The sequence below is a fragment of the Rhinoraja longicauda genome, chromosome 3, assembly GCF_053455715.1.
Source record: "Rhinoraja longicauda isolate Sanriku21f chromosome 3, sRhiLon1.1, whole genome shotgun sequence".
Classification (NCBI taxonomy): domain Eukaryota; kingdom Metazoa; phylum Chordata; class Chondrichthyes; order Rajiformes; family Arhynchobatidae; genus Rhinoraja; species Rhinoraja longicauda.
Window position 1 is genome coordinate 40,019,150 of NC_135955.1, and position 72,089 is coordinate 40,091,238.

General features: G+C 43.1%; 3 protein-coding genes across 4 annotated transcripts; 1 reads left to right on the forward strand and 2 right to left on the reverse strand.

Annotated features, from left to right (window-relative positions):
- Positions 1 to 3,241: 3,241 nt before the first annotated feature.
- Positions 3,242 to 21,359, forward strand: zbtb5 (zinc finger and BTB domain containing 5). Of its 2 annotated transcripts, XM_078395999.1 has the most exons (3): positions 3,242 to 3,433; positions 9,091 to 9,458; positions 11,960 to 21,359. In XM_078395999.1, exon 3 carries the CDS (start codon positions 11,964 to 11,966, stop codon positions 13,995 to 13,997), a length of 2,034 nt encoding a protein of 677 aa, XP_078252125.1. In that variant the 5' UTR covers positions 3,242 to 3,433; positions 9,091 to 9,458; positions 11,960 to 11,963; the 3' UTR covers positions 13,998 to 21,359. The 2 variants fall into 2 exon arrangements, with proteins under 2 accessions (XP_078252125.1, XP_078252123.1); XM_078395997.1 differs by lacking the exon at positions 9,091 to 9,458.
- LOC144591947 (glyoxylate reductase/hydroxypyruvate reductase-like) lies at positions 18,737 to 39,665 on the reverse strand. The gene is made up of 9 exons (XM_078396000.1): positions 39,458 to 39,665; positions 31,892 to 32,022; positions 31,427 to 31,499; positions 29,825 to 29,941; positions 29,654 to 29,742; positions 28,399 to 28,503; positions 28,095 to 28,230; positions 21,661 to 21,791; positions 18,737 to 20,246 (listed from the first exon to the last, which is right to left on the reverse strand). Exons 1-9 carry the CDS (start codon positions 39,541 to 39,543, stop codon positions 20,125 to 20,127), a joined length of 990 nt encoding a protein of 329 aa, XP_078252126.1. The 5' UTR covers positions 39,544 to 39,665; the 3' UTR covers positions 18,737 to 20,124.
- Positions 39,666 to 48,253: 8,588 nt separating this feature from the next.
- Positions 48,254 to 69,419, reverse strand: LOC144591948 (glyoxylate reductase/hydroxypyruvate reductase-like). The gene is made up of 9 exons (XM_078396001.1): positions 69,175 to 69,419; positions 62,409 to 62,539; positions 61,551 to 61,623; positions 59,493 to 59,609; positions 58,576 to 58,664; positions 56,313 to 56,417; positions 52,444 to 52,579; positions 49,251 to 49,381; positions 48,254 to 48,544 (listed from the first exon to the last, which is right to left on the reverse strand). Exons 1-9 carry the CDS (start codon positions 69,378 to 69,380, stop codon positions 48,423 to 48,425), a joined length of 1,110 nt encoding a protein of 369 aa, XP_078252127.1. The 5' UTR covers positions 69,381 to 69,419; the 3' UTR covers positions 48,254 to 48,422.
- Between the last annotated feature and the right edge of the window lie 2,670 nt (positions 69,420 to 72,089).

The window sequence follows — 72,089 nt, forward strand, 5'->3', positions numbered from 1 at the left end:
ATTTAGAAAAAAACACTCTGCTAAATATCACTGTAAAGAGTTACAAGAGTGCTGATGCATAAAACATAGAAAATTAAAATGCTGTATGTCAAACGGTGTTTTGGCCTTTATTTCCAAAAGAAAAAAGAAAAACAGAATTTGAAACAAAAAATAAAGAATAGTGAGAACACTCAGCAGTCAAGTAGCATTTCATAGAATCAGAGGAATATAGCACCAAACAGGCCTTTTGGCCCATCATGTCCTGCCGATCATTAACAACCTAGCTATATTAATCTCATCTACAATACTTCATTTAGTCTTTTATGCCTTGGCAATTCAAATGTTCATCCAGCCCTGTCTAATGTCTCTGACAATGACCAACATTGTATCCTCCATGGGGGTCAGGCCCTGCAGGAAAGTCTCTCCCATTTTCATTAGTTCTTGCTACCTCTAATTGCAGAAACTTGTCTTCTACAAGAATGAGGAAGTGTTGTGGATTATACTGGGGTGGTGAGATTGACGTAGTTCAACAGGCAGTGTATGCATGTTGTGGTATGTAGCGTGAGGTTTGCAGCTGTACTAAGTTTATTGGGATGAAGTTAAGCAGCCTGATGTGATTAAGCACTGTAATTTTGTGGTGCCATTATATAAAGATTTTTGGTTGCGACTGAGGTGTTGCAAGTTTAGTGGCGATTTTGGCTTCAGAGTCTCTGGCAGAATTCTGGCAAAAAACTGCGACAATTCAGCGGCTGCTGGGACTGAAGATGATCCTGCTGTACTGGCAGCCATAGTAAGTGCTTGCCGCCAGTACACCGCTTATACTCCAGAAGGCGTTGCATGGCAATAGTTACGGGGCAGGAGTCGTGACCTCGCCTGCCGTGCAAGGGCCCTATAACGTTAAGTTCAGTTTTTGACACACCTTTCATTGTGACATTTGCTTTTTACAACAATAAATTGTATTTTTCTTATACCTTTACCAAAATGACCCAAAGCATTTTATCAGGCAAGTTTAATACAGAGGAGATCATGGGAGGTTAGAAAAAAATGATGTCTATTACCATGTGGGACAAAGTTAGCAAACACAAGAGCCACATGCAGTGTTCTGCCCAAGTTGTGCAACAAACTGACTTGCAAATATAATGAAAACACCAGAAACTGCAGTTGCGAGAATCTGAGCAAAAAACAAAGTGCGAGAGGAATTCACTATTATCTGTCAAATACTGCCAGACCCACTGAGCTTCTCCAGCACTTCTTGCAAGTATATTGTTATTCTTACATTATTGATGCATCTAAATCCTGGGACTAGCATCTGACAGCAGGATAAGAGCACCTTCACCATAAGGACTACTAGTGGTTCTAGAAGGTCACCATCTTTTCAAGGGCAATGGAAAACATTAACTGCAAAAACAGAAAATGATTGTAGAACTCAGTCAATCAAGTAGTATTTATGAAAGACAAGTCAGGTACCCTTCCACAAAACTACGGGTAGAATGCCACGGTGTCAGTTTTCAAAACTGAGCTGTAGGGAGAAGTGAGGTGCAATGCAAAAGACTGCAGTATTTGGAGATTGGTTAAAACAGATTAGGTGATAGGGCTGTTGAATACTGACCTTTAGAAAGGCATTTATGGAAATGTGAAAATGGGACACAAGCAGAAGAATGGAAAACAATGAGAAAGCTCTCTGACCAAAAGTTGAAAAGTTTATTCAAGAAAGTTGCAAAGTGCCTAAACATTGTTCCTTGACGTGGAATATCTCTTGGTGCGGATATTCCTTTAGAATTAAGATGTGATATAAGTACATGTATTACACAAGTACATGTAGGAAAATTTTTCTCTGAAAACCTTGGTGGACATAACCTCCTACTAATAGCCCTCTTTCTGCCCTTGCGGCACCTTCCAACAGATTGCTCTGCATATATGTTCATTCACCCCAATATACTGAAGTTCATGAATGGATGGATGGTCAGTGAAGTGCCATGCCTGGGAGGTATTCTGCAACAGAGACAAAGGAACAATAGAAGCCTTGAAATCTCGACAAACTCCATCACCATTATCTGTAGCTCTTAGCAGCTGTAAAGTCTACTAGTACTGATTGAGTCAAAACAACATGCAAAGGAAATCAACCAACAGCTGACCTCCATATATTCTTTTGATATTCTTTTTAACAAACTAACAATGGTCTAAAAACTGATTCCCTATGTGGATTTAAGACATGGTTGAACTTTAAATTGACAGTGAAAGCAATAAATGAGCACATGATCTATCTATTTTGCATCAAACGTTGAAACTTTCCCAACAATGCAACCAATATGACTCGGTACAAATGTGTGCACACATATATTGGGTACTATGGCGATAATAAATTAGCATACAAATGTTGTGGCCAGTGGTATTTGTGGCGAGAGAAAATGAGTTAACATTTCAAATGATGGCCTTTTTATCTGAACTATAAAATGTTAGAAAGTAAACATGTTTTAAATTGCAAAGGAGGTGGCGTAATAAACAATGGTTATATCATTGGTGCTCACATCCTGTGAAAATATATTTAAAACAGGAATGTAAAAGTTCCCATAACACTTTGAATATAGACAAAATGCTGGAGTAATCAGCTAGTCAGACAGCATCTCTGGAGAAAAAGGATAGGTGATGTTTCGGGTCGGGGACCTACCTGGGTTACATAGATCACACACTATATCTTTGGTGTAAATCAACACCTGCAGCAGTTCCTTGCTTCTACCTTATTTGAATCGGCCTTTTAATGCGTACTGGCCAACATTTATCCCTCAGTTAGTGTCGCTGAATCAGACCGATTCATTTAAGCATATATACAAAATGCTAGAATAACTCAGCGGGACAGGCCGCGGCCCCGGAGAAAAGGAATGGGTGATGTTTCGGTCGAGACCCTTCTTCAGACTAGTCAGGGGAGAGGGAAACTAGAGATATAACAGTCGGAGAGCAGGAGGAATCACAGAGGGGGAGCAATGTTGTAATGTTGCCGTGTTTTCCCTCTTTGCAAATTGATTGACGCATTTGGAAACTGGTACGGTTTGAGATTGCGAAAGATGTTCCTTTTAAAAAAATAAACAGATTTAATTTGCATTTCTTATATATTTTTTAAGAGTAAAGCCTGATCCTTCATGCTGGATCCTGTTGTCCGCGCATCGCCCGCTCACCCAGCCGGGCAAGGACACAGGGAAGGGCGCCAGGCTGCGGCTGGCTCGCACGCCAGCTTCCGGTTCCGGGTGAGAGGTGGTAGTGTGTCAGAGGCCGATGGGGAGGAGAAAGTGGTCGCCGTTGCGGTTGCGGTGCGCAGTCGGGGCGGTGCAGACGCTGGAGCGGGGCTCGTCGCAGGCCGTCGCCCATTGCCCTGCCGCCGGCCAGGTCGCGGCCGCCTCCAGGCCCGCAACCCGGGCCGCTCTCGCGCTCCGGCCGTTAGGAGCGGCGCGCGGCACAGGTACCGGCCGTCGGCGCGGCGCGCGTGCGCAGTCTGAGAGTAACCACAGTGAGGGGGCGAGCTCGACCCCCCCCCCCCCCCCCCGGGGACTGGGGCTGTATGACCCCCCCCCGGGACTGGGGCTGTATGACCCCCCCTCCCTTCCCTTCCCCCTGAGGCTGCCCAACCCCCCAAGGGGGCTGCCCGACTCGCACCGGGACGTCCCACTGCACACGCACAACCCGCCAGTGACTGGTACACCAGACCACCCCTCCCACAAACGCACCCTCGGTCACCCACACACCGTGCAGAAGCACACAGCCGCACACTCGTGCACCCACACACCTGCTCTCACACGTGCATCCACACACACACACACACAGTACACAATCAAGCACTGTGCACAGACACAGTCACGCACCATGCACTCACTACACCTTTTCCCCCGGACCCCACACCATGCATTCATCGCCCCCTCATCCTCATCTCCCCTGCTCGTCCCTGAGCCTCTTCAATCTTCCTGCTCTCCCCATCCACTGCATAGCGAGGAATTCAAGGAAATTCATATTAGATTTTTTTTAATTCTTAGAGGAATGAATGGTATTTAATGATGATAAATCTCCAGAACCTGATGACCTGGCATCTTCAGGGTCTGAAAGCGAATACACTGCGTGGGTGCCCTGGTTGTCATTCTCAAAATTCCATGGGGGTTTACAGGACAGGATCGTTCAGACGTTGGAATCTTGAGCAAGAATCAATGCTGGAGGAACTCAGTGGCAGCATCTGTGGAGGGAAAGGGCAGACAACGTTTTGGACTGGGTGCCTCCAGTATTTTTTTTTGGTTGTAATTAATTTTAATTCATGCAAGGGAAAATAAATTTGATAAATCAGTTGTAATTTATTTGCGATTGTAACCAGCAAAATAGATAAAGGTGAACCAGTTGATGTTATGTATTTGGGCCTTAGGATGCACACAAAATTATTAAAATTAGAGTGCACAGTATTGGAGGAAATGTACTGCTGTGCATCCAGGATTTGCTAATGGACATCCATACCAGAAGGCATTTGTTGAGCTTCAAGTTGCTTTATGACATTGATTTCTTTTGGGCACATGTGGTGAACATGTATTGATTTATGTTGGAATGTGTCAACGAAAAGCCTGTAGGGTCCATCTAAAATTGTTCAAGTGTCTGAGTGCATGGAATACTCAGATGTTACTTTTTCTTTCTTTAAAAGCGGCATTTGGTAATAATTTAGTTAGTCATTGGTCTAATAAAAGTAATGGTTAAAGGCAGTTAGGCGAAATGTGGACAGAATAAAACCTGCAAAGTGCCATGTTAGTGGCTTTGTTATTAATATTGCAGTTTGTGGATGTTGTAATTTTCCAGTTTAATTGCTTTCCAGTCAGAGTAACATCAGATGTTAATCAGAGACTTCCCATTTTTGCTGTCAAAGGAGTAGATTCCTTCATTGAAGCACAATTTACAGCATTTACTATGAAATTTGAATTACCCAGGTTTTATTTCACTGTTACTTGGAATACCTTCTGCTGGGAGTGTTTTATAGACAATAGACAATAGGTGCAGGAGGAGGCCATTCGGCCCTTCGAGCCAGCACCGCCATTCAATGTGATCATGGCTGATCATTCTCAATCAGTACCCCGTTCCTGCCTTCTCCCCATACCCCCTGACTCCGCTATCCTTAAGAGCTCTATCAGGTTTTCCCCACAAATGCCATCATTTGCCTTATTCCTTAACCTGAAAATCTTTGTAGATGGCGTAATTTTGGCAGACTGTATATGAAGATATTCCCGATGTTGTGCCTAAATTTGTCTTTCATGTTTTCAATAATTTGCTCCCCTTCCTATGATTCTCGGCTTGTGTTTCTGATATTAATTGTCTTTTGTGACCTGATCAGTAATCATTTTACAAATTGAATGTTAGGATAGGAAAGTTTGGCTTGAGTGAATGCAGCCAGTCTTCACTAGAGTTGAGCTTTTCTCACTCCATTTTTTAAAATGAAACAATTTGGTTTGTGGACAAGACAGCTAATTAAGAAGATTATATAGGACACTGTTGGCTGTATGTCTGTGATGCTTCACATGCTGATTTCCTGAGCTTCAGATGAAAAGCTGGGTAATTTCCAGAGATATCTCTGGGATGTTTCCATGAATTGTTGCCAGCTGAGCAGCGTTAGGAAGCACAATGCGTTTCATTTGAAGACTTGGGAATGGGAGAAAATAATGTTTTCAGTAAAAGAAGCATTTGCTCTTAAATTGCAAATAAAAAGGTATATTACTAAAGGTTGCAGTGTAAATATATTAAAATATGTTCACATTGTGCATTTGTTTTGTTAGTTTTCATACTCCACTTAACTATTGCATCTTAGTCCATATTTGCAAATGGCTGACACTTATTGTATTTTAAAATTCAAAAGTTTGCTGAATTAATCTATTATAAATGCTCAATTGACATTAGGGTCATGTTTAATAGAAACATGATTGCATTCACATATGGTATATATTTCTGTTTAAATCTAAACCTAAACTAGCTTTACATTGGATAATATTTTATGCTAAAGAAGAAACCTTGTATCAAGATTGACAGCATACTGATAATGAGTATGCCCTCTTTTTTCCTGGTATGGCCTCTTCATTCCTGTTTTCTTTATTTTCCTGAAGGAATTATTTGACATTTCTTCAGTGATTTCCCTAGTTTTTGTTCATTCATCATGAGCTGAAACATAAAATGTCATGTAAGTTATTTCCATGGGCTGTGAACCCTGAGCAATGTTTCAATCAGAAGTGTTCACTAGTGCAGACAGAGGTCTACTCATCTGGATGCTTTGAATGAGAGTGGCTTAATTTATTGCTGGCTAGGAATTAAATTATTTTGGCCTGTCTCCCACATTGTCTTTAAACTTGAAGTTTTTAAACCAGTGAGGAGACAAGGTCCTTAAGTTTTGGGTCACTTGTACATGCTGAATGATGTGAGAGCTGCTCCCATGGGATGGATCTGCTTCCAGTGGCTGGGAAATTATTATCAACAAAACCGAGGAACTGATTGTTGACTCTAGAAGAGGAAGGCAGATGATCCACAAACTTGGCTCAGTGGTGGAGAGTCAATGACTTCAAGTTCCTGGGCATGATTATCTCTGAAGATCTGTCCTGGACCCAGCACATTAATGCAATCATGAAGAAAGATCATCAATGCCTCTACTTCCTTAGAAGATTGGGGAGATTTGTTATGTCGATGAATACTCTCTTTAACATCTACAGGTATATTGACTGGTTGCATCATGGCCTAGTTCTACAACTCAAACACCCAGGAACGAAGGATATTACAATAAGCGGTGATCACTGCCCAGTCCATCTCGGGTACTGACCTCCCTGCCATCGAAGGGATCTACAGGAATCGCTGCCTCAAAAAGATAGCTAACATCAGCAGGGACCCACACTACCTTGGCTACACTCTCATTTCACTCCTGCCATTGGGAAGAAGGTATAAGAGCCTGAAAACAGTAATATTCACATTTTTGTTAACCATCTTTGTTATCTACGATTCTACCCACTTTAGTGTCATCTGCAAACATACTAATCTTTGCCTTCTACATTCTCATCCAAATGTTGATATAAACCACAACAGCAATGGGCTGAGCGCTGATCCCTGAGACACACCACTAGTTACAGGCCTCCAGTCTAAAAAAAATAACCTTCCACCATTACCCTCTGCTTCCTTCCATGAAGCCAATTCTGTATCTAGTCGGGATCCCATGTGATCTAACCTTCGCAACCGTGCAGAACCTTTTCAAATCAAATGATTAAATGCTACATTTTTAAATACAATGCAGGGGCAAATTCTTGGGTGTGGATGTAAATAAGTTGTTGAAAGTGTCTGGACACATTTTTTCAGCACCCTTTGATTTGTAAATTGAAGTATAAGAAAGGAGAGGAAGGATACCAAAGCCTTTGTTCAATGCTGATTGGACCAGCTGAAGTATTTTGGGCACCATATTTTAAGAAGAATGTGGGGGTCACCATTGAACAGAAAGTCAATTGGACCATCTCCATAAATATTGTAATAAAAAAAGCATATCGGGCCCAACACATTAGATGTAATATAAAAGAAGATGTACCAGCATCTCTTCTTAGAAGTTTAAGGAGATTCAATGTCTCCAAATAGTCTTAACAAAAATACTGCACGGAAACAAGCCCTTCAGTTCACTAAGTCCATGCCGACCATTGATCACCTGTTCACATTAGTTGTATATTATCCATCTTTCACATTCATCCCCTACACATTGGGGCAATTTACAGAGGCCATTTTACCTATAGGCACGCCTGTCTTTGGGATGTGGGAGGAAGCCAAAGCATCCGAAGGATATCCATGGGGTCACGGGGAGAACGTGCAAACTCCACAAAGTCAGCACCACAGGTCAGGATCCAGCCTGGTCTCAGGCACTGACAGGCAGCACCTGTGTTATTGTGCTGCCCTACAGATGTACTGCAAAATTATCCTGACTGGATGCATCAGGGCTTGGTATGGCAATTTCAGTGGACACTCTCTATGCAAGAGGCGGCAGGGAGTGGTGGACGCAGCCTGGTCCATCACAAGCACAACCCTCCCCCTCCATCGAAGACATCGATATGAGCTGCTGCCTCTAGAAGGCACCATCCATCAATCAATAAGAATCCCCAACATCCAGGCCATGTCCTCCTCTCACATCCATTGAGCAGGAGGTGCAAAGCTTGAAGTCCCACATCAACAGGTTCCAGAACAGCTACTTTCCAACAACTATCAGATTCTTCAGCCAACCTGCACATTATAATGCTAGACACAAGGATCCGTGGTAAAAAAGATACAAAGTGCTGGAGTCACTCAGCGGGTCAGGCGGCATCTCTGGATGGATGGCATATCGGGTCAGGGCCCTCTAGACGCTGATCCTACCTCAGCAACAGAATACTATGACCCACTTCTTGCACCACTTCACAGACTTGCTTTTTGTTAAATGTGTTTTGCACTAATGTCTATGTTTTATGTGTTGTCTTTCTTTTAAAGGTTTTATGTAATTTATATATTATTTGTCTGTATTTGTCCCGGTCTGTGATGCTGCTGCAAGCAACATGTTCATTGTTCCTGTACCTCGTTGTACATGTGTATATAACAACAAACTTAGCTTGCCTGTCTTATGAATGTCTGGCCACTTGACATTCCAAAGCTTTTTCACATCTACAGACGCAGATCAGGACCGTGATGGAAACATCTCTGTTTGTCTGGATGAGCACACACCATTGACACTCAAGGTGTCTGGCACAATCCAAGATAAAGAAGCTGCTTGATTGACTCCAAAACAAATACTGTTCTTCAAGATTCAAGAGATTCAAGATAGCTTTATTTGTCATCCAATATTGGACGAAATTCAGTCACCCACAGTCCAACAATAAAAGCATTAAATAGGCATTAAAATTACACAACCCCAAAAACACAGTCCAACAATAAAAGCATTAAATAGGCATTAAAATTATACAACCCCAAAAACACACAAAAAAAGAAACATCCATCAAAGAAACATCCATCACAGTGAGTCTCCTCCAGTCCTCTCCTCACTGTGATGGAAGGCCACAATGTCTTTCCCTTCTCCTGCTGTCCTCGCCCGCAGTCAGGTTGTTGTGGTTGCAGGCCGCGCCGGACGGTTCGCAGCGGGCCAAGCCCAAGGCGAGTCGCAGCCGCTCCCGCAGCCTCCGAAGACGGCCAGCTCCGCCGATGATAAATCCGGGGCGGGCGAACACGCTGCTGCTGCCGCTGTTGCTGCACGTCGGGGCGGTCGTGGCTCCCGACATTGAAGCCCCCGCCCAGCAGAGAAATATCCCGCGGCCTATTTTAGGCCGCGCCGGACGGTGAAATGTCCGCGCCCCAAGCCCCGCGATCCGGGGCGGACGAACCCGCTGCCGCTGCCGGAGCTCCCGATGTCGGCATCCACGCGGCCCGAGCCTAAGGCGAGTCGCAGCCGCTCCCGCAGCCTCCGAAGACGGCCGGCTCCGGTGATGGTAAGTCCGATCCGCGGGCTCTGCGAACCAGAGCCCTGGAGGCCGCCAGCTCCAGGAGTTGGGCCGATGGTAGGCCGCAGCAGGAACGGAGACACCACCCAGAAAACAAAGGTTGGGTCTCCGTTCGGTAGGGACACATATTTACAATTTTACAGTTCCCCCCCTCCCCCCCACATACACACACAGTACACAAACACAAAAACACCACATCACAACTACAATTATGACAAAAAAACAACAAAAACACAAAGACAAATGGACCGCAGGTAAGCCGCAGCTGCTATGGCAACGCCGCCATTTGAGTGGTTTTGAAATAAAACAATTACAAAGATAGTAGAGTTGCTGTTTAAAGATTTTCAAAAATCAGAGTTATGGAGCATTTTAGCAGATGTGAAAATCACAAACATGACATTCTCCTGAAAATAAACGGCAGTTGGCTTAACATCTGTTGGGAAGTTGCTGGAGCCTTTAGTCAAATAAGAAATGGATAGTCATTTAGAAAATGATTAACAGAGAAATCGTGTTTAACAAATGACTAGATTTCTTTAGGGTACTACATGTAAAGACAACCGAGAAGAAACCTGTAGATATAGTGTTTTTGGAATTCCAGAAGACTGAGGGGCCACATAAAAGACGAGTGTACAATAAAAGAGTTCATAGTATTGGGGAAGTGTGTGAACATGGACTGAAGACTGATTGTCACATAGAAGGCAGAGAACTGCAATAATTATCTTTTCAAACTGAAGAAATGCATCCTATCGAGTATCTCAAGGCTCAGTCCTTTGGCCCTCAATTATATATAACCAGACCCTGCTGTAATTTTTGATAACCATCTTTGCTATCTATGATACCTCCCACTTTAGTGTCATCTGCAAACTTACTAATTTTGCCTTCTACATTTTCATCCAAATCACTGATATAAAACACAAACATCAATGGACCCATCACCAATCCCTGAGGCACACCACTAATTGCAGGTATCCAGTCCAAAAACTACCCTGAGGAGGGGGCAGTAAAATGAGGGATGATGTAATTGAAAGGTATAAGATCCCAACATTCTCAAATGAGGAGACGGTCACCAGACAAGGAGAGATTATTTAAGAAATTTCTTCTGGTGAATTGTTGGAACTCCCACTACAAGAGGGTTGAGGAGGCTAGATCACAATTGTAAATATACTGAAAGACAGAAAAAAAGTTTGTTGAGGAATGTGTAATTATTTGGGAATCACTTTCAAAAGAGATACGGGCATGATGAACAGAAAATCCTTCAATGTAATGATTTTATAGTCTGAATTATTGTAGATGTTCAAGAAGAAATTGTACCTCCATGTAAGTCATTAGATATTGTGTCCACAGTATTTCCATGGAATTTATGCTAATTTCTTCAGTTTTGGTTATTTCTAAAAAACAGTTGTATTTTTGTTAACCCGTGAGTTACTGCATTTCAGAAGTGATTGCAATTTGTGTCATGGGTGTATAATGTTCCTGAATAACAGCCCTGTTGTATAACGCTGCCCATGCTGACTGATATTTTGTACCATGAAAAGCTTAAATGTGCTGTGTAATTCTGCTGATTTTCAGACAGATCTGACAGATTGGAGTCACAAGCATGTGGGTTTGCAGCACAGCTGCCACTTACTGGCGTGCTGTATTATAAATGCAAATTTAAAAAAAAACATGATGTATTGCACAAAAAACAAAGTGCTGGTGAAACTCAGCAGGTCAAGCTACATCTGTGGAGGGAATGAACTGAGACATTTCAGGTCTTAAAGAAGGATCCTGACCCAAATAAATTATCTCAATTCCCTCCACAGATACTGATCAATTTCCCTCCTGGGATAAATAAAGTTCTATCGTATCGCCTGACCCACTGTATTCCTCCAGAACTTTGTTTTCTGTTCAGGATTCCAACATCTGCAGTCCCCTGTGTTTCTGTATAGTACATTCATTTAGATTTGTACCAACCAGATATAAATTAAAATCGTTTTATTATGTAGGGCTGTGTGGAGCTGTCCATGTGCAGATTAAGATATCTGCAGAATAGCTGCAGTCAGAAATGGCATAGACCTCTTGTGCAACGTGATTAAGCGGTGATCACTTGCAAAGTACCATGTGAAGATCCAGCTTTTTGAAGTTAAAATTCACAGATCTAGACTCACTAATGCTGAAACTGCAATTCTTTTTTGTTCTTGATTATCCAGTGTAAGGCATTTGCCTTTCTTTATTTCCTTCATCGTTTCCACTAATGATCGATCAGATGCCAGAAATGTGCTGTCAATGTGTTTCTCTCTTTTGCAAGTAATAGCTACTGTCAAGAAAGGAACACTTATTAAAACTTTATGCATGAATTAAACACTTAAATGTTCTTTTATGGGGACTGCTTTATGAGAAGACCATTCTTTAAGTTATTTCTCATTATTAATTGCAAGTAGTGTAATGATGCCTATGTGTGCAGCCATAGAAAAAAACCCTTTAATACTCTTTCTTTTCTGTTTTAATAGGACCATGGATTTCCCAGGGCACTTTGATCAAGTTTTCCAGCAGCTGAACTACCAGCGGCTTCACGGACAGCTCTGTGACTGTGTGATTGTTGTTGGGAGCCGACATTTCAAAGCACATCGCTCTGTGCTTGCAGCATGCAGCACCCACTTCCGAGCGCTCTTTACTGTCCCCGAGACAGATCAATCGCTGAACATGGTTCAACTCGACAGTGAAGTGGTCACAGCAGAGGCTTTTGCAGCCCTTGTTGAAATGATGTACACATCCACTCTAATGCTGGGAGAGAGTAATGTCATGGATGTGCTTCTGGCAGCCTCCCACCTCCACCTCAACTCTGTGGTGAAAGCTTGCAAACATTACTTAACAACCAGGACTGTGCCAATGTCTCCCACTAGCGAAAGGCTTCAGGAACAAAATGCCCGCATGCAAAGGTCTTTCCTGCTTCAGCAGCTGGGCTTGAGCTTGGTGAACTCAGCCCTCAGCTCCAGTCAGACAATGGACGAGCAGGTCGGGGTGAGCTCGTCGCTGCGTCACCACTTGGAGGATCAGTCGACTGCGTTCCCCGTGAGGCGGCTGCAGAAAAGAAAAGCCATCCCCGACGAGAGATCAAAGCAGAGGATTCGGCCGTCGATGGATGAATCCATCATCAGCGAAGGAATATCAGATAACGGGCAAGGTGTGGTGCATACGTGTGGGGAGCTGTTTGCACCAGACTCCCTGAAATTGGGTGATGGCTCTAAAACTACAGGTGTTGAAAACCAGGTGGAAAATGCAATGATTTTTGAGCAAGCCTTTAGCACACCGGATGGTAATCAGATACCCAGTCAGTCAGACAAAGGTGTAAGCCATTCCCAGGTGTCTGTAGCTTCCCAAGCGACTCACATTGAAACTGGATTCAACCAAGACTCTGTAAATGAGAAATCAGATTTTCATTCCGAGACAACAGAAATTCACATCAACGGAAACGAGGACCAGGTCAGAATTGTGGTGAAGGCTGAGCCGTTGAGCTCACCTGATCCTCAAGATGAGACCAGCGATGCTGCCTCGCAGGCTGAAGGGAGTGAGTCAGTGGAGGTGGAAGGAGGAATGCCCAGCACAGAAAAGCTGGAGCTTAGTCCAGAGAGCAGTGACCGAAGTTTCTCTGATCCTCAGTCTAGTACAGACAGAGTCACTGACATACACATTCTTGAATCTGCAAACACAGACATAAAAGCTCCCTTTCCTATTTCCACCTTTTTGAATAAGAACCGAACAAGCAGCTTCAGTGGAAGCCAAAGTACAGACAACAACCTTCCAAACACAACCGATGGGAGACTGGAAAATGAAGCTTCTTACTTAATGAGCCCAGTGTCCAGTGTTTCTGCTGGTATCAATTCAACCATGGGAGCAACGCGAATGGAGAATCCCTTTAACGACGGTCCTGATTCTCACTTCATGCGACCGATGCAGGACTTGTTGGGCCTGTCGTGCTCGCAGTCTTCAGAGTACAAAACTGGAGAACCATTCAGATTGGAATTTCCAATGCCCAACTCTGGATTGCATTCACTTTCCCGACAATCGATCATCTCGTCACGAGGAGGAGCCAGTAACTTCCTAGGTTATCGCCGCATTGCCCCAAAAATGCCAATCGTGACCTCTGTGGGAGACGGAGGTTCTGGGTCGCAAGACACTGGCACCAATTCCCAGGTCCGCATACTGAACAGTACCTCGTCCACTTTTGAAAATAATCATTCTCTGCAACCAGGCCCTCCTCAGCTAACACGGGCATCTGCAGATGTACTTTCAAAGTGCAAGAAGGCCATGTCGGAACACAATGTGTTGGTGGTGGAAGGAGCCCGCAAGTATGCGTGTAAAATCTGCTGCAAGACATTTTTAACATTAACGGATTGCAAGAAACACATTCGTGTTCACACGGGAGAAAAGCCCTATGCATGTTTAAAATGCGGGAAAAGATTCAGTCAGTCGAGTCACTTATACAAGCATTCTAAAACCACTTGCTTGAGATGGCATGGCAGCAACTTGCCAAGTACTCTACTTTGAGCAAGACATTCAGCACAATTTGTATTTGCTGCTGTAAAAGGTGTTGCCTTTTTTTTTTTTAAAGCCCCTGTAAAGTGAATACAATGAAAATAGACTTTTGACCTGCAATTAACGGCAAAGTGTCAGTAAGGTGCCGAGTTCAGGGCAAATTACTTTTTGTAGAATTTAGTAACTGTAAAATATATGTATTGCACTTTTCTATACTGTTCAGCTATTTTGTTTCAGTAGTTGCTGACTAACCAAAATCTGCAAAGTAATTAGCACAGAATTGTCAGTTTGTGTATTTTCGGAAAGTATAGTTTGTGTTTTATCTAGATGTATAAATCAAGGACTAAAGAAGATCTGTAGGTTGACTATGTTGACCAGTGATTATCTATGTATTTATGTGGGATGGGAGGGTTGGGGGAGTAGCAGGGAAGGTTTGAATCTCACTATCCACTGGTGATCAAGCCTTTATAATTGTATTACTGAGCAGGAGACAGATAATAATCTACATTGACCATATGTTGATCTTGCAAATCAACAAAAGGTATTCTGGTCCAAAAATAAAACCCCTCAGATGCTGAAAATTTGAAATCAATCATAAAATGCAGCAATACTTTGCAGCTCAAGTAGCTTCTGTGGGAAGAGAAATGTTTTACACCATTACCATCAACACGAGGTAGCGCCTGAAAGAATAATTAGATGTACCATCTGAAGAGATTAAAGTATAATGAAAGGGGATCCAAATGAAGAGAATTGCCTTTGGATTTATTTTGATCTGAAGTGAAATTAACCCAGTTCCTGATGGAGCTCTGGCTGAAGGTACAGAACGTTCAGAATTTAAGATTACATTTCTTTAACTGTGGAGAGTATTTATAAAGTTGGAGCGGAAGCTTTAGGAACATGGAGATGTAAGGAAAGCTCCGTCCCATACTGTTCATTCTGTGTGTCATTTAAAACAGATGCTATTTCACCAGATGTTGGTGTGAACCCAGTGCACCTGAGCAATGCACACAAGCATTATTTTGAAAATCAGGTTATTGATTATTGAGATATATTGGTGCCATTCATTAACTCCACTGGTTTCAACAGCCACTCATTTAACTTCAGAACATACACATTAGTCTCTGTTCTAGTGTTTCCTTTCATGTAAAGTAAACATACATCATGGAGAGGAAGAGGGTTGCATAGATGAGAAGGTGTCGCTTGGGCGATGAAGCCCTTTCATGGACGTAGACAAGGTGGTAATGTAGTGGGAGAATGCTAAATCCTGGAACATGAATAGGGGGTTGGACAAAATGGCTTGCCAGAGAGAATATTTAAATTCTTGCTTACTTGAGGTACATAAGTGTAAAATCATGAAGCAATTGGCCACAAAAAAGTTGTTTCAATGGGATCATCTAACTGCCCTGATTATTTGCTGCAGATTCTTAGTTTTTGTTTCGGTTGTTGATCCTTCTGCTCTAAAGCTTCCCTTGTTCTCACTGCCTCTAGGTTTGAGATAAATAGTCACTTCCAAAATCTCAGCCAGCAGTTTGTGTGGATCAGTCAGTCATAACTAACATGAACTTGTTTGTAACACTGGACACAGGCAGGTAATATTTGTTCCATAGAAAGACATAAAATGCTGGAGTAACTCAGCGTCTCTGGAGAAAATGGATAGGTAAAGGTTTGGGTCGGGAATCTTCAGTCTGAAGAAGGGTCCTGAGCCGGAATGTCACCTATCCACTTTCTCCAGAGATGCTGCCTGACCTAGCATCTGAGTTACTCCAGCATTTTGTGTCTATCTTTAGTATGAAACCATCATCTGAAGTTCATTATTATATTTAAAATATTTTCCATTTCTGTTTCCCTTTCGGAAACTTGAAATGAGAATATTCAGTCATTGTAACTCATTTCAGCTTTCTAAAATTGAGTCCTCATAAAGCAACAAAATCAGACTTTTCAAAGAGGATCAAAAGTTATAAACTACAGTATTTTCACAAGGTGAAGTTTTAATAAGTGACTAATAATGTCATGTGTAATCCAAATCTCACAGCCAAAAAACAATTTTGACTTGGAAGTTCATGAATACACTTTCAAATGCATGAGCGTTTCTGGAGTATTATGTCAACGGTCTGTGGTATAACTACAGGTTTCTGAAAACTACTACAGTTAAACTGAAGGTTGGCATTAATTGGCATAAAATTACTTGCATGCAATTTCCTTTAAATATTTTTGTCCCCATATTTGCTGCATAAATGTATTTTACTGTCAGTATTTAGTAACGGTAACGGTAAGTGGCAGATCTGAGCTCGGAAGGAGCACCCATCTTCAGCTGATCCAAAGACTCTGCCACATAGTCTATTGCCAAATCACGTGTTGCTGTCTGAAACAGTGAGAAAAGTGTGTTTATATTATGAATATTGAATATGAATATTCCAGTGATTAATATGCCAAAAAAAACCTTCCTGGATGAGATTGGAGGAATAACAGTGAAAAATAGTCTAAAATACTTTGTAGAATCATGTAATGTTTAAGGTAGTACAAATAAAACCTGTTCTCTGTTAAAAGTGAATTTAGTGCATAATAAAGCTAATTTCCATCAGAATTCTTTAATGTTTATAATATTTAGGATCTATGAAATATTTCAGATAATTGCACTTGTTTTAAACAAACACATGATATTTCAGAATCACGCAAGCAAAGTCTGAGTTTAAATGTAATTCGCTATGCTGCATAACAACTCCAATAGATACGCCAGGAGCAACATCAACACTTTTCTAACTTAAAAACTCAGACTTGTTATCTGAGTGCAACCGTGGAGCATCATTCTCAAATTTGCTACAAATACATCTGCATCTTGCATCTGCTGCAACATGAACATTTTAACCAGAGGATGAACAGCAAACCCAAGTTCAGTGATGGCTCGTGTCAAGTCCCAACACTTTTTTTCAGTTTACCAAGCCAGAATATTGTATCTCGCCTACAAGTTTTGCCACTGGAATTTAGCTAATTTGCAGGACAAATAGTACCATTCCAAAACCAAATCACCTGATCTTCAGTATACAGATGACCCCAAAGGATCCTTCAAATCCACTGGCAAGATTATGCAATCAACGTCAGAGTCTACTCTAAGGCCCCAGGTTCACACACTCCAAATATCACTCGCATGCCTGTCACCAGATTCCTCAGACATTCCAAACTCTTATCCAAGTATGAGAATACCAGACTGGTCAGAGGAAACAATTATCTCAAAAGCCTCCCTGGAAACACCAATTCGTGCAGATCCCTGACCGGTGACTGTTTTAAAATAAAGAAGCAGCATTTAGGATGGCATTGGGCATCTCACGTCTATTCATCATGTCATACAGAAGCCATTGTAATGGTGGAAGGAGCGCAGCATCTCCCGAAACACCACCTGCCCTACCTGTGGCAAAGTCTGCATGAACCAGATTGGTTTCATCGTTCATCTTAGAACCTACAGAAATCGAGTGAAAGAAAGTCATGGGATCTGACAATATTGTAAATATTGAATATTGTGGCTATGATTAGTTTGATAAAGGTACAACACTAAAGTCACACAATCTGTATGTTCTTGACTCCCAACATGTCTGACCAGTTGTTGACTTTTAAAAATGTATTGCAGTTTTAACACCCCAAACTACAGTATTGACATTTTTGTAAGTTAAAAATGAAAATGAGAGTACTTGCTCTTATATGATGCCATTTCAATCTATTAGCTGATTACTTTTGAAAAATTGTCACTATTTGCTAAGTTAGTCTTCATCGTATTTTTCAAAAGTATTTTTCACAGACCAAGAGGTAGCAGTAAGTCTGCTGGTGATGTCGATTCATACCATATTGAGGAGATTTTATTTCATGGAAAAGCAAAAGACCGCTGAACTTTCCAATAAAAGGTCATGACCTTTTGAGATCATGGCCTCTCGCTCCACGTGTTGCATTTTCCATATTTTATTTCCTTTGGTCATAAGATTTTACACCCACTTTAATAAGGATATGTGGCCACATTGTTCTATGTACAAGTTTCATGTGCCTTGGTCTGCGATTCTCAACAAATCTATCTATTCCTCTTCAATACCATCATAAAAACACACTACTTTGAGAAAATGCATTTTTTTTTAAAAAGAGAAAAAATAAAATGTTAACAAATAAAAATTAGGTTTACAATGGGTATTATAATTATATCTTGACTCCATATAATAATTATACAGTATAGTATAATCCCCCTGGCTAAGTTCCTCTTAAAGCTGTCCTAGCTAGTTAGTCGACTGGACATGTTCACAGCAGTGACTCCTGCATTTGTTTCTCATTTCTCTCAACTTCCCTATTTCCTCAACAGCTCCGACAACAGAGGTAATTGATGGTAGTATAAATTGACCATCCAGCACAAATTTGTAATGATGGAATCCGCAGTATTGGAGGGGACCCACATGGTCACAGGGCAAATGTGAATTCCATACAGACAGCATGGGCGATCATAATGAGGTCGTGCTGCTGGAACCGCAAGATAACTACTACCTACTGGAATAGAATGTAGAAACAAGGAACTGCAGATTACAAATCTATTTTGACACAACTGATTAAAAATAAATCACAATGGTGTGGGAAAGGTGTCACACTTGAACCATAGTGGCTGAAGGCAGCAGACTTCCCCAAAGAATGTGACATTGTAGTTTCATTGTTACTCGTTTTAGTAATTTTTTAAAAAATGGACCAAATTTTCAAAATTAAATGGTGAAAGTAAAATTGGTGCAATGTAACCAACACACTTTAGCATCCACATGTGCAATAAATGATACCAGATTTTCATTTTCAACGTTTTAATGTTAACAGACTTGCATGTTTACTCAGTAAAAAGAATTAGGAGTGTGCGTACAACTTCCGAAAATGAATAAAAAGAGTGTCCTCTGAGGAAGTGAATAACATAATTATTTCCTAATGACTGATCACCAATCAATCATTCGTTGTTCCCAATACAGGATCTGGTGATCTTTCGGATATCTCCAAATTGTTCATTTGTATTGACTTTAAATTCATCGCTCGATGGGATCCGGGCACTATGAAGCCCAAGATTGGAGTGTACAGAGTTGCCAAATATTCCCCAGCAGCCAAGTCAATCTAAAGCTTGGCTGTTGACAATGAAATTTGAACAATGAATGAACTACATTTGTACATTAATGGGTCTGGGCAAGTGGATCACGCGTAACCCGGTTTGCTTTTCACATGTCATGTCCTAACTTAATTATTTCTTCATCTCTGAGAGTGAGAGCATGTTCTGTAATATAACATTGCTGTTTGGAAATGAAAAGGATTGAAGGTTCTCATACAAGACTTAATATTTGCGTACAGGTGCATAACACTGACTTTTAAATCTTATAAAGTTGGTACAATTGAAGCTCAAATATACTTGGGAATTCAAGTACATAGCTCATTAAAACAGCATTGACAGGTACAAGATATAATCAAAAGCCTAATGAAATGCTGGCCTTAATGTTGCACTCAAAGAGCATTTCTGCTCACTATATGTTAAGGACGGATATACTGGCCTCTGGTATCGTTCCAGTATATTACACCGCACTTTCCCAAAGTATTAATTACAAAGATATTAGATAAACTCAGGCAGATTTGTTAAAATTTAGAAAACATTACAAGACAGTGCCTCAATATTAGAATTGTTTTCTCAAGATGTAAAGTATAGCAGAAATTGGAAGACTTTTCAACAAACAAGAACTGGTTCTGGGTCATCTATTTACTTTAATCAGATTAGACCGATAGCTTTTTATTATTATATGGTATGGATATTATGCGAGTGTATGAAATTGGGTGGTCACAATCACGATCCCCACCTCAAGGGCATTTTGTATCATGTCACCCTTTCATTCTTCATTATTCTTGAGATGAATGTCCTTGTCACATGTTACATGAAGTACCATAAGATAGATCTAATTTCTGGATTCAAACGTGAACAAATAATGCTTTTTCCACTCTTATTTGCTTATAATTGCAATTCAATTGCAAATTTTTGATGATTTAAATTCAAATCTTGATAAATCAAATTGTTCAAGTAATTCCAAAATAATTCACACATTTAATTTCAGAGAACCATTTTTTCCTGTGTGCCCATTGACAAATCTGCATCCAGTTACAGTGCGAGTTCATTCGGCATCGGATCTCCCTTCAGACCAGCCAGGAGATTGTTTGCTGTCAGTACAGACATGGTGTTTCGAGTTGCATAAGTGGCACTTCCAATGTGCGGCAGTATAACTGAAAGACAATCATAAAATTGAATTTTCACTTTTCATGGAAGCACTAAAATATATACAACAAAAGGATGCCTTTGATCTTACCATGTCCATGACAGTAGAAAAAAACATTGGTTAATCCTACTTTTTATGTTGTGGCACATCATGAGGTCCTCCGAGAACTTAAAACGATGAGGGTTTCTGCATCCACCCACCATTTGGGACTTTTAGACCTCTATCATCCTATTGACGAAAGAAAATCTCCACAATTGCTATCTGATCATTCTCCTAATGACTATTATTGACCCCTCTGCTGGACTCTATGTTATACTCCTCAGTTAAACTTTCCTGCAGCCTCCTTTTTTCCAAAGACCTGTAAATTATCCTTGGGAGAGGTTAGTGGCAGGAGTTAATGTATAGGTTATAAACAAGTGATGGAAAGGGATTGGCTAAGAGCTAGCATAGACTTGATGGTCTGAATGGTCTCGTACCAAGAAAATAGGAGAAATATTCTTTGTCAATCAATAAAGGATATCTTCCTTTATTGATTGACATGGAATAATTATTTTCTTTTCTTATGATACACTTTCTTTACACCGTATCCACATGTCCTGACTTAAGGCAAATATACAGAAAAACATACATATTCCTCTGTACTTCGCACTTCTCAACATCTTGGTATTTATTGTGGTTCCCTTGCCTCATTTGTAAGGGTTAACATTAGGCAAGCAGCTATGTGAGTACTATTGTAGGAGTAATCTGTAAGACCTCTTGTGTTTTTTTAATGTGCAGCACAATTAATGGCTGGCTGCATCTGTCTGATATCAGCAACTAGCTCTCAAGGTTCAGATCTGTTAAGAAAAACCTCCTGCCCTATGTGACTAAAGTTTCGTTTCAGAGATGTGACGAAGTTTTATTTCAGAGATATGACTAGGTTTCGTTTCAGAGAATAGAAAAATCACATTGGACATTGTAAAATTACCATATAAGGCCAATAACGGAAAGCCTCCGGTGCACTGTTAAGGGTATAAATGTGTGTGTATGTAAACGATCAGAGAGAGAGACTGCACGAGCTGCCCAAGCGTCACTGGACGTTTTTGCAACTAGACTCTCTCCCACCTTGGTGAGTGCAATAAAGAGGTTAAACGAACTCGCTTGACTAACTGTTTTCTGTTAATAGGTCACAGACGATAACACATTGACTAGCATAAATTAACTACCTCGCATTTCTCCAGACTGAAAGTCAATTGCTACTTTTCTGCCCAGCAGTCAACCCATTGATATGTTTCTGCAGATTACATTGCTCAATCAGCCTCTACAGCAAAGGAAATGTAGAAGAAAAATATTCTGGAAAAATGGCCACAATTTGAAAACAACTTTTTCCTAATTAAGACCACCTTTAAGTCGATGGCTTTGCAACATGAATTATAACTTACCACAGTTTTTCAGTGACAATAGAGGGTGGTCAGTGGGCAAGGGCTCGGGAACGGTGACGTCCAGTCCTGCTGCGGCGATCTGACCAGTGGTCAGAGCCTTGTAGAGGTCATCCTGGTTCACCACTGCTCCTCTGAGAGAAATCAGCAGAAACAGGATCAGTTTCAAGAAAACATTTCATCTAGGCTAAACTTGCAGGTAGTCTGCTCAACCCCCATGGTTTTCAGCCAAAATATTAAGCTAATTCTATTTTATCCAAGATCTTGCCACTCAGTAATGATTTACTGGTTGCATCTCAAGACACATCATTTGACTTTAACCACTCACTTTGTTCTGTCCATCAGCCAAAGTACTGACCTACACTTTCTGCTACTGCCTTTCTGATAACAATTATTGTCAGGCCGTAGAAAACATTAAAGCAGAGTCTGGTCTTAATCACGTCCATATTCTGCAGCAGGTGTTTTTTAGGAGCTTGATGCCCCATCTCCAGTATTTTTTCCAGTAACACCCTCACCTGTACCAATAGCAGCCACTTCAGGACATGAGAGTTAGAGGAGTATCAACACCAGTGCCATTTTGTGTCGACAAAATAGTGCCAGTATGCATTTCAATTAAAAATTAAACAACATTTGTCAATAATTCCATCAATATAACCCCGCCTTCTGTCTATATATTGTGAACAATCAACTTCTAATTTAATAAACTAATAACTAAAAAGTAAAAAATGAAATTTAAAATTTGAAAATTAGAAATTTAGTTCTTAACTTTCGAGGTGCTGGTACTGTCACAAAAAAGCACAGGTTAATTTTGAACTAGAAACTTAGAGATCAACAGATCCAATCCCAACATGGAATGTTCTGAGATTTGAGAACAAAGCAGAGTAATTTACAGGGTCAGGATATCTTTGGCAAGAGTTACTCCAGGTTTTTGTGTCTATCTTCAGTTTAAACCAGCATCTAAGGTTCCTTCCTACATATTCCTTCTCTCCAGAGATGCTGCCTATCCCACCGAGTTACTCCAGCTTTTTGTGCCTATCTTTGGCAAGCGTTTGGTAAACTGGATGGCAAAAGCCCAGTCCCTGTGGCTATATTTATGTGTCACTGTCCTGCAGCAAAAGAGCATATTGCATACAATATCATAGAATCAGAGTAATTCATGGCACAGAAGGAAGCCATTCAGTCCACTCTGGTGTGCTGGCCAAAATGACTCCACCAGGAAGGTCTCATGGCCCTCCGGTTCTACCTTGAACAGAGACCCAATCCATTTCCTTCTAATAACACTCTCTGCCTGGCAGAACTTGTTCTCACCCTCAACAACTTTCCCTTTGATTCCACTCACTTTCTGCAAGTTGGTGTAGCCATGGGCACTCCCATGGGCTCCAGCCACGCCTGCCTTTTTATTGGTTACGTCGATTAGTCCTTGTACCAGAAGAGGACAAATTATCGACTGACGTCTACTATAAACCACTGACTCCCAGTTATCTGGACTACACCTCCTCCCACCCTGCCTCTTAAAAAGACTATCCCCTACTCTCAATTTTTCCATTTCCGCCATATGCTCCCAAGATGAGACTTTCCATTTGAGGACTCCCGAAATGCTCTCTTTAGTAAACGGGGATTCTCCCCGCTGTCATAGATGGATCCCCACCCCTTTCTGCCTTCCACAGAGACCGCTCGCTTCGCAACTCCTTGGCTCACTCATACCTTCCCACCCCAACAACCTGCTCCCAGGTACTTTTCCGCTGCAAACCACAGGAGACGTAACCACTGTTTCTATACTACCTCCCTCATCTCCATCCACAGGCTTCACAATTCACACTTCTATCTCACACTTCATCTCTGGCGTTTGTCCAACCATCTGCTTATTGAAACCGCCACCGACCTGTATCCAACTATTGCACAACAGGCTCTGTCCTGCCTTTCTTCTTCCAGCTATTCCCCCACCCACCCCCACCACAATCAGTCTGAAAGGTCACCTATCCATGTTCTCCAGAGATACTGCCTGACCCACTGAGTTTCTCCAGCACTTTGTGGTTTTTTTTGTAACCAGCATCTGTAGTTAATCTCACTTGTGAACTCTTGGCTTTTAACCTTGTAGGTTTTTATCTTGTCGGTTCTTAGCCTGTCGGCTTTTAACTCTCCATTCTTTAACCCATTCCTTCTCTCCAGAGATGCTGCCTGTCCCGCTGAGTTACTCCAGCATTTTGTGTCTACCTTCCGCTGTTAACTCTCGCTATTCTAGTGTGCTTCATTGTGTTTATTAACATGGTGAGGGTTTCCGTCTCCACCACCCTTCCAAGCAGTCAGTTTGAGACTGCCCTACTCACTGATTGAAAATAAATTTACCCCAACGCCAATCTAACCCTGCCACCAATTATTTTGAATCTCTGTCCCTTGTTATCATTCCCTCTGCAAAGGAAACTGAGCCTGAGCTTTCAGTTTTATACATCTCAGTTAAATCCCCTTACAGGGTAGCACAGTGGCACACCTGCTATCTCACAGCATTATAGTCCCAGGTTTGGATGCTAACTGTTTAGAGTTTGCACATTCTCTCTGTGATCGTGTGGGCTTCCTCCAGGAACTCTGGTTTCCTCACACCCCAAAGTCATGCGGATTTATCAGTTAATTGGACTCTGAAATTTTCTTTGTTCCAAAGAAAACTATTTCATCCTAGCCAGTCACTTCACAAAATCATAATTCACAGCCCTGGCAACACCCATGCTACACTCATCTATGTCATCTCCAAGTCCTTTCTGTGTGCTGACCAGAACTGGATGCAATACTCCAGCCATGGCCTAACTAATGCCTTGTACAATCCTGCATGACACTCCCTAGCACTGGCTTAGTCACAGCACTACCTCACTTCTCAGGCTGCATTCTCTTCACTATGATTTTTGAACCTACGCGACGAGTCCATTGATATCTTCCTACAGCACAGAACTTTGTTCTTCACTATCAACCACATTGTCAGTTCTGATATCATCGGCACACTTCTTAATAGTGATTCCTGCACTGGAGTAAGTCAATTATAAATACCAATTCCTTAAATTCTCCATGCACTGGCAACACCTTTATACAAAGTAAGCTGTCTCAAGTAGGTTGATAGAGTTAGAATCAGAGCAATACGGCACAGAAACAGGCCCTTCGACCCACCTCACCCATGCCAGCCAAGTTTCACATGCCTGCACCTGGCTCACAACCCTTTAAACCTTTTGTATCCATGTGCCTGTCTAAATGTATTTTTAAATGTCATAATTGGACTAGGCTCTATTACTTACTCTGACATGTTCCATGTACACACCATCTTCTGTGAGAAAAAGTTGTTCCGCATATCCCTTTTAAATCTTCCCCGTCCTACTTTAAACCTAAGCCCAGTAGTGTTAGATTCCCCTTCCCTTGGGATCGGGCTGTGGTTATTCACTTTATCTATGCCCCTCAAGATTTTATATACCTCTGTAAGTCACCCCTCAACCTCCTATGTGCCAGTAATATCATTGTAAACCTTTCCTGCACCCTTTTGCGGTTTAATGCCATCCTTCCTACATCAGGGAGACCAGAACTATCCAGAATACTCCAAATAACAGGTATAACAGAGCTTTATTTGTCGTTCGGTACCGAAGTACCGAACGAAACTACATAGCAGTCATAGAAAAAAAATGAACACAAGACACATAACCCCAACACAAACGTCCATCACAGTGACTCCAAACACCCCCTCACTGTGATGGAGGCAACAAAACTTCCACTCTCTTCCCCACGCCCACGGACAGACAGCTCGTCCCCGACCGACCCGCACAGTCCCCGCACCGGGCGCTGAAACGTCTCGCGGCCGAACCGGGCGATGAAAGGCGCGCGACCAAGCCTTGCGCAGCTAAGTCCCGTGGTCGAGCCGCACCGGGCGATGTCAAGTCCGCAGCCGAGCCGCACCAGCGATGAAAAGCCCCGCAGCCGAGCTGCACCGGGCGATGTTAAGCCCCGCAGCCGAGCTGCACCGGACGATGTTAAGCCCCGCAGCCGAGCTGCACCGGGCACTGTTAAGTCCAGCGGCCAAGCCGCACCGGGATGTAAAGTCCAGCGGCCAAGCCGCACCGGGATGTAAAGTCCAGCGGCCAAGCCGCACCGGGATGTAAAGTCCAGCGGCCAAGCCGCACCGGGCGATGTTAGGCCCCGCAGCCGAGCCGCACCCCGCGCCGTGAGGAAGAGAAAAGTCCCCCCCCCCCCCCCCCCACACCCACCCACCCACACCACCACCCCCTCCCACACATACACAACCAAAAAAATATATATAAAAACCATCCCAACACCGACACACAACAAAAAAAGGGGAAAAAAAGACGGACAGACTGCTAGTCAGCCGCTGCCGTTAGGCGCCGCCACGTGATGTAGCCTTACAAAGTCTTGCACAGTTATAACATGACATTCCAACTCCTGTACTCAATAATCTGACTGTTGAAGGCAAGCAGGCCAAATGCCTCTTGACTATTCTGTCCACCTGTGCCATCACCTTCATGGAACTATGCACCTATTGAAAAACACTCCCCAGGACTCTACTATTTACTGTGCCAGTCTGCCCTGCTTTGTCCAATCAAAATGCATCATTTCGACTTTAGCTGAATTAAACTCCATCCGCCTTCCCTCATCCAATAAGCTAAATTGATCAAAATCCTGTTGTGATCGCAAATAACCATCTTTACAGTTCACTATACCATCAATTTTAGTGTCATCCACAAACTTGCTAACCATACAGTCTACTTACACATCCAAATCATTACTATCAATAATGGACAACGGTAGACACAGCAATGATCGCTGGGGTACACCACTAGATATAGGTGTCCAGTCTGAAAAACTCTCGACCACTATCCAACTGTTTACCACCTTCAAGCCAAATTGTATATCCGTTGGATAACTCACCCTGGATCCCGGTTGACCCACCCTCACATGCGTAACATGTTAAAGGCCTTGCTAAAATCCACATTGACACTGCTTCATCAATTTTATTGATCACCTCTTCAAAATTTTCAAATGGATTTGTGAGACACAATTTCCTGGGCACAAGCCATACTGGCCATCTGTAATAAGTTCTTGCCTTTCTAAATGCACGTAGATCCTATCTCTCAGACTCCCCTCAATAACTTACCCACCAGTTACAAGGCTGAAGACAGACACAGGAAGCTGGAGTAACTCAGCGGGTCAGGCAGCATCTCTGGAGAAAAGATCTGAAGAAGGGTCTCTATCCAAAATGTCACCTATTCCTTTTCTCCAGAAACCCTTCTTCAGATCTTTTCTCCAGAGATGCTGCCTGACCTGCTGAGTTATTCCAATTTTCTGTGTCTGTCTTCAGTTTAAACCCCCATCTGCAGTTCCTCCCTACACACTGACACGGCTCACTGGTGTGTGGTTCCCAGGCTTTTCCTTGCAGCCTTTGTTAAATACAGCTACCCTCCAGTCTTCCGGCACCTCACCCACTGCTATTGATAATACAAATATCTTGGCCCTGCAATTTCCTCCCTCCTTCCTACAATGTTTTAGAATGCACTTGATCAAGTCCCGGTGATTTATCTACTTAATACGTTGTAAATCCACCCGCATCCATCTTCCACAGTGGACTCTCCCCAAGACAACACAATTAACCTTCCAGTTCCCCATCATCCACATATTTCTCCACTATAAAGAAAGATGGTAAATATTTGTTTAACATCTCGTTTATCTCCTGTAGCCCCACATATAGATTACCTTCTGAGACAATATTACTGATGCTAGATAAAAAAGATTTTTTAAAAAACCAAAGTCTATCTATAGAAACATAGAAAATAGGTGCAGAAGTAGGTCGTTCGGCCCTTCGAGCCAGCACCGGCATTCAATATGATCATGGCCGATCATCCAAAGTCAGTACCCCATTCCTGCTTTCTCCCCATATCCCTTGATTCTGTTAGAGCTATTTCTAACTCTCTCTTAAATACATCCAGTGAATTGACCTCCACTGCCTTCTGTGGCAGAGAATTCCACAGATTCACAACTCTCTGGGTGAAAAGGTTATTCCTTATCTCGGTCCTAAATGGCCTACCCCTTATTCTTAAACTGTGACCCCTGGTTCTGGACCACAACATCTGGAATATTTTTCTTGCATCTAGCCTGTCCAATCCCTTAAGAATTTTATGTTTCTATCATTCTGTTGGTCACACAATAGAACAATTGTAGAAACTGTTGACTAACGATGGCAAAGAATTTATCAATTATCCTGCCTAGATCCAGATGTAAAAACACGAGGACTGGGGACTTTGGGAGCCACTCACTGAATGAGATGTTTGTGCAGATTAATATTGAACAGGTCCCATGAAAATTACATGTACACAGCTCTGTAAAGATTTCTTAAAATTGGCTTCTGTGATACATAAATTGAGACGAATTTACAGGACTGACATGATGTCACTCACCTGCTTGTGTTGATAAATATTGCTGTCTTCTTCATTTTGGAAAACAAGTCCCCGTTAAACATGCCCTTGGTTTCAGGACTGAAGGAACACGATACAGAAATGAAGTCTGATTCTTCAGCCAATCCGTTCAAAGTCACTGTGTAAGGTGGGAACACATTGATTTGTGGATAAAAGAGAAAAGGAAAGCCTGACAGACACTGACATGGAAAATAAGTAGCTTTCTAGTACGAATAAAAATCATGGAGTCATGTGATACAGAAGTTGGACATGAGGCTGTTAGCAATTTCCTAAATTCCCTTCTTACCGTATTCACCCTGTATCTTGGCAGCAGCTTCTGGCCTGGGCTGTCGTCCTGTGTACAGGAATCGTTTCACTCCAAATGGCTTCAGTCGCTGAGCAGTTGCAAGGCCTAAGAAACAGCAGAGTGTTAAAAAAAACTATAAAATAAATATTGTGCACGTCAATTCTCACATCCTCTGCATCTCACTATAGGATGTAGTATTTGTAATGCAGGCAACCATTGTAGCCAGGTTGTGCAGAGGAAGCTCATTAACAGCAAACTAAATAAAAAGCATTATAGATCAGGCTTTTGTGTAGTTTTAATTTAATATTGCTTTTTTGAATTAAATAATCTTTGTTTGTTCGTAATGTTATCTATTGAGGACTGTGTTTCCAGAGCTGTTGTGCAGCTGTATGAATTTCATTGTTACATGACACTTAAACACTCTTGACCCAACAGCCAGCACTCGTGTGCCAGGCTACATGATCTACACAAGTCCTGAACTCAGGATCGTCTTTGTTAAGCGAATGCCTGGTGATGAATCATGTTAATTGGAAGAAAGACATAATCATACTGATCACTGTTCTAACAACAGGATTAACATAACTCACTAATGATTCTGTTGCACAGAAAGGAGGACACGGGTGAAAATCAGACTGCAGCTTGTTGACACGACCTGGTTACCCAATGGAATTGGCAGAGGCGAGGGATGAGGGAAAGCCAGGCCAGAAAGAGCTTGTCACTCTGTAACACAGACTTCTTTTGTATCACGGTGACTGTCTGTGCTTTGTTGACAAGGAGGCAGCTCACCAAAAAGAGATTATTGTAGGAGGTGATTCCTCCTGCAACCTCTTTCCAAAAGCAGTCATCTGTTGCAGCCGGCGTTGAAACCAACAGACAGGCACTTTAACCGTCTTCCTTAATGCACAGATGCTGAACATTTCAGCACTGTCCAGGGCTGTTTATCCATTAAAATCCATCTGAAATAACAACTCTTTAGAAATACTATATTGCTACCGTTGTACAACCCAAAATAATGACAATCATAAAACAAAATGCTACCAATTCTATAAACTCAGGGACATCACTTGTAAATTCTTTGGTTATTTAATAAGCGAAGTCGAGGCAAAGAAAGCAATTGGACTTTCACTTGATTTGAGCAGCACTGAGATACCAGAAACCAACTGAGCCATGAGATGGTTTTGCTCAACGATTAAGAATTCTGCATTTTTATTTTCTTGTCACGTTTCAAACAGTTGCCCGTTTCTTCTGGGTGTACCTATTCTTCCCAGGCCCACAATTCCCACGGTGCTCCCAGCCAATCCGTAGCCGCACATCCAAACGGGTTTCCAGGCAGTCCATCCTCCACTGAAACAGACAAACAAGACAGTGACCCTCTGAAATTAACCGACTTTTCAACAACTTTGATCTTCCTCTGATCACCACCTACTTTTTTGCCTCTTCCGCTGCTTCTATCAATCGCCGAGATGTTGCAAGGAGCAAACCCACAGCAAGTTCAGCAGTGGCATCGGTCAGAGCATCAGGAGTGTAGCCCACGCGGATCCCCCTTCAAACACAGGAACACAGTAGACTGTTAAAGTAATGGATGGGGGAGAGTGGGCAAGTGGAATCACCAGAGAACACTATCGAATGATCAGGGTGCAGCACTTGACCTGAAACTGTTTCCAAAGCAGAGATAAGTTTTAAAACTGAGACATAAGTTAAAAAGAATCAGACACACCATTGACAATGACAACATAGAGAGTGACTGTGCACCATGGCAGGCCAGAATAGCCAATGAAAGGGAGTAGTACAGGAATAAAAGGAGAGAGAACAAGAAATAGATCTGGGTTCCAGTGACCCGAGTCTCCATGGAGAGAACTCTGTCTGGTTTACATTACAAAAAACAAATGTTTCAAAAATTAAAATTGGTATTTTAGTTGAATGCTACCTGATCACAAATTAAATTTGTGGCCAGCTTCTCTACACCTAGTTTCTAATTTGAGCACAATTGTGGAATTACATCCAGAATCATGGAGTTACCATGGCTGTTTGATGGTTCGTGGGTGGAGGAGATATCACTATATTATCTATATTATCACGATATCACTATATTACTCTATGGATAAATATTTATTAAGTAGCTTTTCAAGACTTTTAATGTAATCTCCTAATGTAGCACAGCCATTTCTTCTATTATCTATGATATGGGCAATTGAGAAACAATTAAAAATGAATAAAAGCAATCTCATTCAGAAAGATGAAAGGATTTTAGAGCAAGATATTGAAAAGTGCTAGACAATTTCAACAAAGGTTCCAAGGTTGGCTTTAGAGAATACTATGTTGAGTAGAAGAAAATGTAATATTATATCTATTCCCATAAATAAATTGTCCTTTAATTATAGGATAGAACCATGCAAGGGGAACATTAGTCTGCATCCATCCTGTGTTTTATCTATTCTGGGAGTGTTTAAGAAGCCAAACATCAAGGTATTTAAATCCTGTTTCTCACCTTTGTGTACACTTTGTTTCTTACCCCAACCAAAAAAATAAAATTCACATAATCCAGTAAGTCTAAAGGAGGTCAGAATTTGTTTCTGGAGATGAATGATGTAGCTTTTGCAACTTTGCTTCCAAGACTGGGACTTCAATTATCAGGTATTCAAAGCCACTGTAAATGGGCAGAATTGCCAGGGTTTGGAGCTACAACACTACAGCCGCACACATTGGCTGTTCAAATGACCATATCAATGGGCTTAAATGTGACAGAAACATTGTGGATGCTGGAAATTCTCAGCAGGTCAGGGAGTTCACATTTCAAGTTGATGGCCTTTCACCAGAATTGGGAAAAGTCAGCAACAAGCAAGAAGGCAGGAGAGATTAAGTGACAAAAGAGGGAAGTAGTGCACGAGGTGGCCATTTGACAATACAGAAAGAGCATCCCATTTCTTGCCCACGTCCGATTCAACAGCAAGGTAAAGGACGTGGCAGTCGCACTGCGTAGCTGACAGCCTTGCCCATTTTAACCTTTAACAGTAATAAGTTGTTTTACCGGTTTTTAATTTCTCCCACTGAAAGATGGTCGAATCCCACAGACAACGTGCTGATGACTTTCAAACACGGCCCTGGAACAGAGCAAGAACAAACAGCTCAGATATGCAGCACTGCTCCCGCCACCCACTGACACCTGCAGGAATATCTCTGGCAAGGAGCTGGCTGCCCCAGCTCACGGTAGCGGGTAAACAGAGCAGAGCCCTGTACAGCCGTCCCCTCTCACCCTCCACCATTTCATCAGGAATATACAGAGCAGCCCTGCAAATGCTGCAGCATTGCTCTGCTCCTCGACAAAAGAAAACCAAACATTTATTTAATCGTTGGATTAAATGTCTCCTTTCCTATTCCACTGGAGATGCAAAAACAATTACTGCCTTTTCATGGAAAATTAAAGTGCTTAGAATAAAATGCTACTCTCCTGTACAAATCTGGAGTTTATCTCTATGACACATCAGTGGCCTACCTGCCGCTTGCAAAACCTCACTGTCGATCTTATCCGTTAGCATACAGTAGAGGCCCTGAGCTCCCGCAACTCCCTTCAGCAGCTCTTCCTTTGGAACTGGCTCCTCAGAGTCCCATTGCTCAACGTTGCAGCTGAAACACAACAGAAGTGGGCAGTGTGTGAGGAGCTTTTAAAGGTCGCTGGCAAACAAAGAATTAAATGATATAAAAATGGGCTAAATGTGGGGTGACACAGTGGCGCGGCAGGTAGACCTTCTGCTTTATAGCACCAGAGACCTGGGTTTGATCCAAACGTCGAGCACTGTCAGTGTGGAGTTTGTATGTTCTCCCTGTGATCACGTGGGCTTCCACCCAAATCCCAAAGGTGTGTGGGTCAGAAGGTTAATTGGCCTCTATAAATTGCCTCTGGTGTGAAGGTGGATAGTAGAATCTGGAGCCAGTTGATGGACATGCAGGGAGAATTTTTAAATGGGATTAATGTTGGATCGATGTAAATGGGTGGTGATGGTCGGTATGTAGATGGGCCGATGGGCCTGTTTCCATTCTGTGTCTCTGTATGACTCTACGAAATGTTTAATGATTCATTTTACTAAAAACATACTAAACAATATTACAAATAATTAAAAGGCAGTACACCAAATAAAGAAGATACACACAAAATGCTGGAGCACCTCAATGGGTCAGGCTGCATCTCTGGAGAAACGGAATAGGTGTCATTTCGGGTCAAGCCCTTCTTCAGACCAGGCCTGAATGCTGCCTGAGCCACTGAGTTACTCCAGCATTTTATCTCTATCTTTCGTGTAAACCAGCATCTACAATCCATCCCTACACCAGATAAAGTACAGGTGCAGCACCGATTTTCTGGCACTCTTGGTTCCGGAGCCTTGCCGGATTATCCGTTTAGCCGGACCAACAGAGGTCATGTAATAATAATTAATGATAATAATAATGCAGGTTGTTGTCCCTGCTTGACATGTTGATTTATCCAGAGAACAAGGGAGAAGACAGGAGACACGCGAGCAGAGCCACTGGCACACAATTTGAAGTACAAACACCCAAGCCTGGCCGCTGTGCAGGGACTGCTTTGCTGCTCTTCGTCTGTCCCTGAGCCGGGCCCACTCACTTAATCTAGAATCTGGCAACTCACAGCCCCGAGGCTCATACACACCCCAATCAGATTTTTTTTACAAAAACATGAAAAACAGGTTTCCTTGGGACGTAACGGATAGATCCTCTTCCTCGATCCTCAGCCTTGCGTCGCCATGACTGCGACAACCCTCAGCTGGAGACTGCGGCAACCGTGCACGGTTGAGTTACCGCACGGGGTGGGAGACACAGCTGTGCACTACGTATCGATTGCCTAGCCAGCTGCTCAGGAGTTCCAACAGGTAAAGATGGAGGGGGGTGTGAGGGTTGGGTGCTGGAGGTGGGAGTTTAAGGACTGCATGGACAGAGGAAATGAGAGGCCACAACTCGACAGTGAGTGGAAAAATAAACACACGGGGAACTCAGGTATACAGCAGCTGCAAATAATCGTTTCCGTATCGTAATTTTGTGTAGATTAAAGGAGGTGGCAGACCATCGGGTGCCAATCAGTGGTATAGCTATATTTCCTTTATCTCAAGCAGCAGTTCTTAACTTGGGGGTCGTGACCCCCATGGGGGTCGTTTGGGAGTTTTCCAGGGGTCATGAAGGGGTCATAAATGAAATTATCCCATCTCATGGACTGAGTGTTGGCCGACATGTTTTCATAAATCAGGCTGGGTTTTTTTCCAATTTTTGTTTCGGGGGTCATGGTACTGACCAAGATTGTCTGATCAGGACGTGGGGCCAAAAAGGTTAAGAACCGCTGATCTAGAGGAATGCCAACTCATCAGAGGCAGGATGTCCCTGGACATGGCAGCCACCCTAGGGATGCAAAGTGCATCTGGACCCTGTTCCTTATGGGGTCACTACTTCTCTGCTGGATTCTACCGTGACCCCAGTGACATCTGACCTTTACCCTGCCTTTGGCCACACATTGTTCCAAAGTCCAAGATGTCCTGACTGCACATGGCTGATAGTTAATCAGCACCCAGCAGACTGATTGGCGATCTCTGTCCGACTGACTGACCTGAAAGTGGGGCTTTTGTGAACGGACAGATACTGGATCCCAAACACTGCACTGTGTCCTCTACAATATTAGACAAGAGAAGGACAAGATTTGACTTAACAAGCTCTTAGTATTTTCTGCAGCTTTTTCAATGAGTCAAAAAAAACTTTTGACATTCTGAATAGATAGATGCTTGTTTATTCCAAGGATAAACAAAAAGATGCTGGAGTATCTCAGCAGGTCAAGCAGCATCTCTGGAATAACGTAAAGGCAGATTAGACTATTTTGTATTGTTTAAAGATATGAAAAATTGTCAGGACATTAGGTGCCCAACCAGAGAACAGCACAAAAAGCAGAATCTTGCCTAACTTTTGAATAAAGTTACCATAAATTACCAGAGCAGGAGAATAGGGCCATGGCAACAGCTCTTTCTAGCACTGGCTAGATAGGCAAAACTGCCTAATTCAGCCATTATTGGAACAATTAAACATTGATGTTTTGGGATTATATTTGTACAAAGTTGTCGCATACTCGTTGAAACAGTGCTTTCAGAATGAATAATACTTCCAGTTTTTTTATAACCTTCAATAAAAGCAGGAGACACTGGAAGACACTTAGCAGGTTAAGCTGCATCAAGGAAAACAGACTCAATGATCATTCATTGAACGACCTCAATGTGAAACTCTTGTTCTATCAGCTCTCGTTACTGCCCAGATTTCAAAGTCACTTGGACTGGTGGGTCAACTTGCTCCCAGTGTGTTGGTGAATGGTAAAACTGTGGGGGAGTTGATGGGATGTAGATACATTTCAATGGAAATGATCTGGGTTAGATGTAAGTGAGTGGTTGATATAAGCAAGTGGGCCAAGGATCTGCTTCCATTCTACATGATCTGACTCTTCAACTGGAATATCAATTCCTGTAATCTCCTTTAAACTTTCCCCCTCTCTCCTTGAACCTGTGCCCCCTGGTCTTTGATAATTCCACCTGAGAAAAATGACTCCAACAATCTACCCGGTTGTGCTTCTCGTAATTTTATCTACTTCTATCTCTAGCGTTCCAGAGAAAACAATCCAAGCTTGTCAAATCACTAGTTATAGCTCATACTCTCCAACCCAGGCAACATCTTAATGATCTACTCGTTATAGCTCATACTCTCCAACCCAGGCAACATCTTATTGAACCACTTCTTCACCCTCTATAAAACCTCCACATCATATCATATATATACAGCCGGAAACCATGCAGGCCATCTCTAGGTTGGGCACGCCCCCAGTCATTGTTCTTTGTAATCAGGCTTATGTCTCTGATGCCAATCATATCAACACTGTAGAGGAATAGTTACTTCCAGGTGATTTTGTGCATTTTCCAGCCTGAGGACATAACGGACAGATGGAAAACCGTCAGAGGTAAAAACAGAATCCATTCTTTACCTGGGGATGGCCTGCAGTGCAGCAAGCAAAACTGCACACAATACTCTAAATGGCCTGACCAAAGTTTTACACGGCTGCATTACGACTTCCCGACTTTTATACTCAATGCCACGAATTATTAAGGTAAGCATTCCTTCTTTACCACCCTAGCCACCTAGTGTTCACAACTCTCTAGTGGGCAGTGTTCACAACTGTCTGCGATTTCTTCGTAGATAAAATGTTTGCAAACAATTATTTTTGTCAACTTCTTGGATAAGTTGACAGTTGACATTTATAACTTTCTTGAAGAGCTGCTGCTTTGTGATCTTTAAACTTTGGATGTTACTGATTAAATATTTGCACTAGGGATCTACTCTGTATTAGGCTAATTGATCATATTTAATGAACTGTTCTTCTTTGCTTTCTCTATTAATTTTAATTTCTCCTCCATGAGCTGTATCTCTTTTTGTTTGTCCTACATTTTAAAAAGTAATGGAAGTAGAGATTAGGCATTTGCAAAGAATAGAACTCTACTGTATCCACAATATAATTGAAAAGACATTTAACTTTATACTTAGAGCCAAGAAAATTTGGATTGGTGAATTGATTAGTTAAAACCCTCGACAGCCACTAAAATGACCAACGCTGCCTGATGTGGTACAGAAGCATGAATCTAATTCAAATAGACACAGTGGTGGAGTAAATCACCAGGTCAGGCAGCATCACTGGAGAAATAGGATGGGTGATGTTTCAGTTGGGACCCTTCTTCAGACAAGTGGGGGGGGGGGGGGGGGGGAGGTGAAGAGCTGGTATAAATCAGGACCTGATCTTTTCATTGGTTAGCTGATATGCAAAACAGTGCAACCCTGTATATCTCGCACACTAATGATGGAAATCTTACCATGAATGACAGAAATAAAAAGTGTTATCTTTGTTTATGAAGTTCATTTTTGAATAATTTAAAATTGAGGGGGTTAGTGCAATATACTGCCAACCCACAAATGTGTCGTTATGAGATATTCACATTTGAAAATGGTAGTGGGTAAGGATCGTGTTAATGCATGTAACTAATTTTTCACAAAAGTGAGGGTTAGCACTATATTGCACCGACCCCAATTATATGTTACATTCAAAACTAAACTATGGTAGCAATGTACATTATTCATGTCTAAAGCTAGCACTTCTGTATCAGTGTTGGTATGTTTGCATTACATTTTATTACACTAATATGGAATAAACAAATATCTTGACATGTGTTCAAAGTTATTTTATTCACAATATCAGGATTCCTGGAAATAAGTTTGATGTCACTGATTGCGAATGTGTATTTTAAAATGTAGGCCCTAATGAAATGTATGTGAAAGAACAGTGATCATGATAGGGAGAACCATGTGCTAAGACGTGTGTGCATGACTGATTATTATCTATATATATATATATATATATATATATATGAGAGAGAGATTGAAAGAAAAAGATTGCTAAACAAATAATTAGAGGAAATCACAAGAAAAAAACTATATATATATATATATAAACCATAAAGGTCGAATCGCCTTTATGGTTTATGTACATCATGTGAAAAATAAGATGAAATAGAGCGTTGCTCTAAGTCAAAGATGGCATCCTGGTGCCATCGCAACAACCTGGAGCTCAATGCTCTTATGACAGCGGAACTAATTGTAGACTTTCAAAGAGCTCCCCCTCTCCTCCCCCCACTCACCATCAACAACACCACAGTCACATCTGTGGAGTCATTTAAGTTCCTTGGAACCATCATCTCCAGGGACCTTAAATGGGAGACCACCGTCAAAAAGGCCCAACAGAGGATGTACTTCCTCTGCTATACCAATTCTATACTGCTATCATTGAGTCCGTCCTCACCTTCTCCATCATGGTCTGGTTTGGCTCAGCCACCAAGCACGACATCCAAAGGCTGTAATGGATTGTTCGATCAGCTGAGAAGGTTGTTGGCTGCAACCTTCCCTACATTGACAAATTGTACACTGCAAGGGTCAGGAAGTGAGCGGGCAAGATCATCTCTGGCCCCTCTCTCCCTGGCCACAAAATCTTTGAAGCACTTCCCTCTGGAAGGTGACTCCGGACTGTCAAAGCAGCCAGAGCCAGACATAAAAACAGCTTTTTTCCACGAGTACTAGTTCTACTCAATAACCAAAGTCTGTAGTCTCTTTTTTGCTCTGGTTTATTTTCACCCACATGTTTAGACCGTAATGTTGTATCCTTATTGTTTTGATGTGTTGATACTTTATTCTTAATTGTTAACTGTATGTTTGTGTTGTCATTTGTGAGCGGAGCATCAAGGCACATGTATATGCCTTGTATATATATGCACATACTTGGCCAATAAACTTATTCATTCATTCATTCATTCATTCTGATCCATGAGAAGGAACTTTGAAATCTATTTATCTTTATCTTGCCTTTCACACACAAACACACATTCATATATATATATATATATATATATATATATATATATATGTGATAATAATGCTCTTGAGATTAATAGAAAGAAAACAGAAGAAATAGTATTTGGTTCACCATCTGACTCTCATATAGTTTCTATTGTTATCCATAATGAAAAGATCAAGCAGGTGTGTTCATTTAAATACGGGTGTGATGACAGACCATCTGCTATCCTGGAAAGACCACATTGAATCTGTCTGCAAAAGGACAATACAAATAATTTATTTTCTCCGCCACCTTAGGTCCTTTGGGGCGAGTAGACAAATTATTCTTTAGTTCCTTACTTCTGTGATTATGAGTGTTCTTCAACATTGTAATACTACATGGTACAAGTGTTTGTCCACCACTTTAAAGTCAAAACTGCTCCACCAAATGAAAATCTGCTCAAAGATCGTCGGTCAACCCCTTGAGAAACTCTATGAATCAGCCTACCACAATAACATGCTAAGGTTGCCCAACAACATTGTCTCTGACCCCGACCATGTCCTGAACAGTGAATACGAATTGTTACCATCAAATCAGAGGTATAGGGTACCAAGATTTAATAAGGTTAGACTGAAGCACTCTTTTGTGCACCAGTCAATCCTGAAACTAAACATAGAACTTAATCCCAGATCAAATGTACGTTGAAAGGTCTTGAATGTGTCATCATTTGTGATTGTAATGTTATGGTGAATATATGTATCCTCGTTTCTTGTCTTACATTCTTTGTCTTTGTTGATGTTGCAAGTGGAGCTGCTGAGATGCAAGAAAAAATGTAGACTTGATCTGGCAATAAAGTATTATCGTCTGGTATTAAATTTGTGCAGAGTGTGTGTTAGAGCAATACAAGGGAAACTGCACAAAAGAGGGGGCTGGGGAGGAAGGATGGGAGGATGTGAGTTGATAGATTAGATATATTCTGCATTTTAATGGTATAATAATCACACATACTGTTCCCCCACAACACTGATTGCACTGCGTTTTGCTTACTAAAATGGCGGACGTTTACTTCAGTTAACGGAGTGGTCCGTCTTGCTCCTCTAGTATCTTTGGCCTCCACTCTCATTAAATAGACAGAACACATGCAGCACGTCAATAGCCTGAACCCCACGACCAATCCTGTAAAGAGGCCACGTTTGCAGAGTTGCTGCAGTAGTACATGGGCCAGGGTAACATGCAGGACCGAGAGTCATTGCAATATCTAGAGGGGCGCCTCCATGTGGAGAGAGTATTATTGTTCAACAAGGGCCCACTCTCCTTAAAGCAGCGCTCAATGCTGGACGACCCACTCCCAGTAAACGCCAGGACTGCTCCACTAACTGCAGCGCAGCGCCTCCCCTCCCCTCCCCTCCCCTCCCCAGCAGGGGGTGGCCCTGAGCCGGGCTCGCTGCTGCAGCGCCTCCCCTCCCCTCCCCTCCCCTCCCCTCCCCAGCAGGGGGTGGCCCTGAGCCGGGCTCGCTGCTCCACTAACACTCACACTCGGTCATCGTCACCGCGGACACCAAGTGGCCCCAGTTACACTTTGATTAAACTTTGTCCTTCCCACGGGAACCGCGATGAACCCGATACGCGCTTTAGCCGTCAACATGTCCTCACATTCCGGACTCGGTCAATGTCCTCAACCCGTCCAGCGGGATCCGACGGGTCACGAACACCTTCATGAGTCTTTGCGTGGCCTTCATCACCGCCAAAGCTTCTCCTGCTGGGAAGGGGAGGGGAGGCGCTGCAGCAGCGAGCCCGGCTCAGGGCCACCCCCTGCTGGGGAGGGGAGGGGAGGCGCTGCAGCAGCGAGCCCGGCTCAGGGCCACCCCCTGCTGGGGAGGGGAGGGGAGGCGCTGCAGCAGCGAGCCCGGCTCAGGGCCACCCCCTGCTGGGGAGGGGAGGCGCTGCAGCAGCGAGCCCGGCTCAGGGCCACCCCTGCTGGGGAGGGGAGGGGAGGCGCTGCAGCAGCGAGCCCGGCTCAGGGCCACCCCCTGCTGGGGAGGGGAGGGGAGGCGCTGCAGCAGCGAGCCCGGCTCAGGGCCACCCCCTGCTGGGGAGGGGAGGCGCTGCAGCGAGCCTGAAACCTGAAAATGTTGGAAAAGCCAATTATCCTACAACCTCAAGTCAAGTCAAGTTTATTCGTCACATACACATAAATGTGCAGTGAAATGAAAGATTACCCACATTCCAACAACGAGCAATAAAAATAAGCAATAACACACACAATCAAACAAAAAGAAACATCCGTCACAGTGAGTCTCCTCCAGTCAACTCCTCATATCATATCATATCACATCATATATATACAGCCAGAAACAGGCCGTTTCGGCCCACCAAGTCCGTGCCGTCCAGCGATCCCCGTACATTAACACTATCCTACACCCACTAGGGACAATTTTTACATTTACCCAGCCAATTAACCTACATACCTGTACGTCTTTGGAGTCTCACTGTAATGGAAGGCCAGAATGTCTTTTTCTCTTCCCTGCCGTCGTCTCCCGCGGTAAGGCTGTTGGAGTTGCCACGTTCGGTTCTCAGTGGGCCGACCCAAGCCCCGCGATACGGGGCGGGTGAAGGCGCCGCCGCTGCCGCTGCCGCTGCCCGTCGGGGCGGTCGGAGCTCCCAACATTGAAGCCCCCGTCGGGCAGAGAAAAACCCGCGGCCTATTTCAGGCCGCGCCGGACGGTGAAAGGTCCGCGGCGGGCCGACACAAGCCCCGCAATCCGGGGCGGGCGAAGACACTGCCACTGCCGGAGCTCCCGATGTCGGCCCCCACCCAGGGGGCTGCGAGCTTCCGATGTCCACGCGGCCGGAGCCTCCATAGGCGAGTCCCAGGTGGAGGCCGCCAGCTCCAGGTGTTTGGCCGGTGGTAGGCCGCAGCGGGAACGGAGACACGACCCAGAACAAAAGGTCGCGTCTCCGCTCGGAAGAGACAGTTTTACATTTACAGTCCCCCCCGTCCCCCCCCATAGTACACAACCCCAAAAAACTACATCACATTTACACTACAATCAAGACAAAAAAACAACATAAAAATACAAAGACAGACGGACTGCAGGTACGCTGCAGCTGCTACGGCAGCGCAGGCACAGTCTTTGTATTGTGGGAGGAAACTGGAACACCCGGACAGAACCCATGTGGTCAAAGGGAGAACGTACAAACTTTGTACAGACAGCACCTCGTCAGGATTGAACCTGGGTCTCTGGCGCTGTGAGGCTGCAAGTCTACCATTGTGCCACCCCGCAAAAGCTCTGCCAAAGTGGTCAGTGGAAACAATTAAATTATCTCAAAAACCTTCCTGGAAGCACCAATTTGTGCAGATCCCTGGCCAGTGACTGCATAAAATAAAGAAGCAGCATTTAGGATGGCATTGGGCATCTCAAGTCTATTCATCATGTCATACAATAGCCATTGTAATGGTTGAAGGGGCGCACCATCTCCCCAAACACCACCTGCCCTACCTGTGGCAGAGTCTGCATGAACCAGATTGTTTTCATCATTCACCTTAGAACCTACAGAAATAGAGTGAAAGAAAGTCACCCTTGGTCAAGGAACCTCCTGACAATTTTGTAAATATTGAGCATCGTGGCTATGATTAGTTTGATACAATACACCTCTAAAGCCACACAATGTGTAATGTTCCTGACTCCCAGTTGTTGACCTTTAAAAAAAATATCTGTTACAATTTTAACACCCCAAACTATGCTACATTAACATTATTTTTGAAAGTTAAAATTGAAAATAAGAAATTAAATAATATAGCGGCAAGTTTGATTTTGGTGGTGTTGATTCATGCCTTAATGAAGAAATCTCATAATTTCATGTAAATGTCAAATACCATGAATGCTTTCTGTTGAAAATTCATAGAGCTAAACAGTTAATTGTGTTTCTCTCTACAGATGCTGATTTTGTTATGGGGTTATTTTACATCCCCCTTATAAGATGTGGTGTGGTCCACATTGTTATAAGTACAAGTTTCATGTTCCTTGATCTGCGATTCCCTACATCCCCCCCCCCCTCCCCCAACACCCCCATCACCCTCGCCAAAATCATTCTGTAAACATATTAGTTTACGTTTCAGTTTAGGGGTGCAGCGTGGAAACAGGCTCTTTGGCACACCGAGACCGCGCCGACCAGCAATTCCCGCACACTAACATTATCCTGCACACACCAGGGACAATTTTACCAAGCTGATTAGCCTGTAAATCTTTACCAAACAAACCTGTAAATCTTTGGCGTATGGGAGGGAGCTCCCGGTGAAAACTCACGCAGGTCATGGGGCCTGTTGGCCCTCCAGCCCCTTCTCCTCGCTCGCCATCTCTGTCAGCCTGGATCCGCTTCCACTTGACCGGCACTCAACACCTCGTGGCTGGGGCCGCCGAGCAGAGCCATGGCCTGGACCTCCGCCTCGGCTCCCAGCGCCCAGCTCAGCTCTCGCTACTGCTCGGCCTCCGCTGCCGATCGGCCTCTCCCCAGTCCTCTTCCTCCTCCTCTTTGGGCTCGACACTCCACTCCTCCTCCTCTTCCACCACCTCCACCTCCAAGGCCGTCGAGCCCTTCCTCCCTGGGCCTTTCGCCCTCAGGCGGGTCGCTGACCTCCATCGCTCGTTGCTTCTGCCCCTGCAGACCTCCAGGCCCCTCAGCTCGGGTTCTTCCTGCTGCTCCTCTCCCAGCTCGCTCAACCCCATCCATTCCTCCTCCTCCTCCTCTTCTCCCCCCGCCGGCTGATCGACGGCCCTCTGGTTCTCGGTCTTGCTCTCCTGCCTCCCTTCCCGGCCACGTTTCCCCTCCTCCCGCTGGCTGACCAGATGTGGCTTCTTGCGTCCGTGGGCTTGGCATCTCTTCTCCTGGTTCCTCTTCCTCCGCCAGATCCTCCAGCTTCTTCCTCATTTTTTACAGCACAAAAATTGGCCATTTTGGCGTTTTTTTCAAGGGCTGAAAATATCAATGAATAGACATTAGGTTTACCACAGATATTATAATTAAAATTAACCATGTAATAAATATATGGTCCAATCTCCCCGCAGAGTTCATCTTACGGACGTACTAACCAGTTGGTCTGCCAGGCATGTTCACGGCAGTGTCTCCTCCTTGTTTCTAATTTCTATCAACTCCTCAACTAAGCACCTACAGCAAAACTAATGTATGGTAGTTAGTTGACCAACCAGCACAGGTTTGGAATGTAGATGGATGTATAAAGAAACCACAGTATTGGGGGAAATCCATGTGGTTACAAGGAAAACATGTGAATTCCATATAGATGGAGAATGAAATTGGCTGCTGGAACTTGAGGTACGACCTACTAGACTACTAGTGTCTGAATAGCCTTTATTTTTCTTATCTGTCTCCAGAATCATTGTCTGCACAAATGTTCCTGTACTTCCCTGCAAATAAATTGTAAAAGCACAAGGCATGTAAAGGGTCACTGGGCTGCAGTCCAACGAGGTTTGTTGCTCATTCCTTCCCACCTGGAGAAAGTAATATCTTCCTTTTTAAACCACTAGTATCAGTTTGTATCACTACATATGTACGTACGTGTGTGTGTGTGTGTGTGTGTGTGTGTGTGTATATAGATATGTGTATTTGAGAGTATGTGTATACTGTATAAACACACATTTAACTTTTTTTTCTCGTTTATTATATTGTTTACAGCGTAATATGTTTAAGTCAGTTCAGTAATGTGTTAAAAATACACCGCATGGTGTGGAACTGGTGCCACACTTGAACCAGATTGGCTAAAGGCAGTTGACTTCTCCACAGTATGTGACATTGCAACAGTTTCATTTCTGTTTGTTAAATAATTTAAAACATATTTATATGGGTCAATTTTTCAAACTTCAATGGTGGAAGTAGAATTCATATAATGTAGCACCTAAATGTGCGATAATGTCCCTGCAATAAATGACACCAGTTTTCCATTTTTGCCTTTTTAATGTTAACAGACTTATATGTTTACAGCAGTGATGGTTACTCAGTAAAATGAATTAGTAGGATTATGCGTACAAGTACAACTTCCGAAAAAGAATAAAAAGAGTGTCCTCTGAGGACGTGAATAACATAAATATTTCCCAATGACTGATAACCAATCAATCCTTTCTTGTTCCCAATAACAATGTAGGATCTGGTGATCTTTCGGCTATCTCCAAATTGCTAATTTGTATTGACTTTAAATTCATCATTCGATGGAATCCAGGCACTGTAAACCTCAAGATTGGAGTGTACACAGAGTTGCCAAATGTTCCCCAGCAGCCAAGTCAATCTAAAGCTTGGCTGTTGACAATGAAACTTGGACAATGAATGAACTATATTTGTGCGTTAATGGGTATGGGCCTAGTTTGCTTTTGAACTGATCCACATGAATTGATCATTATTGACACTCCCATTAACAACTGTGATGCCATGTCCCTCTACCTTAATTATTTATTAATCTCTTTGAGAATGAGAACATGTTCTGTAATATAACATTGCTGTTTGGAAAAGGAAAAGAGGATCAAAGGTCCTCACACAAGACTTAATATTGGTATGTAGGTGCATAAAACTCAGTTTTATATCTTATAAAGTTTGGTTCAGTGGAAGATCAAATATACTTGGGAATTCTTGTACTTAGCTCATTAAAATGCCAGTTGCTGGTACAAAATATAATCAAAAGCCTAATGAAATGCTGGCCTTGATATCACACAGAGTGCAGTTCTGCTCACTACATGTTAGGGGCAGATATGCTGGCATTTGAGTTCAGGTATCGTTCCAGTTTATCGCACTGCACTTTCTCAAAGTAGTAATTACAAAGATATTACATAAACTCAGGCTGATTTTCTGAAAGTTAGAAAACACACTAGAAGACAATGTCTCAATATTAGAATTGTTTCTCAGGATGCAAAATATAGATATTGGAAGGCCCTTCCACAAACGGTAACTGGTTCTGGGTTATCTATTTACTTTAATCTGATTAGACTGATAGCTTTTTTTATTATTATGTGATATGGATATTATACGAATGGATAGAGTTGGGTCGCAATCATGATCTTCACCTCAAGGGACTAAATGGCATTTGTATCATGTCAACCTTGCATTCTTCATTATTCTTGAGACGAATGTCCTTGTCAGTTGATACATGTTACATGAAGCACCATAAAATAGATCTAATTTCTGGATTCAAATGTGAACAAAGAATGCTTTTTCACTCTTGCTTATAATTGCAATGTCTTTTAAATGTTGTTATAGTACCCGCCTCAATTACTTCCTCTGGCTGTTTGTTCCATATATACATCACCCTCTGTGTGAAAAAGTTGTCCCTCAGGTTCTATCAAATCTTTCCCTTCTCATCTTAAACTATGTCCTCTGGTTCGTGATTCCCCTTCTGTGGGTAAAAGACTCTGTGCCTTCACCCTATCTATTCAAACAGAGAGAGCTGCAGCTCAGCTATCACAATATTCACCCTTGGATGTAACATTACAGTGCATACTTTGCACGCAGGCCTGGTAAACCTTATTTCACCCACATGCAGATGGAATTTATTTGTTATGATTATCTTATGCATCTTAGCTGATACACTTCAATGTCTAGAGTTATAGAATCATGGAAATTTGTATCTATTAATTTCTACCATTTGGTCAAGTCTTCCTTACCTTTGGGTACTTACCATCTTACCTTTGGGTACTTTTCACAATTCAGAAGGAACTTTAATATGAACCGAATGAGTCCATGTTGGTCCTTCCAAATAATGTTAGCCCTGAATGATTGACTTCTGGCATCTGGCACTCCTGTTTGTTATAAGGGTATAAACAGATTTCCGAGCACAGTAAAATTTATAATATCGCAGACTGATTGAATACACTTTTTAACCTGCCTCTCTTTGCATGCTTGTGGTGATGGACATTCAGCTGCTGCTCGTGGTCCACAGTGTAGAGCAGATGCCCACTTTGAGCTGCCTCTCCAATTTTGTAGTCAAGGAGCATCCTGGACCTATGACAAGAGATTATTCAGCCCATTGACTTCATGCTGGTAGAGAAATCTATTCAGTCCTATTCCACACTCTTTCTACATTGCTCTGGAAATTATTTTCTCTAACACTTCTGTCTAACTCCACTTTTGAAGCTCTAATCATTTCTCTTTCCATCACATTTGTTGGCTCAGAGTTCCTGAAACCCAACCCAAGACCAGGTACAGCAGTGCTGACAATGGGCTAGGCTTCATCGCTATTAAGTTGTGGACTGAACTGATCTTTGTGTGAATTTTTGATACAACTGAGAGACTTGCTCAACTTATTTTGGAGAGCAGTTAAATATCAATCACATTGTTGCATGTCTGGTTTGGAGAGACTATCAATACTTGCCATTTATGTGGCTTTAACAAAACAAGCATGAACCTCGAATGGAGACCAATATGTACAACATTTGTGACTTTGAGACTTGGTCAGGGTGCTTAGATTGGTGTGGAGGAATGGTTGGAGGTGGTAACGAAAGGACATTATGTAATTAACCCAGGCAACTCCAGTGGAAGGCAGCATTAAAAGGAAGAGTACCCTCCTAAATCATGAGAAAAATTCCCAACCTCTCCCGATTAACATACTGCCTTCTTGTGTAATATAGTGATTACAATATAAAGAAAAGGACACAAAGTGCTGGAGTTACTCAAAGGGTCAGGCAGCATCTGTGGAGAACATGGATAGGTGGTCAATACGCAAAGGGATCACCCCGGTTTCTCCAGCACTCTTGTGTATTAACCACCAATCCATGTTCTCCAGAGATGCTGCCTGACCCACTCAGTTATTCCAGCAGTTTGCGTCCTTTAGGTTATCAAACAGCATCTGCGGTTCTTTGTTTCGACACTCTCTAATGTTAAAAAATCTGGCCTAGGATTGAAAAGCAATGGGAGATTTAGAATAGACTAGACCAAGTGGATCCATTGGGCCCAAACTACTCCTGTATTGGTGCAGCACCCTTTCCTCCTCCACTCCCCCTCCCTTCTCTCCCCCCAATCCCCCCTCCTCCCACCCTCCCTCCCTCCCCGGCCCCCTCCCCTCAACCCTCCCCCCCTCCTCGGCCCCCTCCCCTCAACCCTCCCCCTCCCTCCCCCCTAGAGTCGCCTCTCCTGCATTGGTGCAGCACCCTCTCCTCCCCCTCCCTCCTCCCCCCTCCACCTCCGCTCCCTCCCCTCCTTTACTCCCCTCCTTTACACCCCTCCCTCCACCACCCCCCCCCTCCCCCTCCATCCCCCCCTCCCACTGCCCCATCCACCCTGCCTCCCCCTCCCTCTCCCCTCCCACCCCCTTCCCTCCCGGGAGCAATCCGCCTCCCGGCGCAGGTGGCCACCATTGGTGGAGCAGGACTGGGGGGAGAGTCCTGTCCCGTCCCGATGCGGGGATGTTCAGTAGTAGATGACGGCGGCTCGCCCACTGTTGCTGAGCCGCTGGACTCTGGGCAGCGTGGGGAAGGCACTAAGCTGGCCAGGGAGAGGAGGGGGGATGGGGAGACGAGGGCAGGCCCAGCACGAGGCCCAGGCTTTGGCCTCCACCTCCAGCAACACCCGGCTCCACCGCTGCTGCTGCTGCTGCCTTTCCCTTTGGCCCACCTCAGGCTCATGGTTGCCCGATCACGTCCAGGCCCAGGCTCAGGCTGCTTCCCCCGGCACCAGGCCTAGCTCTCCTGCCCCCAGGAGACAGGCGGCCGAGCCCTGCTCGTACCCGAGATCAACGGTCCCCAACTGTGCAGGCGTGGATGTGTTTGTTCTGCACACGTGCGGATGCGGCGGCCATCTTACATAAGTACCAGATCAGTGGGGCCCCAACTGTGCACACGCGTTTTTAAAACTTTTTAAATGTGAATAACTTTTAAAATATAACACCGTTTTCAATGAAACTTCCTCCATAGGACCCCGGGACGACGGTGGGTAAGGTGGGCCTACAATTGTCATGCTATCGTATACCATGTTGGCTGTAGTTCAGGAACAAACAAACAAGAGTTTTAGTATATAAATGCTAAAGGAGTGACCGGTACTTGGTAAACATCCAGGTGGATTAATTGAGGTTACATTTATCTCAATTTTTTTGTGTTTGGTGGGGAGATGTTAAAGGCAGAGGGACTAATGTTGGAGTAGTGCAAGCTGAGAAGATTTATGTTTCTTTTGGTTGTTACTTGCCTCGGGAAATTAACATTATCTTCACTTGTCAGAGGACTGTAGTTTAGAATTTAGAAAAATGTACTCAAGCAAAAGTAAATAAAAAGGGAAAAAGTGTGCTTTTTAAATGTGAAAATCTACTCACTGTCACTCTCACCAATAACATGATAACTGCAAGATCGGAACAGCTTGTGGATGAGTTTCAGAATGGCTGTTCCAGGGTATTCAGCATTGCTATTAAAATATTTGGCAAAAATTATATTGTACAAAATATAAATTTTGGTGACTGTTGAATAAATTAATTGTTGTTATTTTATTAGATATAAGATTTGTTTCTGCGCAACAACTAAACAGAAATTGCACTTTCAACATTACACTTTAATCATACAACCAATGGGAGTCCAAGATGTAGGAACAGGTCTGAGACAGAAGCACCCCTGGCAGCTGAACGGTTCCTTGCACATTACAGGATCAGCTCTTTAGGCATGGGTTGATCTTTGAGACCAGCCAGGAGGTTATTGGCTGTCAGCACAGCCATGTCGGTCCGAGTGGCGATTGTGGCACTTGCAACGTGTGGTAGAATGACTGCAACATAAAATAAATAACTATTAGACAGTGGTCATCATTCACTTCAAACAATTTATAAATTGTGCAGAAACCTGAGAAATTTAACTTAATTGCTGTTTTGACGTTGCAACAAATCAAAATCAAAACAGCACAGTGGTCTGGTTGCTCCACCTGGAAGGATGTGGATGTTTTGGAGAGGGTGCCGAAGAGGTTTACTGGATTAGGGGGTATTAGCTTTCAGGAGAGGTTGGACAGACTTGAATTGATTACTCTACAGCATCAGAAGGTGACGGGAGACGGTGACGGGAGTTTATAAAAGTATGAGAAGCGTAGATAAGGTAAAACGGTCAGAATCCTTCGCCCAGTGTGGAGATGTCAGCGTGGAAACCAGAGGGCATAACTTTAAAGGGGCCCAGCTTTTACATGGAAGTTTAAAGGAGACGTGCAGGGTTTCTTTTTAAACACAGAGAGTGGTGGGTGCCTGGATTACGTTTCCAGGGGTGGTGGTGGAGGTAGATATGATAGTGGCATTTATGAGGCTTTTAGATACGCACATGGATATGCAGGGAATGGAGGGGGATGGATTACGTGCAGGCCGTTGAGATTAATTTAATTTGGCACCATGTTCGGCGCTGACATTGTGGGTCGAAGAGCCTGTTGCTGTGTTGTACTTCGACATTCCAAAACATTACTGAACCCGCTGTTTGCGGATCTAGTCACTTACCACAGTTTTTCAGTGAGAATAGAGGGTGGTCAGTGGGCAAGGGCTCGGGAACGGTGACGTCCAGTCCTGCTGCGGCGATCTGACCAGTGGTCAGAGCCTTGTAGAGGTCATCCTGGTTCACCACTGCTCCTCTGTGGAAGACCAGATGACATGGGGGGTTTTTCAGCACTGCCAACGTGAGCTGAATTATTAGGCCACTATTTTGTTTTACAATCTGAAAGTCAAGTCGAGTTGATTGTCCTATGCACAAGGACGGTGAGGGATGGGTACAATGATATATCTTGCTCGCAGCAACATCACAGGCACATTGATTCAGAATTAATTAATTTAGATTAACAAATTAGACATAAATTACACAAACCTCTGAAATAAAAACTGCAAAAATCAAGACAATAATGCAAAAACATAATTAGAAAATAAAACAAGTCCATGGCAATGCAAGAGGTGGACCGATGTTTTTTGACATTGAGGTAGGATTGGGGTTGTGCGGCTTGGTTCAAGAACCTGATGGTTGCAGGCCAGTAGCTGTTCCTGAACCAGGTGGTGTGGGATTTCAGGCTTCTGTACCTCCTGCCTAATGGTAGCAGCGAGAAGGTGGCATGGCCCGGATGGTGGGGATCCTTGATGATGTATGCTGCCTTCTTGAGGCAACGTTTCATGTAGATGATGTTGATGGTGGGGAAGACTATGCTTATGATGGACTGGGCTGAGTCTACCACTCTCTGCAAGCTCTTGCATTCCCATGCTTTGGAATTGCCATACCAGGCCATGATGCAACCAGTCAGGATACTTTCTGTAGTAGATCTGTAAAGGTTTGTTAAGGTATTTGGAGACACACCAAAACTCTTCAAAACCTCTAAGAAAGTAGAGTTGTTGGTGCACCTTCTTCATGGTTACATCTATGTTCTGGGTCGAGGACATTGAAAATGTTAACCCAGGCTAATGCAAAGGTGATGTCAAACTTGTTCAAACTTGCTCAGAAACATTTCAAGCTCCCGCAACGATGTTCATAATGTCATAAGGTCACGTGATAGGGGCAGAATTAGGCCATTTGGCTCATCATACTCCGCCATTCAATCATGGCTGATCTATTCACACCTTTCAGCATCTTTGTTATTCCTTGCTTTTCCATCAAAAATGCCTACCTCACATTTATCCAAGTGAAATCGCATTTTATACCTAGAGTCATGGAGTCATACAGCACGGAAACAGACTCTTTGGCCCAATATGTCCATGCCAACCATGATGGCCCATCTTAACTAGTCCCATTTGCTTGTGTTTGGATCACATCCCTCTCAACCTTTCCTATCCATGTACCTGTCCAAGTGTCTTTTAAAATGCTGTTGTAGTACATGCCTCAACTGGCAGCTCATTCCATATTCTCACCACCATCTCCATGAAAATGTTACACCTTGGGTTCCTATTAAATCTTGCCTCTCTCTTCAACCTAACAACTCTGGTTCTTGATTCCCCTACCCTCAGTAAAAAAAAATACATCTACCCTATCTTTCTCCTCATGATGTTATGTACCTCCATACTCAGCCTCCTGCACTCAAGGAATAACATCCTAGCCTGCGCAATCTCTCCCTATAGTTTAGGCTCTCAAGCCCTGGCAACATCCTTGTAAATCTTCTCTGCACTCTTTCCAGCTTAATGACATCCTTCCTAAAGCAGTGTGACCAAAAATGAACACAATATTCCATGTATTGGCTTAACCTTGTACAACTGTAACATAATGTCCCAACTTCTACACTCAATACCTTGACTGATGAAGGCCAATGAATCAAAAGCCATCTTTACCACCCTCAAAATCCTCTCCAGTACGCTACCCGTGACACCACTATGAGGAAACTATGTATATATACTCCTTGCCTCTATTGTACAACACTCCACAGGGCCCTACTATTCAATGTGAATGCCCTACCATGGTTGACTTCGAAAAATCCAACCTTGCACCTATCTGCATTAAACTCGATTTGCTATTCCTCAGCCCACCTCTTCAGCTGATCAAGATTCTGCTTTAATTTTTAATAACCATCTTCACTGTTTACAATATCGCAAACTTGCTAATCATGCCATGTACATTCTCATCCAGATCATTTAATATTCCACAAACAGTAATGCCCCCAGCGCCAACCCCTGAGGCACACCATTAGTTTCAGGCCTCCAGTCTGAAAAACAACCTTCCACCACCACACTCTGCTTCCTTCGATGAAGTGAATTCTGTATCCAGTTAGCTAGCTCTGCCAGGACCCCATGTGATCTAAACTTCCAGGGCAGCCAACCATGCAGAACCTTCAAAGGCCTTGCTGAAGTCTATCGAGTGTCTATGGCCTTGCCCTCGTTAAACTTTTTGGTTCCTTCTTCAAATCCAAATTCATTCAAATTTGCAGGACACGATTTCCCAAGCTGACTATCCCTAATCAGACTCTATCTAAAAATACATATATATCATCCCTCAGCGTCCTCTCCAGTAAGTTACCCACCACAGATGTTAGGCTCACTGGTCTATAACTCCCAGTCTTTCTTTGCAGCTCCTTTGCAATTAGTGGCACAACATTCGCCACTCTCCAGTTTTCTGCCACTTCGCCCAATGTCTTATGATAATTCATGTATCTCAGTGTGCTCACGGTTTTTTCTCTAGCTTCCCAGTGTTCATAGATTGATCTGAAAAAGTTTTACCTACCTTCATAAGCCTTCGTCCAGCACCTCAACCATAACATGGACAGTCATGGCTGATTTATCTTTCCCTGCCAACCCCATTCTCCTGTGCCTTTTTGCCTGAACCCTTGACCCCTTGACCCCTTTACTAATCAAGAATCTGTCAACCTCTGCTTAAAAATACCCAATGACTTGGCCTCCAAATATATATTTGCAGATCAGAACCTGTAAAGGAAGCTCTTTATTCAACTTATTTTTGGGTAGTTGTTCACAACAGGTGAAATGCATTCCTGTAAATGTATGGAAATATTATAAATTATCTCTAAAATCAAGAATGAAGGACATTCTTAAGCAAGTGTGCTCAATTCATATGGATTTGAAACATCCACTCAGAAACTGATAAACCATTGCAGCAGTGGAATCCCCTCAGTACACCTCTGCACCCACAAATCCACTGAAAGCACCTCAATAAACTGCTACATCTGTGATTCACTTGAAAATAACATAATCAATTGCTGGATTCATTTCTTACCTGCTCGTGTTGATAAATATTGCTGTCTTTTTCATTTTGGAAAACAGTTTTTTGTTGCACATGGCTTTGGTCTCAGGTGTCAAAGCACAATGCACCGTCACAAAGTCTGATTCCTCTGCGAGTTTATCCAAAGGCACTGCAATCAAAGAGTCAACATTTGTACAAGGACTAACCCTAGCCAGGTTCAATCCTGACCTCAGGTGCTGTCTGTGTGGAGCTTGCATGTTCTCTCTGTAACCGTGGGATTCCTCCGGGTGCTCCCGTTTCCTCACACAACCTAAAGATGTGCAGGTTTCTAGATGTGCAGAGAATTCCACCGGGTGGCGCCATCAGCAATGGCAGCCTCGCCAACAGTCTGTCTGTTTTTTGTCTTCTTTTGTTATTTCTAGTGTGTTTTAAAACTTTGTGTTATTATTCTTTGGTTTGTTTTATGTGGGGGGTTGCGGAGGGGGTCGGGGGAAACTTTTTTTCAATCTCTTGCCTTGCCGGAGATGCAATTGTTTTCCGGATCATATCTCCAGTCGCTCTGTGACCTAACATCATGGAGCTGGCGGCCTTGTTCGAGACTGACTTTGAGCCCCACCACGGGGCCATGCACTTACCATCGGAGCCCCCTTGTGATCCCTTGCCTGGGATCTACGCTCCAAACGTGGCCTGCGGATTTCAACATCGATCTCACAGTCTCGGGTAGAGACCAATGTCGGGAAGCTCCAAAGACGCGGAAGGTTCGACCAACCCCGACCCGGGTTAGATCACCCGGCGCGGGGGAGCTGAGATTCTCCCCCCCCCCGATGCGGGAGCTTGATCGTCCCGACATGGAGGGCTTGACCGCCCCGACGTGCCAACTCCAACAGCTTGACCGCGGGAGAAGACGGCAGGGAAGAGAAAAGACATTCTGGCCTTCCATCACAGTGAGGAGGGATTGGAGGAGACTCACTGTGATGGATGTTTCTTTTGTTTGGTGTTAGTTTATGATTGTATGTGTTATTGCATTTTTATTGATTATTCTTATTTGTCTTATTGTTGAACTGCGGGTAATTTTTTATTTCACTACACATTTATGTGTATGTGACAAATAAACGACTATTGACTATTGAGCTACGGGAGCCAAGATCGTTCCGTCAATGCAAGGCTCGAGGCCTCCGACCGCGGGAGAACAAAGAAGAGAAGAGATTGACCTTTTTTTTGCCTTCCATCACCGTGAGGAATGTGGAAGAGTCGCTGTGGTGGATGTTTATGTTAAAATGTATTTTGTGTGTTTTGTTGCTTTTTATTGGCATGACTATGGCAAAACAAATTCCTCGTATATTGCAGAACATACTTGGCTAATAAAGTATGATTATGATTATGAACTAGTGTGGAACAGATGGTCAATGGTCGGAATGGACTAGGCGGGTCGAAGAGCCTGTTTTCATGCTATATCTCTAAATGAAACTAAACTAAACTAACATTTGCAACACATTCCTTTGTCTATTAGACTCTTTGCCTTGTTCTTACGTCCAATGCAACTATGCAGCTTTCAGAATAACCTTGTCTGCACGATAACCGGAATATTCATTCAAGAGATAGTTAGATTTAGCTCTTAGGGCTAATGGATCCAAGGGATATTGGGAAAAAGCAGGAACGGGGTACTGATTTTAGATGATCAGCCATGATCATATTGAATGACTCGAAGGTGCTGGTTTGAAGGGTCAAATGGCCTACTCCTGCACCTATTTTTCTATGTTTCTATGGCACGTTGATTGGAAAGAAAGGAATGTGCAGATTGCATTGTATTTACTGTATATTTTTTAGGATAAAGGATAAAGTCATTATTTTTAAAATATAAAGCTACCAGAATTACTTTGTCAGTTCCAATTTAAATAATTTATACCTTCTATATTTTTTGCTCTTTTATTATAATTTACTATGTGCAGGATGAATCTACAATGTACCTTATCAGTAATAGTCTTCTTATATAATTTGTAACCAGCCTGTACAATCATCGGGTGACATTTGGACTGAGTGACCTTCAAAACTTTCAGTCTGAAGAAGGGTCAGGGGGGGGGCGGGACAAAGGAAGGATATAGGTGGAGACAGGAAGATAGAGGAACTGGGAAGGGGGAGGGGGGGAGGGGAGGGGAGGGGAATTCCATCCACCAATAATGCAGAAGCAGGAAAAGCCTTTTCACAATTGATTAACTATATTTAATTCTGGATCCCGTGAAACAAGCAAATATTGGGAGGGGTGAAAATTCATGTAACAAGTAAGTGGGCCTAATATTAGGGGAAGAGTGGGGATGGGAAAACTGAGGGAATGCTCTAGCCAGTAAAATAAGTTAGACCTATGGTCGTTGTCAGAGTACTAAGTAACATAATGCACTGTTGTTATAATAGGTGCTAATCTGGCCTTTTGGACCTAGGAAGAAACAAGGAAGTGCAGATGCTGGTTTACAAAAAAAGGCACGAAGTGCTGGAGTAACTCAGCGAGTCAGGCAGCAACCCTGGAGAATGCAGGATAATTGCATTTGTTGCCGCACATTTGGAGGGTTCCTATCTCAGCAATGTACATTGATAGGATAGTCAGAACCTATTTCCCAGGATGGAAAAATCAAATACGAGAGGGCATGGCTTTACATAGTGAGGGATAAAGTTTAAAAGAGATGTGTGGGGCAAGTCATTTTATACAGAGGATAGCGAGTGCCTGGAATGTGCTGCCAGGTGTCGTGGTTGAGGCAGATATGATAGTGGCATCTAAGAAAGATATTTTGGAAAGATATATGTATATGCAGGGAATGGAGGGATATGGATTATGTGCAAGTAGCTAAGTGTTGGTCTTGGCATCATGTCTGGCACAGACTCTGTGGGCCAAAGGGTCTGTTTTGCCCTGTACTGTCCTGTCCATGTGTTTTCCTGTTCTATATTCTATGTTCTATGTTTAATAGTATTGGATAGGCTCCTTGTTGGTGAATGAGCCACAGTTGAGATGGATCAAGAAGGAATTCTAATTAAAAATAGCAAGTATGGAACAAAATCTTAATTCAAATTAAAAATAAATATCTTGTGATGATTCAGAAGATTGTACTGGAAGATTCCAGGCTCAATTCCTGGTCTGTGATGATTAACAATTCCCAGTCAAGACAGCTGTAAAGATGCTACTTCAGTTTCCATAAAGCCAAGCGCAAGAAAGCCATGTTGGCTGAGGGCAGGATTGGCCATAGATCTCCCAGGTTTGGCAGCTCCTGGGCGAGTCTCAATGCAGGAACAGCTGCATGAGCAAAGTAGCAAAGGGTGACCTTTTCCAAAATATCAACTCAGCAGCATCAAGCAAAAGGGCATGTGGGAAAGCTGGAAAATGAAAGGATTTGAAGGAAAATTAAACATTAAAAAAAACATTTTTGTTAAGAATCTATGGTTCTAATAATGGTCATATAATGCTGGCATGGACCATGAGACAAGAAACCTTAAATCATTTCAATTTGGAATTTGATAGAACCTTATCATGGAATGAGATCAAGATGAATAAAGTCCAAGCGTGAATATTTTACTTGGATCAATTATAGATCTCCTGCTGTATGTACCTGTTGTAATTTTTGAAATAAAAATAAATTGTGGGAATTACTGATGGCTTTTATGTACTACCCATCTCACACTGCACTTGGCGAGGTAGTGTGGGTTGTTTTCTTGAATTTCAAGTCAAGTGGATTGCAAGGATGAAGCAATACTGGAGTCACAAAGGCCAGAAGGAGGGCAATGTCCTTCCTTAAAGCACATTAGTAAATCAGTGGATTTTTACTGAAAGCCCTATTGATCAGTGTCCTCTGATACACCCCCTCCAACAACCTTGTTTCACTACAATGGGCCTGTTACCCTCTATCACTGGAGCTCACCGTATTCAGCTTGTATCTCGGCAGCAACCTCCGGTTTTGGCTCAAAATCCGAGTACAGGAATTTCTTCACACCAAATGGCTTTAATCGCTGTGCAACAGCTAGGCCTACAAGGCAGACAAAATAAGCATCAGTGTTAGGTAGTCTTACACCCAGGCATTATACACACAGATTTAGTCACACTTCACCAACAAAATAGTACTGTTAAATTTGTTACAAAGGAACCGGATCTGAAAATCTGTCAGTATCAATGACATGGAACAGTGCAGACTTAGCACAATATTGCAGTCTCTGAAATCGCAATCGACATGAAGGGCCTCAACCTGAAACATCACCTATTTCTTTTTTCCAGAGATGCTGCCTGACCCACTGCGTTACTCCACCATTTTGTGTTTATCTTCGCAATCAACTAGAATCGCATTGACTTGTATGTGAAAAAAATAACGTGTAGAAAATATGAGATTTAAGTTTGAGAGAGATCTGAGTTTGGACCTCGCAATTCATCTACACTTGCAGATTGGTTGCTGGACATTGCTTGGAAATTCAGTGATGCCCAAAGTGTAAGGTGCCAGGCATTACTGATTTGGCCTTACATTTTCTTCCATGCGTTGTAATAGTGTAAAGCACACAAAAGAAAGCAGATAGGTTGGGTCTGTGATGCAGGGACAGAAAAGGTCCGAGATAGATCAGTACTGTGGGCAGGAAAAGCAATGGAACAGGAGGATCTACCCGTCGCAACACCAGGAGGGACTATACATAAACGGCGTTGGCGGGGAGCAAGTAGTGCTAGTAAAATGTAGAGTCATAGAGCTGAAGAGCATGGAAACAGGGCCTTCTGTCCACCTACTCCATACTGACCAAGATGACCTTCCAGACATGTGCGACCTTTACAGAGATCTTGTTAAAATCCAAATAGAAAATATCCAGTACCCTGCCCTCATCAATCCTCTTTGTGACCTCTTCAAAAAATTCTATCAGATTTGTGAGATACAACTTCCACCACACAAAGCCATGCTGCCTACCCCTAATGAGTCTGTCTATCCAAATGCCGTGACACCTTGCCCCTAAGAATTTCCTCCAAAAACTTTCCCATCACTGATATCAGGCTGTAGTTCTCAGGCTTGTCCTTATTGCTTTTCTTACATACCATACAACATATGGCACCCTCCAGTCTTCCGAAACTTTACCTGTGGCTAAAGATGGTGCAATTATCTTTGCAAGGGCCTAAGCAATTCCCTCCCTAGCTTCCCACAACGTCCATGGATGTAGTTGATCAGGCCTTTGGGATTTATGCACCTTAATGTGCCTTAAAACCACCAAGACCTCTTTTGTAATTTGTTTATGATCTAAGACATCACAACTTATACGCCTTAATTCACTACCCTCCACAAGCTTCTCCACAGTAAAAATGGATGAGAAGTACTCATTTAAAATCTCCCCCATCTTTTATGGTTCCACACAAAGACAGCCATACTGATCTTTTATGGGACTATTCTTTCCTGAGCCACCCTTTTACTCTTAATATCCCTATGGAATCTCTTGGGATTTTATTTTACTTTGCCTGACAGCTCCATTTCATTTTCTCTTTTTACTCGCTTTTGTTGGGTTGCAAAGCACCCATATTAGTCACATGAGGGGATAACATGGCCTATTTTCTCCCAGCGTTGATGTAAATGAATGTTACAGAGAATAATAGATGAGGTGAAAAATGGTTAAACTGCAGCAGCATGATAGATGGTAGGAAGTGGATGATCACCAGTGGACTGGTCTCTCTCAGCTCAGGCAGTATGGCGATCAAACTCCATCCGGGAAACATTGTTGTACATGTGTGTCATATGACTGAGTTTCTAGACCACAAACTTTCCAAAGACTTTTATTTTTAAACGCTGCCTTTTTCATCTCAAAGCTGTACAAAATCTCCAACATTCACTATCCCCTTTGTTAATTTAAATGTATATATTTCCAAAATGTAAATTGTGTGCCATATTGAAATTCCAGTGGGTATGATTATTCTTTTCCAATTAAATATTTGGTTTTCACTTCCAGGCTTCTTCAGTGTAATTGTATTTTCTTCGTGAGCCATACTATCCTTGCCCAGGGAATGACAGGGAGACCTACATCCACTCTGCCCATGTCCAAGCAAAAGCTCAAAGTGACTCACCTTCACTTCCTTCCTCTCAAAGAAGATCTCCAGAAGGATAGATTAACGTTGGTTCAAATGGCTTTTCAGTCCACAATTATTTTGAGACTTTAACAATGACTCACCTATTCTTCCCAGCCCCACAATCCCCACGGTGCTGTGAGACAGTCCAAAGCCACAAAGCCACAAGGGTTTCCATGTGCCCCAGCCTCCACTGGAAGTAGAAAGGTTTCAGACATTGAGCAGACATTGTCCTGCTAGGAAAGATTCAGAAACATTGGTTGCTCTGCCCATTGATAGAATCCAACCAAATTTCTCATTCAAGGGGATGTTTCTTCAAGAGCCTACTTCAAATGAAAATTTTGAGAAGTATCACTCAGAATTGAACTGTTAACACTTTTGGAAAACTTCTGCCTGAAGATGGCCAAAAATAAAATTCTACGAAACTCTTTACAAAACCAATGTGGAGTAAAAGGTAAGTGGTAGCTACATTTTAAATGCATTCAGGGGATGAGGTCTTCACTGCCATATGAAGGTTTTATTCCTTATTGATTGTTGCCCCAAGAAGGAATTGGTGAGCTTTCTTCTTAAACCATTTGACTCTGTGTAGAGTGATGAAGGTGCTCCCACAATAATGTTGTTGGGCAGGGAGATCCATGATTTTGTTCAGGTGACAATGAATGAATAGTGATATACGTTGAAATTAGATTTTGCTTACAAATTTGATTATGTAATTCACGCAACCTAAACCAGAGTCCTAATTAAACATATAATGTTTTGCTAAGAACAATACTTCAATACACTCGAGCTTTCAGGTGTTCAAAAAATTGCAACATTTAATATTTAGTGTTTATCTCACCTAAAACCCAATGTACACTGAAAGGCAGAATAAAATGTATCTCTCCTCTGAATTCAATACACATGGTCTGAGACACAACTGACATGTAACTACACATGGTTGACTGTAAACACCTTTACTTTAGATTAAAATGAACCATTTTAGGAAACAGCAAATCTTTTTGTGAAGAACCAGCAAACTTACTTTTTGGCTTCAGCGACAGCTTCCATCAATCGCCGAGATGTGGCCAAGAGCAAAGCCACAGTGAGCTCGGCTGTGGCATCGGTCAGGACATCAGGGGTGTAGCCCACACGGATTCCCCTAAAAAACAAAGCAAGTATGAAATTAGTATTCCACCCTACAACAGTGACAGTTGTCAAAATTAAAACACGTATGTTTTAAAAGTAAAGGAAGGGATTGTCTTCATGCCTGTAAAGTCAAGATGACCATCAGACACCAGTAATCAACACTGCAGTGCATCCTTCGCTTTTCATCCTCAGTCTGTTTCAGCATCCGTTTGTAAATACATCTCTGACTGGATCTTACCCATAAGCTGAGTCAATAAGAGACAGACAGAATAACTCCGATTTTCACCCACATTGAAATCAGGATGGCCACAGTAGCAATGCCACACTCATGTGGACCTGGGGAACTGCAGAAAATGCAGCTTTAGGGAAAGCACAGGGATGTTTCATTATGATTACTAAACAATCCGTAGACACAAAATGCTGGAGTAACTCAGTGGGTCAGGCAGCATCTCAGGAGAGAAGGAATGGGTGACGTTTCGGATCGAGACCCTTCTTCAGACAGAAAGGTCTCGACCCGAAACGTCACCCATTCCTTCTCTCCTGAGATGCTGCCCGACCCGCTGAGTTACTCCAGCATTTTGTGTCTACCTTCAATTTGAACCAGCATCTGCAGTTATTTTCCTACACTGCTAAACAATCCGTGGTGATAATTGGTGAATGACCCTTGTTTGCTAGTGTTCTTGATGACACACATGCTCATTTATGTCTCCTACATGCTGGGTCCCTTAGTTCCTCAGAGGCAGACATCTGAGCCTCCCGCTATAGCAAGAATATTCATTAACGAGAAAAACACAGACGGGAAAAAAAAATCACATGGTTTGTTATTAATAATTACTAGTTTATAAATAAGCTTATGATGCAGAAAATCATTTTTAATGGTCATTTCTAACAACTCTGCAGGAAATTGGGGATGCACCAACTGGATAACTTATTAAAATTAATATTCTACATTAATTGCATCTGACCCAGTGGTCAGGTTTCAAGATGGTCACCTTGAATTGTTTACCTTATTATTTGCTTTATCAATAAAGAAACAGGTATCTCTTGTGTATCTCTTCCAATTCCAAGCAACCAATATGAGCATAAACACCTCCAACTACATCACATGTTCGATACACAGTAAAGACCATGCTACACTGTCCCAGCAATTGTTCCCAGGACACGTGCAGAACAGATTTGATATGACAAAGCTTCTTCTACACTGTCTCAAAACGTCCGACTGCAGTATAGTTAGATGCAGAGAAAAATTTCTTCTACGCCATCCTAACATCATACTTGGATCTGAAGAATATCACCTGCTGTACAAATCTAACATTTTTTTGTTTCCCATACCAGCCATTTTGAACCCATGTTTGTGCCCAAGCTCTCCAGAAACTCAATTCGTAGAAGCTTCTTACAGGGGAGTGACAGGAAGATTTTCTTCTCATTGGTTGTGATGAATTTGATCTATGGTCCCAGAGCTCAAAATCTGGGATCTAATCCAATGTGTCACCTGGTTCAAGAATACCAGTCCATGCTAACAAATAAACAATGTTCAGACAATAAACATTGCACACTACAACTTTCACTTCTTAGTTATTAAACAATGCAACATTTATCCTATCACTAATTTATTTATTAAAAAAAGACAAAGTGCTGGAGCACTCAGCAAGCCAGGCAGCAATCTGGAGAACATGGATCGGTGACGTTTCGGAACCCTTCTTTCGACTCAGTCGGAAGAGGAGTCCTGACCCGAAACGTCACTTATCAGAGTCTGAAGAAGGGTCCCAATATGAAACGTCACCTATCCATGTACTCCAGGCATGTTGCCTGACCCATTGAGTTACTCCAGCACTTTGCATTTTTTGTTTGTAAAACAGCACCTGCAGTTCCTTGTGTCTCCACTAATTTAAATAACATTGTTCCAAGGAGACTCTCGTGCAGAATCAATAATAATTATAATAAAATGCTTTACCTTTTTTTGATTTCTTCTGGAGAGAGATGATCAAACCCCACTGACATGGTGCTGATAACTTTCAGGTTAGGTCCTTTATTAGGAATAATTTAAAATGTAAGCATTAGCTTAACATTTATGTATAATGTCAGCTTTAACCTCATATAAAAAGTTTTCATCTTCTATAAGACAGAACTTTACAAAAAACAATGGGAATTGTCATTGAGTCATAGAACTATACGTTTTACTGAAACGGGCCCTTCAGCCCACCTTGTTGACCAAGCTGGAGCTATTTTTCTGCATTTGGCCTACCGCCTTCTAAACCTTTCCCATCCATATACATGTCCAAATGCCTTTTAAAAGTCAGAATTGTTTCTGCTTCTACAGCTCCCTCCGGCAGCTTATTCCAGATATGACGACCCAAGAGAATGATCTCTGAGGTCCTTCTTAAAAATCTCCCCTCTACCTTAAGCCTGTGCCGTGTAGTTTTAGAATCCTCCATCCTGGGAAAAAGACTGGGAGTATTCACTTTATCCATGCTCATCATGTACTTGTACATCTCAATAAGGTCAGTTTTCTGCTTCCTACACTGTGGAGAAAAAGTCCTACCTATCCAACTTCTCCCTATAATCCAAACTCCCTAGTCCAGATAATATCCCAATCCATTTCTCGCACCCTTTCCAACGTAATACCATTCTTCCTGTAGCTGGGTGACCAGAGTGCACACAGTACTCCAAGTGTGGTCACACCTATGACTTGTACTGATGTATCATGATATCCCAACCTTTGTACTCAAAATGTGCTGAGTATTGTAATAAAAAGATAGAGTGCAGCTCAAGTTTTCAAATTTTAAACATGCATGAAGCATCTTAATCATACCTGCAACATTTAAAAGTTCCTTGTCTATTTTCTCAGTCAATAAACAATACAGTCCGTGTGCTCCAGTAACTCCTTTGAGCAATTCTGAACGAGGAACAGGGTCATCAGAATCCCACTGCTTAATGTCACATCTGAAACAAAAGATAAAGAAGGATTTGGACCAATTAGCTATATCATTTCTGCTTGGGTGTCAGAAATTCATGGTTCAAACTTATCAACTTTGCCAATTTTTCCTAACATTCTCTCCCGAGGGAAAGTTCCCTCAGTAAACAACCCAACTCCTCCTCCTTCTGTCGTGGGGTAGAATGACTCCCCCTCCCTTTCCCCAATCTTTGCATATGCCCAATCCTTTCCAATCGTCACTGTAACTTCATGTTTCGTGTATTGTGTATTTAATGATTATTGGCAGATCAATTTCCTTCATGGAATAAATAAAGTTCTATTGTATCGTATTGTATCATATCGTACTGTAAATTCTCCACTATTTTTACATAACTCATGCTTTTCATCCCTGGTACTAGTAAATCTCATCTGCACATTCACCAAGGTCTTGAGATCATACCCAGAATTGCGAACATTACTCCTGGCAAGACCTAGATGTAGCATTAACTTCCTTACCTTTGTGTGCTCTATAATTGTTCATAAAGTGAAGAAGCCAACGGTTTTTTAAACAGTTTTCTTGACTTACCTTGCCACATTCAAAAAAATATTTACTTGCATCCTTGGGAATTTGTACTTGGACCCATCTTAAAATTGAGCCATTTAGTTTATGTTGCCCCTCCTACAATGAAAATACCTCTTGAAAATTTAATATCATGTACCATTAGTCTGCACATTTTAATCCATCCAGGTTTTTCTGGTCCACTCATTTATCCCGGTTCATAAATTCTGACCAAATGCAACACACGGAACCAAGGAAGTAGTTTTAGAATGAGCTTTATTTCTACCTGCTCGTGGTCGGGGACAGAAGACAGGCGTTCACCAGGGCTACTAAAAGGCATGAAGGTCGTGAGCAGGCAGGGTCGGCAACAGGAAATCAGTCCAAGAGAGAATGCTGGAGGGTCGTGCAGGAAGGGTTTATATGCTGGCTTGATTGGTGATCTGGAGCAGTTGAGTGAACAGGTGAGGGGAGTTGGCTTAACGTGGTGGGCGTGGCTGGCAGGTGAGTGAACAGGACAGACTGTGACAAGTAGCACTGTTTGAATGTAGCATCACCATTCTAATAAAATTGCAAGGTTACATGGCTTTTAATGGCAAATTTTATTTTCAGTTTTTCCCTTAAAAAAATACAAGAAAAAATGTAACCTCTGTCAGTCTGTCCAGGTTCCTCATGCAAGAGGGGTGATATAGTCACTACTGTTTGTGATTATAGGGTATGTGCAACATAACATAACATAACAACACTTTATTGTCACTCGGCACAACACCGAGCGAAATTTCAGCAGTCACACAAAATACAGCAAAAAGAAAAGAACACAGGACACCCGACCCCAACACAAACATCCATCACAGTGACTCCAAACACCCCCTCACTGTGATGGAGGCAACAAAACTTCCCCTCTCTTCCCCCCGCACCCACGGACAGGCAGCTCGACCCCTACCGAGGCAAACGACACGCACAGCCCCCGCAAGGGGATGGAAGGCCCCCCGGCCGAGCCGCCCCGGGCACCGAAACGTCCCGCGGCCACACCGGGCGATGTTAAGTCCAACGGCCGAGCCGCACCGGGCACTGAAACGTCCCGCGGCCGAACAGCGCTGACGATGTTAAGTCCAGCGGCCAAGCCGCACCGGGCACTGAAACGTCCCGCGGCCACACCGGGCGATGTTAAGTCCAGCGGCCAAGCCGCACCGGGCATTGAAACGTCCCGCGGCCGAGCCGCACCGGGCACTGAAACGTCCCGCGGCCACACCGGGCACTGAAACGTCCCGCGGCCACACCGGGCGATGTTAAGTCCAGCGGCCAAGCCGCACCGGGCACTGAAACGTCCCGCGGCCGAGCCGCACCGGGCACTGAAACGTCCCGCGGCCGCACCGGGCGATGTTAAGTCCAGCGGCCGAGCCGCACCGGGCACTGAAACGTCCCGCGGCCGAGCTGCGCCGGCAATGTTAAGGCCCGCAACCGAGCCGCACCGGGCACTGAAACGTCCCGCAGCCGAGCTGCGCCGGCAATGTTAAGGCCCGCAGCCGAGCCGCACCGGGCACTGAAACGTCCCGCAGCCGAGCTGCGCCGGCAATGTTAAGGCCCGCAGCCGAGCCGCGCCCCGGGGAAGAGACCTAATAAAATAAAGGTTTCCCCCCGCCCCACCCCCCCACCCCACCCCACACCCCCACCACACACCCCCACCACACATACACAGCCAAAAACAGAAACAAAAACCATCCCAACACCGACACAAACAAAATGGCTGATGCTTTTGTCCACACGCCGAATATGTGGATGATTAATTAAATTTGAACTAAGTGGAGATAACTTAGAGATCTGATATGGCTCTGTAGGAATATGCAATTTTGTAAAAAAAAATGTCAAATGTAATACTGTTTTATGGAAATTCAGCTTCCCATGAAGTAAGAATTTAGGTGAGGACATACCAAAGATCTGGACAATTGATAAACTATACACATTCTCTCATCTGAAGGAGAGTCTCGACCCAAAACATCACTCATTCCTTCTCTCCAGAGATGCTGCCTGTCCTACTGAGTTACTCCAGCATTTTGTGTCTAACTTTGGTGTAATCCAGCATTTGCAGTTCCTTCCTGCACACCCTCGACTATACTAATGCATCATGGCAACAGTATGCACAGTCTCTGAGATGTTGTGACTCACCACCTGCTTCTTATGCACTCATTCAGGATTTAGGATGACTTACTTCCACTCTGGTTTTGTGAGTTCCAAAGTGGCTAATGAGGTGAAGATGGGAACTGCAGACTCATGCACAGATTGGGCAGATGGTGACCATGAACATGGTGTGTGAATAGTTTGTGAGGTAGTTCACTCCTTCTGCCACATTTTCAGGGCCTCTGTGTGGCTGAAGGAGTGGACTAGTTCTCAAACTCTTCACTCATCCACATTTTCAGTCGCATTAGCCCCATCTGCGGAAGTGTTTGTAGTTCCCATCTTCACGTATTGTGTAATGCTATTTACTAAATTCCACATCAAGTCAAGTCAAGTCCATTTTATTTGTATAGCACATTTAAAAACAACCCACGTTGACCAAAGTGCTGTACATCTGATTAGGTTCCAATGGAAAAAAAATGTACTGCTTTGGCTCATAACTCATAGAGTCCACCAGTTATTTTTCAATAACGACACAGGGAACTAGTTGTGAGTGAATTGGTAATTAAGATTACCTTTATCTCTAATGGCAAATGATCATAGTGTAACAGCCATAAGATGGACAAGACTGATTTAAATAGCCCGCACAACACGTATGTAAGAACATATAATGGTGTAAGGGGAATGAAAGATCTTTTCAAAGGGACTATCTGACATTGTGTCACATTTTGGAACAGATCCACTGAGATTTTAAATAGTGAAGGCTATGCAATTGTTTTCTATAATTTTCTGCAGTGGTACTATTTAAACTGACGAGAGGCTTAGATTTGTGATTACAATGTTGGCTTATATCGTGGTGGGGGATTCAAAATCTGTAAACAGCTGCTCTTCAAAGGCAGGATAAGTGTTCAGAGAGATCAAAAAGAGAATGGTTTGCATTGAAATTCATTTGCGCAGAATGAAGGATTTTGTGAAGGCCTTCAGCTAAAGTATTTCAGGATCTTGCCTCTCTTATCATGGCCACATTTTCAATCTGTTGTGGGTGACTGTTTTGTGGGAATTATTTACTAAAGCGAACAAAGTCTGAACCCATCTCCAAACCTACCTGGTCACATGCTCTCTCCGCTGTGTTCAAAATTACACACATTGTTTTTGATCTAATCCACTAAGAACAAGCTACTCACCCCACTCTTTTTCTTCTTCAGTCTATCCCTCTTCATATAATAAGGAGACTTTTGAAAGTAACCACCAATTTACTTGGAGGCATGAGAACTGCAGATGCTGGGATGTGATGCAGAAGTATAGGCTTCCTCCACAACTTCTTATTTCACACGTCCCTTCCCACCCAAACCACCCCCTCCCTAGATAATTTCCCCCTGCAACCACTGGAGATGTAATACCTGTCCCTATACTTCCTCCCTCACATCCATCCATTTACACTTACATTTAGAGATACAGCGTGGAAACAGGGCCACCGTGTCCACGCCACCTGCGGTCACCCATAGACTAGTTTTATCCTACACCCTAGAGACAATTTACAGATGCCAATTAACCTACAAACCAGCACATCTTTGGAATGTGGGAGGAAATGTGGGAGCACCTGGAGAGTAACCTACGCGGTCACAGGGAGAATGTAGAAACTCCATTCAGGCAGGATTGAACCCTGTCTCTGGCGCTGTAAGGCAGCAACACCGAGCCGCTCTACAGGAACCCCAGCAATCCTCCCACATGAACTTCCTCTAACCTCATCTACTGCATTCGGTGCTCCCGATGTGGCTTCCTTTACATTGGCGAGACCAACGATGGAGTAGACATCGTTTTACCAAACGCTTGCGCTCAGTCCGCCAAGGCCAGCTGGATCTCCTGGTTGCTAACCATTTTAAGACCCCTTCCTATTCCCATACTGACCTTTCTGTCTTGTGCCTCCTCCATTGCTAGACTGAGGCCATACGCAAACTAGAGGAATAGCAGCGCTTGGGTAGCTGAAAACCCAACAGTATGAATATCAAATTGTCCAATTTAAATGAATTGGATTTGTCCTTTTCTCCCCCTTTTTCCTCCTCTTTTCCCTGTGCCCCATCTGGATGTGCACCGGTTTCTTCTTTACCCCTAATCCTATCTCCTTCCTCATATATTGCTTTCTCCGGCTTCACATCTCATGCTTTTTCATCCTTATCTCATTTTTTTGTCTTTTCATCTACAGTCTTTGGTCCAATCATCTGCCAATCCAAACTCACCCTTACTTGTCTCCACCTATCACTCGGCAGGCTCTGTTCCGTCCTCACCTCTCCTCCAGCTTTTGCCCCTATGTCAAACAGTCTGAGGAAGGGTCTCGTCCCAAAATGTAGCCTATCCATATCTTTCAGAGATCCTCTTGACTCCCTGAGTTACACCAGCACTTTGTGTCATTTTTGCTCCATATAGGACCTTTGCATAAGCATTTCTAATGAAATACTGCGAAGGTATCATGTTGGCAAATCTGGACATCATTCAATAGTTGGTATTGAACATTTTGGAACACTGATTGATTCTCCATTATATCATTTTAAAACTACAATTCAAATAAATAATTAAAGGTTGGTTGTATTTTTCAATATTATTCTATGTTTCCTCTGAACATCTTCACAAAGCAATTGGGATGAAAATCGAAAATGACTTGATCAGAAACATGATATACAGTAAATACACATTGAAGGAGATATTTTGCCCGATCTTCTTTGGGAAATGGTGAATGTTAAACCAATTGGGCAAAAGGGATCTTATCGAAACGTATAAGATTATTAAGGGGTTGGACACGTTAGAGGCAGGAAACATGTTCCCAATGTTGGGGGAGTCCAGAACAAGGGGCCACAGTTTAAGAATAAGGAGTAGGCCATTTAGAACGGAGATGAGGAAAAACTTTTTCAGTCAGAGAGTTGTGAATCTGTGGAATTCTCTGCCTCAGAAGGCAGTGGAGGCCAATTCTCTGAATACATTCAAGAGAGAGCTAGATAGAGCTCTTAAGGATAGCGGAGTCAGGGGGTATGGGGAGAAGGCAGGAACGGGGTACTGATTGAGAATGATCAGCCATGATCACATTGAATGGCGGTGCTGGCTCGGAGGGCCGAATGGCCTCCTCCTGCACCTATTGTCTATTGAATCAAAGGAGGGCCTACAGAATAACTAAAAATCATTTCCTCATTCCCAAATCCTTTTACAGACAGAATAACATCATCGCTGAAAATCGGCAGTTACAACTCGTCCTTGTACTATGCAGTCTCCAAAACATTTATGATTTTCTCTCAAGCTGAATGTATTGATTCTTCTCACAGGAGGGAGGACTAAATCATTTAACGAAAGCAAAAGTACAGAAAACTAACGGATTTTCAGCAATGGGTTGCAAATACAGAACATCGTTTAGGGGTCACAGCTTAAGGATAAGGGGGAAGTCTTTTAGGACCGAGATGAGAAAACATTTCTTCACACAGAGAGTGGTGAGTCTGTGGAATTCTCTGCCACAGAAGGTAGTTGAGGCCAGTTCATTGGCTATATTTAAGAGGGAGTTAGATGTGGCCCTTTTTGCTAAAGGGATCAGGGGGTATGGAGAGAAGGCAGGTACAGGCTACTGAGCTGGATGATCAGCCATGATCATATTGAATGGCGGTGCAGGCTCGAAGGGCCGAATGGCCTACTCCTGCACCTATTTTCTATGTTTCTATGTGAAGACTTTATCAACGGGATATGTTTCTCTTCTTATTTTCGTCCAATCTGCTTAACTGTTCGCTATGCACTATCCGACTGATCAAATACTTCCAATACAAAGTTTATTTTGAACTACAAGTCCCACATTCACGGTCTCTGGACGATTACAGGAGGCAGAAGAATTATTTCGACAAATGAAATTTACAAAATTGTGGTTTTGCTCCTTTTTCTGTCGCGATTCAGCGCGATTGCAGCTGGCATCTTGACACATTGCCCCGTCAGCTGTCTCCTAGTCCACTTTTTGCTACTTACATGCCCGAGTCTCGGAGCACCTGTAACCCCTCCTGTGGGACCCGGCGGGTCACATAGACCCTGCGCGGTTGCTGCTGCTTGCTCTGCTTGCTCTGCATGCCTTGTACCGCCTCACTGCTCGCAGCCCGGCTCAGCTCAGACACCAAACGGCAGCTGCAGTTGCAGCCCCTCGCACTGCTCCTCAACCACATCGCGCCAACTTGCATCACCAATGCAAACAGGGACTTTTGAGAGCTGCCCTCCTGCCCTCCCCGGGATTTCTGAGTTCATTCCAACGAGGGGAGTCGCGCAAAGTAACCAATATTTGACGGAGCCGGAGTCGGCGCCGCCACTGGACACGGGGTAGTTTTGTAATCGATTTGGAAAGGACTCTGGTCAAACAGAAGCACTTAGGCATTCCTCTCTTCCCGATTCGCCCAAGAAAACGTCCGCGTTTCGCGTTATTAACTCTGCAGAAATCGAAAAATAAATCATGTACCAAAGGCTTTTAAAATTTGTGGGGAGGAAAAACATTTCTGCAATGAAACTGGCCTTTTGCAGGAACAGTCCTCCCTTATATGTCACCTTTACAGGAACAAAAATGGTCCAAAGACACTTCATGGATGGTAGGCCTCTCAACTTCAACTGTATTTTCCCCCCACATTTCCACTCTCATTCCCTCTCCCCCCAACCGCAGCAAATGGCCTAAATGATCTTTTTGCAACCGGTCCCCACGCGTGTGAAACCTGCACGGGATAGCCCAGCTGTTGGCGGTTGTGCAGCAGAAAACAGAAACAGACTCTACAGCTTGGACATGGGTCACCTCACCAAACTTGCCCACATAAAAATCTAAAATGATGAAGTTCTCCTCACTTTCCATCCCAATAGCTTCCTCCTTCAATGGATCACCCTTGCAAATTCACAACAAGAACACCTTTTCCAACCCCTCCTTTCAGCATTGCAAATAATCCGTTAGTTCTCTCTTCAATGGAACTCCCCTTCGCTCTGCGCTTTTCATTGCAATTGCATTGAATGATTGCTGATCAGAAAGAGACATACTATCAAATAGTTTTGGGTGCATTCAGGAGAGAGTACTGACAGGTATTTACTTCAGGACCAATCAAGTCCTTTCCACAAGGCATTTATTATTTCTGGAGTTCTCCAGCCTTGGGAAGCGGGATTTACTCACACACTTCTCAGTTTTCTGCTGATAACCTCTGTCACTGCTTGGTGGCAAGATGGAATAAAGAAAACACGGAATGTGACCTCCAAAAGCCTTTGACTTCATCAGTTGGGAGGAACTGAGGAACATCTTTCTCAAATTCAACTGTCCACAAACTTTACCTCCATCTTCCATTTGTTCCAAAATAATGTTCAAGGCATGAGACTATTCAATGGGGAAATGACAGAACCAATCTCAGTGAACACAAACACAGGTCCAATACTCAATTCAATTTTTCATGTCACAATGTTGCACCTCTCCTCTGATAGATTTCCTGCAGGAATGGAGTTAATCTTCAGAACTGATGGAAAACTGTTAAATGGACATAGGTTTAAGGTGGAAAGATTTAATAGGAGCCTGAAGGGTAACTTTTCTATACAAAGGGTGGTGTATGGGTGTACAGAACGAACTGCAGGAGGAAGTAGTTGAGGAAGGTACTATTGCAACATGTAAGAAGTGCTTAGACAAGTACATGGATAGGAAGGTTTAGAGGGATATGGGCCAAATGCAGGCAGGTGGGACTAGTGTAGGTGGGCCATGTTGGTCGCCATCGGCATGTTGGGCTGAAGGGTCTGTTTCCACGCTATATGACACTTCGGTGACTTAACTTCAGGATAAAGGTCACCCGAATCTCAGTAGTTGAGCAGCAGAATGCAACCAAAGCATCTGTGCTTGCTTGCAGAATGAACTCTGGGGCAACCATGACATTCATCAACGCAAATGAGAGGGTAGTCCTCTCCCAACTTGCTCTTCCCACACCTCCAACAATGAAGGTTTATAGAGTTCCTGGAAAACGTGAACCACCTCCCACATCTCGTGAGTTATCTCTCGCTGATGAAATTGACCCCTGTCAGGCGCCGGTGATGATAATGGTCCATTGAGCAAAAGGATATTTGAAGATCAGTACCCGAGACCTAGCATAAAACCAGACAACAGTAATTCCTGTACTCCTGTATGTTTTGGAGACCTGGACTATCTACAGTAGGCATCTCAAGGTACTGGAAAACTACCACCAATTCTGCTGTCACAAATCCTTCCAAATTCACTGGAAGGCTAAGTGAAACAATGTCGGCATCCTCTCCCTGCACCAAGGCTCTAGTCACTCTCAAATGGCCAATGTTATTCATATCCCAAAAACGGACTCCTGCAATTGACACTCTATTCCAACCACTGTTGTGGGAGATTAGGAAGCCACCCTGAAAAAGGTTCAAGGATGTGCTCAAATCTACTATTTTGGAAGTTTGGATTTACTCCCTTCATTCCATTTCTACTTTATGACATATTCACTACACTGAGACAATAAAAATAAGTGGTAACTGGTAAGATAAGTTAAACGTTTGATTGAGAAAGAACACACAGATCGAATCTTGCACTTAGCTTGCACTTCCCTCAGTTACATGGTAATGTCCTGCTGTTTCTCTACATTGGTCTGGGGTTATGCAAACATGCAGCCAGCCCAAATTTAACTTTGATTAATCAATAACTTTATTGTCAATAGAGTGTTGGTATTCTGCCCTGTATCATTTTGGCTGCATTACACAGAATATTTCAATTGCACTTTGAACATTTAACAAAACGGTTCTTTTATTGGTTGTTTCTTTCCCCTGTATGTCTAGTTTAGTTCAGAGATATAGTATGGAAACAGGCCATTTGGCCCATCGAGTCCATGCCAACCATTCATCCATTCATACTAATTCTACGATATCCCTCTTTC

What these genes read in the sequence shown, in the direction of transcription:
- zbtb5 (XM_078395999.1), top strand. Translation starts at nt 11,964, where the DNA reads ATGGATTTCCCAGGGCACTTTGATCAAGTTTTCCAGCAGCTGAACTAC.
- LOC144591947 (XM_078396000.1), bottom strand. Translation starts at nt 39,543, where the DNA reads ATGAAGGCCACGCAAAGACTCATGAAGGTGTTCGTGACCCGTCGGATC. An exon ending in TGTGGGCCTGGGAAGAATAG is followed by an intron (nt 28,504 to 29,653) that starts GTACACCCAGAA and finishes GCTGTTTCTTAG; the next exon opens with GCCTTGCAACTGCTCAGCGA. An exon ending in ATATTTATCAACACAAGCAG is followed by an intron (nt 21,792 to 28,094) that starts GTGAGTGACATC and finishes GATTTCTCTCAG; the next exon opens with AGGAGCAGTGGTGAACCAGG.
- LOC144591948 (XM_078396001.1), bottom strand. Translation starts at nt 69,380, where the DNA reads ATGCAAGTTGGCGCGATGTGGTTGAGGAGCAGTGCGAGGGGCTGCAAC. An exon ending in GTGCTCCGAGACTCGGGCAT is followed by an intron (nt 62,540 to 69,174) that starts GTAAGTAGCAAA and finishes CTTTTGTTTCAG; the next exon opens with ATGTGACATTAAGCAGTGGG. An exon ending in CGAGATACAAGCTGAATACG is followed by an intron (nt 52,580 to 56,312) that starts GTGAGCTCCAGT and finishes CTTTGATTGCAG; the next exon opens with TGCCTTTGGATAAACTCGCA.